Genomic DNA, 71,666 nt, shown 5'->3' on the forward strand with positions numbered 1-71,666 from the left:
TACGCTTTGGCAGAGCTTAATTTCAGGAAGCTACTCCCTGCCATAGCACCCTGGTCGCAGAGTGAAGAGCAAGGCTCCTGATACAATGCATGACAAAAGCTTGATGTGTCAGAATGGGCAAGAACAACTCGCAACGTAGGACCAGGAGCTCACTAAGGTCAGCCCAGTGAGCAAGGAGTGGCTTGGTCACAGAAGATCCTGAGGGCTGAAGCATGTCTCTGGTCAGAGCTTATTAATCTTCCATGCTAATCACGACTGCTGGAGGAGGATTTTCTCCACTGAGGACCCTTCATCTGGAAAGTTTTTCTGGACCTGTGGGCCTGCACCCTTTCCTTCAAACTGGTTCATGTGGTGATAGCAGCGGCAATGTGTTCTACAGAAGAGCAGGCTGCACAGGTTTCCAGTAATGCAAAATATCCAGGCTCAGTTTCCTCCTGTATCTGAAAAGATACCAATTCATATTTCCCTCCATTCTGATCTCACAAGATCTGAACCAGGCTCCCTAGGACAGATGCCATAGGGTTAGGCCATACTCTTTTAAGAGTTGAGAGATGCAGGCTTGAATTATGCAAGGCTAAGAAAGGAGCAGAGTGCAGTTCTCCTTCCTGAATGATTTCTCCAGGCAGCGAGAAATCTTGTCTGTTGCCTTAGAAGCAGTGCCCGGTCCTGTCAGAATAGCTGATTTGTGGATTCACATCTAAGTGCAAGTCTTAAACTGGTACCCTGAGAGCCCAGCCAGTGCACAGCTAACACAGCCCCTCCAGGGATTAGGTGGAAAATTACTGGATTTCTGGCTCTCATTGAGGCTTGCTGGGCAGAACTCTGAGGGTCTGCCAAAAACAGAAACAGCTGGGGGATTTTGGCCTTCCATAGTTAAGCAGAAGGTGCCTAAATTTCTTTCTAGCACTCCTTAAGACTCCTCTCATCCTCTCTGGACCTTACCAAGGTCACTAACAATGCAGCAAAACTAGTATTTGGATTTGGATCTACCATTCCCACAGCTTACTTTCTAAAACAGGCAAGTAACCCAGTATAAAGAGAATGTTGAATTTTCCTTTTGGAAACTACATTTTATCTGTTTGCAAAAGAAGCAGGGAGGTAAAATGGAGGAGATAGGCATGACCTGCTATTGTTGGATTATTATTAATGGAAAATCATCCTTCTGTTTGGGTTTTCCTTTTTTTTTTTTTTTTTTTTTGGTCCCCTCAAAGAATTAGAAATTCACTTTATGAAGGATTAGAATAATATGTATTTCCACGGTATGTACATGCAGAAGCAAGTTACCAGTCCTTTTCTCTACAAGGGTAAAACCCTGTCGTTATTATATATTACTTGTTATATTAATAATTCAGAAAACAGAAGTGTCATAGAGATGGCAAAACACTAGCCTAAATTTTTGCAGTTGTGTTTCTGTTTTGTTTATTAGTTCTAAAGTAATTCCCTCTTTTTACCAACTCCCTTTTTCTATTCCCCTATTTAAATGATTTGACTTATGCAAGACTACTGTGTCCCTGAAAAAAAAAAAATTTAGGAAAGTCACTCTGCACACTGAGGCTTGTATCAGGTTCCTTTGAAAATTACATAAAAAAGGGAAACTATTGACAGAGCTCTAGGAATTTACTCTACATAGAGCATTAAATTATCAAAGAAAGACCGGAGTCCAAAATGGATTCCGACGTAAATGTATGTGATTTCAACAAGGAAGGCTGCAGAAAACTTGGGGGTTTTATTTGCAGTGAGAGAAAACAATCATTCTTTTCCTTAGGACTATTTGAAATTGAATCTTCAAACATTTCAGTTTTGAAGTAATTAAGTATAAATGCAATGTAAGTCTCTCTTCTTTCTAACTTCCTCGAAAAAGACCACTGTCAATTAAAAGCCATCATTTATTTTTTCCAGGTTAAAAATGCTGATTTTTCCTCCTGTGCCAGTTCCAAAGATTAAAGGGATTGACCCAGATCTCCTGAAGGTAATATTGTGCTCTAAAATCTACAGTGGGAATCATTGTAGTAGTAGCAGTTGATAATTGTTGTCCCAGGCAGAAAAATTTTGTAGGAAAAAATTATGACATGGGGGAGTTGCCACAGAATTAGTCTTCATAAAATAATAAAAACAACCCTTGCAATTATTACATCAGCTGCAGTTACCTTTCCTTAAATTAACATCATTTTTATTATTCCCTTTATAACATTCTTTTTTTCTTGCTTTATAGAAAGGAAAGCTAGATGAAGTGAACTCCATCTTAGCCAGCCACGACAACTACAAGACACAGCTATACAATGATGACTTGTGGGTTGAGTTTATTGAGTTGGACATAGAAGACCCTGATGAAAAGAACAGAGTCTCAGATACCGACAGGCTCCTGAGTGAAGGTAATCTGAAATCACACAGTTGTTTGGGAGCAAAGGATGATGATTCTGGACGGGCCAGTTGTTGTGAACCAGATATTCCAGAGACAGACTTCAGTGCAAGCGACACATGTGATGCCATCTCTGATGTTGATCAGTTCAAAAAGGTAACTGAAAAAGAAGAGGATCTCTTGTGCCTTGATAGAAAAGATAATGATGAGTCACTTCCAAGCCTTGCCAACACAGACACCCAACAGCCGCAGACAAGTACTCAGTCCGAAAACAGCCAGCCGTGGCCCCCTTTTGCAGGCAGCATTGACTCAGCTAGTCCATCGGTCCATACTCAGCTAAGTAACCAGAATTCATTGACAAATACTGACTTCTACGCGCAAGTGAGTGATATTACTCCAGCAGGCAGTGTGGTACTTTCACCAGGGCAGAAATCCAAGGTGGGGAGAGCACAGTGTGAAGGCTGCACAGAACAAAACTTTACCATGGACAACGCCTACTTCTGTGAGGCAGATGTGAAAAAATGTATTGCTGTGACTTCCCACGAAGAGGATGAGCCGCATGTTCAGGAGCAAAGCTGTAACGAGGATGCTTACTTCACCACAGAGAGCCTTACCACTACCGCTATCAATCTTGGAGCTTCAACAGCAGAAACCCCAAGTTCAGAGATGCCTGTCCCAGACTATACGTCTATTCATATTGTTCACTCTCCACAAGGCCTTGTGCTCAATGCAACTGCACTGCCTGTGCCAGATAAGGAATTCAACATGTCTTGTGGCTATGTGAGCACAGACCAGCTGAACAAAATCATGCCGTAGCTCTTCTTTGACTAGGTGTGTGCAGTATTTCACAGCAGAGAGTCAGCTCGGGCTTGTATGCTGAAACCAAAATGAAGTCTAAAAGTTTCTTGTGGTTCTTATAATTTTAACTGAAATGTTGCAACATAAAATATTCATCAGAATATTCCTATTGTGTTCTGTAAATATTATCTATGAATTTGTCTTGAGACTGTTTTACTAGCAGTGACTGTCTTGTTCTTGTGGGTGTTGATTTTTGTTATACTAAACATTGAAATTACTATGTGTAATGTACAGTAAATCATGCATTTTGATAAAGCTAAAAATCAGGTGGTTTAAAGTCTAAGAATTTAGTAAAAACCGTGCTGTTGGCAGAGATCTTTATATCAATAACGGGGAACTGAGTATCTAGGTGAAAAAACAAGAGTATGTTGAATAAATAACACATCTATTTTGATTTATATAAATTAATAAAATATATTTTAATATTTCAGTCATAAAAACATAAACGTTTTCTATTACACTACACACTGTAGTTCAATTATGAAGACCCATCTAAATAATGTAATTGCTGCAATCTTAAAAAGGAGTTTTCTGTTTTATAAAAGTTTTGTTTGCAGCAAAAAAGAAAAAATAGATTTTTACAGAGCCATTTTATACCTCCAAAGAAACCTGTAGAGAAATTTTGAAATATTGTAGAAACTTAAAGTAACTGATTCTATTACTTTCTTATGGTAACTAATATAAAAATATACATTCAATTTAAAGTTTTGTAGAAAACTTTAAAATGTACAGAATATTTGGGCAAATTATTCTGTTCTTCATCAGATTCTGGTTAATGCTAATAATATACTTTTTTATAAGCAAAATGATGTTGACCACGGTATTAAACAGTGTGGAACTATACTTTCACTGAAAATTTTTGAGAACACATGAATAAGCTCTGGTGACTTAGCAGCATAATCTCTTCACATTTGACCAACTTCTGAAGCCCTCCTACAGCCAAAGGTATCACTACATTTATTAGTTTGCACCACATAAAGTCTTGATTAAAAAAATAAAATAAGGACTTCAGGAGTTAGCCAGCAGTTAATTTTTAAAGATATAACAGGATTAAAAGACTTAAGTGGAACAAGGGAATTGAATACAGTGTTGTTCAAAAGTGTTTTTCAGTTTTGCAGCCTAACAGCCTCTCCTCTGACCATGTTAGGCAGATTTTGAGAAGGAAAGGAGAGAAAACTGAAACTCAGTGGGAGAGCTGTCTTTGTTCTTACGTATATTAAGAACTTGACGGAGCTTTGCAATGAACTATTATTGCTTCAGAAGTTACCTTCCTAGGCCATGGTTTCATCATAGCAGGGTTCTTCTTAGAAGGCAAATAGGGACGTTAATTTCTTTTCTCTGACCTGAACAGAAGTGCATGAAGTGCAGCGAATGCAGGTCTTACTCATGATATCTCCCACTGAACTCACTGATGCTCTCTTTGTGACCAAGGGCTACAGGACTGGGCCCAACTATTGGGTGGGATTTTTAAGTTTAGCACGTACTTTATGGTAAATGTGCATTAGATATTCTGCTAATTTGCTGCTATATTTTTCTAACAGCTACATTATTTAGTTTCATATAAAATTTCATAGATGATAGACACTAATGCAAGTAATGCCTATGTGTGTGTTTGGAAGAAGTTTCTTACTTTGTTTCTATTGCCAAAAATAGTTAAATACCTCAATCAACTCAGAATGTCATTTTGGTACTTTACTGGTCACACAAGCCATTATACGCCGGTCAGAAGATGTGTCTTTCAGTTTCTATTTAACTTTCCTTATGTCAGTGTTTTGTTTGTTTTTCTCAAAGTTTAATAAATGTATTGTCTTTGATCTGTCCTGACACAATGCGTTTTATTGCAGATAATTAATTTTTTTATGGAAAATAGAGATTTTATTAGGAAGAATCAAGTATTTCTCATTGAGTAAAGTAGAATGCAGCTTTCCTTAGAACAGAAGCAATGCCTAATGAGATCAGTGTTTTCACTGATTGATATGTATATATTTAAAAATAGAAGCACGGACCTAAATTTATAGATGGAGATAGGACATGCTGTACCCAGAACTGGCCAAGACATGTGTTACTAATTTAGCAGACCAGTTTACCTTTGGCTGGAACAGCCTGTGGTTGCAAATAAACAAGGTGCAGTAGTTGAAGATTTATACCTACAGTTGAATCCACAAATCAGACATTCAATAGTTACTTGTAGTGATAATTAAAACCTAGCAGTGTATGAACTCTGAAATGTCAGATAGTCTGTCTCTGTGGAAAATGCCGTATCTTGAACGTCTCCTAGTGTGTAACCTGGTAATGTACTACTGCCTCTCCTCTCTCTCTAGCGGGAGGGAGGGAGCTGTTGGAGGAATCCAACTAGACAAGGGTAAGCCCTTTCCTCCCAAGGGAATCAGGGTGTGATTCCATTCCTCTATACAGATGTCCGGTGCCATTTAAGGTACGTAATGGAACTTCCAGGTGCTGGTCCAGAACTGCACAGCTCTTGTGTAGATTCTATCTTATCTAAAAGCCTGAATGATGGTAGATGCCCATGTTTCGGCAGTTGAATTGATCCCCAGTGGAAGAAAACAGCTCCAGGAATGTAAACATCTTTGTGTCAGGCAGGTCTAAGTTACCATTATAGTTAATAGTCTAAAGAGCTACGTAGCTGACCAGATAGAGGTGTCTGCTTTAGATGAGCTGACTAGGGCTCTCCACTCTTCAGACTAGACTGGGAGCATGGACATCTTGCTCACATTCAGATGCCAAATATATTTGTGAATTAAGGTGTCTTGATGTTGATCTGAATTTCACCTTAGCTGAACCATTGGACAAGGTAAGCCAGAGAGGGACATTGGTGTTCTCTTATACTGTCTGTAGAAACAAATTCGTCTGTAGAACTCAATGCAAATGAACTATCATGATGAATAAATATGCTTGCTTATACCTCTTGCTTGAAGAACTAACCTTCAGAAGGCTTATCCCTTTTATAAGGCTCTAAAAATACCTGAGCTCCAGTGGGAGCTGGAGGATTCACAGCTGGACTTTAAGAAACGGCGGTGAAGACGGTGGTTCACCACTGCCATGTGGGGAACTCCAGCTCCCACTACGATCACCTGTGCCAGTTCCAGTGCTCTCTGCCAGTGCCCTTCCATGAGCTGATCCAGCTTTCTAAAACCTGAGAAAATCATAAAAGTGAAGTATCAGGAGTTACCTTCAGTTGATTAATGAGTTAAACTGATTGAGCAAAGTCCTGGATGAACACCAGGGAAGAAAGGCAGGACCACATGGCCAAGAGCAAAGGAGGGAGGAGCTAGGGTGATCTTCCCAGGAGTATCCTCTTGGCAAAAACAGCTCCCTCACGCAGCTCACTCATGCAGACAAGAGGAGGAACACACAGCTCAAGGTAGGTGTGTGTTGGCAGGGACACGGTGTAATGACCTCCCTTGGTGGTAACTATCACCACGGTCAGCGTAAAGGGACAGTGAAAAGCCAGCTTGAGCTCCTTTCCACCTCCAGCAGCAGTGCAGCTCAAGTGATCACATGCCTAATGACCGCAGTCTGCATACAGTTCACAGGTGGGTGTTCAGAAGATAAATCCAAGTGTCAGACTTGAACTTTACGTTTTCTAATGGTAATCCACTGTTTTCCTACAGAACACAGCAACCTATTATTTCAAGATATGATGCACTTGCCAGATACAGAAAAGCTTATATTACATGGTTGCAAAGCAACCTGTTTATTTACTCACTGTTTCTTTGAAGTGGGGGAAAATATATCTGTGCTCTACAGAAATTAGCTGTAGGTGGAGCTGTAGGAGTGGTGTAGATGACAACAACTGTAGTCGTAATGAAAAGCAGATGCAGCTATTAAAATCGATTCATCTAGTGAGTTGACACAAATATTTGATAGGTTTAATTTTTTTCACTACAGGCCTTGGTATTTCTTTTGCATAATATGAACTTCTTTATTCTAATATATGAAATTTAGCTGACTAATGATACATTAGCTTCCTGAAGTTAGTCTGAGAAAGCAGAGAATCCTTCCACATCATGTTACAAATTGTGAGAGAACGTAGCTGAACTCCCGTCCTCCAAACTGGAAGGAATAAATGTCTGCAGAAGGCTTAGTGGGAGTAAAAGCAAAGTTGAGGAGCTGGCAACTTTCTGTAGCTTCCTGTCACAGATGCTATAAATTATGCTTCCACTGCTGTCCTTGGTCTGCTTTTGAGCTCATGCTGAAGGAAATAAAATCTGTTCCCTAGGAGACACCTGAGGCCTGGGCATGCCAGGAAACTGATTCCTCACACTTCTTGCTTCAGTAGTAAAACTAACAGAACATATATTTTACATATTTTTTCACTTGCATATGAAACCTTATGATATTATGCCAGAAAGATATAAAGTATAGAACCATACAGTGTCGGGTAACTTTCTCATACTAAGAAAGAAGTTAAATTTTGTGATCTATTTCACAGCAGCTATCTGTGTAGCACGTACAGTGCTGCAATCTCTAGTTAAAAACAAAGGAAATACCAACCTTGACCTTCTGAATGGAATACTTCTTCAGGAACTAATTCTGTGAGCCAACTAAATGGAGTTTCCTTGGAAGAGTAAGGCACAAGTTTGGAACACTATTCCTAGTGGAACTGTGCTACCAAATGAGTGGGTCCAGCTCTTCTTCAACAGCCATCTGAGCACCATATGCTCGTTACCCAGAGATGTTACGATCATTATGAGCACCCTGTCCTCCATCTGTGGCCTAGCTGTGTGGGATTCCTTAAGCTAATGTGTTAGAATCCCTTCTTTGTCATGGCATATTTTTTGATGGAGTCAGAAAGATTTGCTAGTGCCTTGAAATGCCATGAAAACTTTCAATTGAAATTTCCTGAGCCAAACTACTGATGTGCAACTCTGGGCAAGGACCTGTGTTAACTGCAATTAGATTTGTAAACCTACAGTATTTAAAAATTCAAAATTTTACTCAAGTGTAGTTTATAAAATTTGTAGTGGTAGTCAGACTACAAGAACAGACTAGCCAAAGAATGACCTATTTTACAAAAAGCTCTAGGGACACAAAGTCTCTTGCTTTTACAGTGTAAATAATGGCAAAGTTGTGTCACTTTCTTCAGAATGTGATTAGTATTAGTTAGCTGATTTCTACGAAACACCAATCAATCAATTATAATAACCTTCTGAATTTACATCCTTGAGGAATGTATTAAATGACCGTTTAGAAGCTGTCGTGGTTTAACCCCAGCCAGCAACTAAGCACCACACAGCCGCTCGCTCACTCCCCCCCGGTGAGATGGGGGAGAGAATTGGAAGAGTAAAAGTGAGAAAACTCATGGGTTGAGATAAAGACAGTTTAATAGGTAAAGCAAAAGCTGCGCACACAAGCAAAGCAAAGCAAGGAATTCATTCACTCCTTCCCATCGGCAGGCAGGTGTTCAGCCATCCTCAGGAAAGCAGCGCTCCATCACGCGTAACGGTTACTTGGGAAGACAAACGCCATCACTCTGAGTGTCCCCCCCTTCCTTCTTCTTCCCCCCGTTTATATACTGAGCATGACGTCATACGGTATGGAATAGCCCTTTGGCCAGTCTGGGTCAGCTGTCCTGGCTGTGCCCCCTCCCAGCTTCTTGTGCACCTGGCAGAGCACGAGAAGCTAAAAAGTCCTTGACTTAGTGTAAACTCTGCTCAGCAAGAACCAAAACATCAGTGTGTTATCAACATTATTCTCATCCTAAATCCAAAACACAGCACTATACCAGCTACTAAGAAGAAAATTAACTCTATCCCGGCTTAAACCAGGACAGAAGCAAAATGCATGCTTTTGGCCTGGCACTAATAGTTGAGCACTGTCACAACCAGAAATAGAAGAAAGTAGAAGCATATGTGTCTTTAAAAGTTGTCTTCCTGCTTCCATGTTGTAGTAAATGGTGCTTTAGACACAAGCATTCCTTTCTCACAAGACTACTCCCAACTGTATAACTTCCATAGAAGAAGGGCTAGTAGTCAATAGAGGGAAAAGTAAGAAAAAAAAGAAAACAAACAAAATACTGTCCAAATGGACTCTTTCGGACAGAATCAATTAGACGGGATTTTATAATCTCTGGAAAATGTAGTCCCTAACAAAGCAGTATGTTCTTATGGTGTCCTAGGTGTATTTAAGAAAATATGCTCCCTGCCAATCTGACACGCACGCATTTGTGTGGTTCAAACACTCGCTACTACCACTGATATTTTTAGGAGTACAAGAAAACTATGTCAGAAGTTCAGCATTACTTTAAAAGTACGAGAGATACAGAATTACAAATAAATTATGAGAATTTAATTGTTATAATTGTGCTTAAAATTGAAATTATAACAGTTTGACCCATCAGTATGTCAAAAGAAAGATAAATCTGATGTAAATGGGAAAGCGAAGGAATGCAGGCTAGGTTACTTAGGAAGCCAGTGGAAGCAATACAATTCCTTCTCTTGACTCCATCCTTCTTTCTCTATTGCTCTTCATCCCTAAGGTTCATCAGTCTTCTTTGTCACATACTATTTAAGCTGGATAGAATATCTATCTGTCAAATGCTTCCAAGCAAAGAATGTTTTTTGTAGGCTCACACCGTGGCTTGGAGGGCAGAGCTTTGGCATGGTTGCAATGCTGACATGGCTGCAGTATAAATAGTAAATAGTAATTCGTAAGCTGAAAATCTTTTGAGGAGAAAATTATTCCAGTGACTTCAAGTTTTACAGAAGCAAATCATCAAAATCAACAATCTATTTTTGCATAATTATGCTCTCTCTGAAAGTGACTCCAAGTGGATGATACTGATACACTCTAATGAACAATACTTGACTACTGAAGAACTCAGGGCATAAGAATATCTGAATCTGCCTGTGTGCAGACAGACACTTTCTTCCTGGCAGCACAGATTAAACTTTCGTATTAATGTACTTAAATTACGTAGTCTAGGTATGTGATTAGGCACGGGTAGGTATGTATACGCTTGACAAAATTTAAACAACATCAACATAAATGAGCATCTGTGTCAGAGAGCAAACAAGCTGTGCTACAAATTAATATTTTCACTGCTGCTTGTGTGATGGTTGAGACTTCTAAAACAAAAATATTGTTCTGACAAGCTAAATGACTACAAAGATCCCTTAGGATCTAATGATACATGAGGGGCTTTTTTCCTCTTGGAAACAGCACGTACCAGTCTGTCTATGCAACCAAGTGCTAGAACATGCTGTCTACCCTCAATACCATATGGCTAAATATTTTATTAAAAGTTGTGCTGCAGACGAACACAGGCTATTCCAGACAAAGACTTGCAGACAGCATGATACAGTGAGCTGGTTTTCCATCTGCAGTAATTTAGAAAGTTACTTCAGAAGGCAAACCAAAGCCATTTGAAGTTGAGCATGTGGTACAGCTAACACAGAATATTGTGTGATTTTTAGATCTGACCCTAATGACTCCTTCTGGAGATTACAAAATACAGGTTTTTACAGAGTCACGGAATGATACACATTTTAGGAGATTTCATTTCCAATTTACCTAGTATTTACCTTCCTTTTTTTTAGTTCATCCTGCATCACAGAACACTCCTGTTGAGATTAGAGGAACATGGAATTCATATATAACGACATCAGAAATTTACTGCCTACCAATGTCCTGTTACAAACAATTAAACTTTTATTTTGGTACATACCATAAACACTAACGCTAAGCCATTATTTTTTATTACTGAAACTATAAAGCAAAAATTAAGTCATCCTTTGCCAAGGAAAAAGACACAAGTACAGAGGAAAAAAGTACTTTGTGGAAGAATATTCCTGTTCTGTTTCTGAACAAAATAACAGCTCAAGCACATGCTGAAACTAGGTGGCCTTTTATGTTGTTTGATGGCTCCAATTATGAGGATAAGGCCACATACGCAGTCTTTTTTTTTTTTTTTCCTAAAACCTCCCATCCCAAGACTTAGTTAACAGACAGGGATGAATGATAGTAACATGCAATCAACTGTTTTTACTGAGTTTACTTTAATGGCTACAGATATTGTTTTAACACATATATTTGCCTACACACATATATATTTATTTATACATTTAAATATATATTTATTTATATATTTACACGTGTTGTAGTATATTAACCTACTTAATAAACATGTATTTGTATGTATTTGTATATATTTGTATGTTTTCATTCTTTGGACAAATATAGAACATTTTGGAGAATGCAACAGAATTGGGTGCTTCTATACCAAAAATCCCTCCTGACAGACAGCTTTCACCTCCTAAACCAGAAAAATAAATCCTTTTAGCAAGAGGAATACAACACAGCAAACAGTATGTTGATGCTCAAGATGCATGATAGTACAATTTATCCCCCATCTTACTGAGCTATTCTGCAGCCTGACACTATAATGTGTTAAAGACTGTGATGAGTGCTATAGCAGTCTAGAGCAGGTTAAAACCTATGCTCTTCCTTCCACGTGCTCTTCAGAATAAGAGGAAAACAATCATTTTGTAAACCGAGTTGAATCTTGCAAACCCTAACTCTTTAAATGCAGCTGACACATCCCTCTGATATGGCTGGGTTTGTAAGGAAGGGTATTAAAGACCATCAAAATGTAATAATAATGAAGATCAGTAAAAAATTACTTACGCCTGTGCCTAACCATGAGATCTTAAACATACACAGATGATGCTGTTTGTGAGAAACAGAATAGGAAGCGTGGCTGGGACTGCCATGTCATAGGCCTCTGCCAAAGAAGTTTCTCTTATAGGGATGCTCGTAACAGCAATTAAAGAGATTTGTATTTTCCATTTGTGTTAGTAACCCCCCGAAGGTCGCACTGTATTAATACAGCATTACCCAGCCACCTGCCGGTTTCTGCCGGAAAAGACCTCCCTTTTGCCTAATACATGGTGGATGTCAGACATTTTTTCAGTGACCACTAGACTCTTGAACTGTCTTGCCAGAGAAGTTACTATCCCATAAAAAGGAAAAAAAATAGAATGAACTCCAAATGAACTACAGAAAAGCTCTCATATTTTGGAAGTCTGCAGTACTAAAGTGCTTACTAGTTTAGCAGCAATATTTTAAAAGCTAAAACAGAAGAATATTTTCTAACTGCTAAACCTATTATAAGTTAAATGTTCTACCCCTATCTTATGGGGTTTTTGTTCCATGTATTTCTGTGTCAAAGTCTGTCATACATTTTTCCCTCAAAGGTTTTTTTTCCCTGCATTTTTTTCCCAGACTGGTCATAGTAATCACCTTCCCAGTGGTTAAATGACATATTTACATATGGGTCATTTAGCACAGAATTATTGCAAATATAACATATGGCCACAGGGTAGTATTTTTGCCTCGTCATGAGAATTGGATTTCAGTCTTCATTCCCTGTCTTCTTGTGAATGTAACCTATAAAATAAAACCACCACTAAATAATTAACACAAAAAACAGTCTGTGCAATACATTGTGGTTTACTCCTCATTAAAATCCTTACCACTCAGAGTCTGGTTTTTTTTTTTTATCTTTATGGCAATCAACAGTGATTGTGCACGTTTTTCTGGGTCTAAGACGAGCACTTAGTGCTGTGACATTTCACTTTGACTAGAACACTGATCTAGTCTTCTCTAACAAATAACTTTATTAAACTTGTAATTTTTTTCTTTAAGTACCAAACCTTTTGAACAGGTTTTTGGTGGTGCTGCAGTTTTCAAGGACAACTGAAAGTGTGTAATAGATTTTGTAAAAATTGCTCAATGAAGTGGGGAAAAGCGAGCTAGAAAACACAAGCAGCATGTACTGAGTTCACTGGGAGATGGCAAGAGTACCCATTTCCCTATTAGTATCCGTCATCGTGACACACTTGGTGTTCCAAGCCTGGTCTATGACTATGACAGTCCTTTCCCTACTTGTATCTCAGCTGCAGATCTTCCATCCACAAAAATTATTTTCATCACTTTGTCTATGTCTATATCCCAGTGGACACTAACCCTCAGGCATTCTGACAAAGCAGTTGCCTGCAAACAGCATTTGTGACCATGACTGGTAGGTTGTTACTTCTCTGGACATGCTCAGGCATGAAGGGTCCTGCATGCTCCCACGGCTTCTGATCTGCATGGCAGGAAGTTCTGCTCTTGAGGACAGCATCAACAAGTGTTCAAGATGTAACATCTTTCCTCTCCATTACAAACAAAACCAGACCATCTGAGAATGCTACGGCATATTTGGCATTTCTGAGAACAAGTCCATTTATTCTAGCATGCACACGTAGCTCTAGGAATGTAATTCTACAGCCTGTTTCTGAAAAAATCTATGTCCGTAAATTAAATCAACAGTTGTTTCTGTCTAAGTCCAAGCCTGTAAAACAATTCCTCTTCAGATTACGCCATAAGACAATCTTCTCCTTGAAGATATTCCAAACTTGACATGGCCACGAGCAACCCATTCTAGCTTTGAAGCTGGCCCTGCTTGGAGAAGGGGTTTGAACCAGTCAAGCTCCAGAAGTCCCTTCCTAACTAAATTATTCGGTGATTCTCTCAAGTATTGCAAATAGTCACTCACCCAGCACTACTAACCCCGAAATCTAGTTATGATCATTTAAATGACAAAATGGTTGATGTTTTTCTGTGAAGTTTTCAGCAAGGTTATCTAGCTAAGAAGCCTGTTCTACAGTTACAGCACTTCTGGATATGAGCCCAACTGCTGAAGAGTCCCCACTGCCTCAGCACAGTTTGTTTCCATGGTAAGGCAGGATATTAAACCTTACATTAGACAGTCCTAGGAGGATTAAAGGGAGGTTGGTATGTCTTGATCATCAACTCAACTTTAGCCTAGAAAAGAAGAAATTTATACCTAGTCAGGTGGGAAGCTGTAGGAGAGGGAGTTGTTTTGTTTTCCTGTGGGACCACAGGGCTTGGTTCCTTCTGATTTCATGGGGATGTTATTCAGCAACCCAGTGGGTCCCTACCAGTCCAAGATGTCTACTTTAGAAAAAATGTCTGGCAGGATACTAAATATGTTAGGACAGGGTAATCTTAACAGGACTTGCTATCAAATTTCACTAACAGAAAAAAAATAATGACGTAACTTGCTCCTTTTCATGTTGAAGGAGAACGATCGATTTCCCAGCCTACCCAACACAGCGGCACAACCCTCAGCCACCACCAGCACCGCCGCGGCATCTGCACACTCGACCACTGAGGTGGATGTCTTGGAAACTTTTCTCAGAAGCCCTTTGGGGTAATTTCCCTCAGAAAAAGGAGTGATAGGCCGGCGAGTATCGCTGCTCAGTAGCCATAGTAACACGTGCAGTGTAAGTCCTGAGAAACCAGTGGTAAAGGTAATCGATGGGTCTCCCTGTCACCGGCAGAAGTGCTCCCATCCGACGTCTGTTTGCTGCTGTTCAAAGGGACGTTCATTCGCACGCCAAGTCCCCCCTCAGCTGATGTTCATGTCGATGTGAAGAGCCATTTGATAAAATAATTCACGTGCTGCACAGAAGAGTGAAATCAGGGCCTCACAGGTGCTCTGCTGAGGTGTTTGGGGCTTGCCTGGGTTTTTTGGAGAGCTGGTGAGCGGTGGCACTGCCCCTGGGGTTATGTCAAGAGAGCATCGGGGCTCGCTGTCCCCAATTCCCCTGTCACCCTGCCCCCGCGGAACCGGTTACGCCGTGGCGACTTCGTGAGGGGCGGCGAGAGCCCACCGGCCACCACCGCCCCCGCCCCGCAGGCCCACCGCCTCCAACCACCGGGTCGAGCCCACCAGCGGGCCGGCGGGGGGGGGGGGGGGGGCGCAGCGACCCCCGCTGGGTCGGTAGTGGTACGCTCCGCCGGCCGAGCGGGTTTCCCGCCTTTGGGTGCGCGCGAGCCGGTTCTTCTCAGGTGGCTGTGGGGGAGCGTGTTGTGTCGTGTCGTGACGTGTCGTGTCGTGTCGTGACGTGAATGCTCTCATCCTGCTCCGGCCAGCGGTTATGCCCACGCACTGCGGAGTAAAAGGCAGTGCTTTGAGTGTCCTGTGGACCTGAGGCTGTGGTGAGAAGGTGTTACTTCTTCTGCTCAGGGCACTTTGTGTAGACAAGCTGGAGAGGTGGGAAAGAGGGTCGCTAGGACTCGGGGTCGTCGGTGGCGCTGGCAGTGGTGCAGCTGGTGCCTCTGTCCTGTTGCAGTTGTTCTGCGAAATCGGATGAGGGGATGGGATCCACCGCGCTTGTGGGTGCCACTTGGGTGGTGATAATTTTGATCTGCAAACCATGTTTAAATGTGCTCAGGGTCTTCAAAGAGTGAGTAATTAAAGCAAAGTTATAGTCAATGCAAATGTCGGGTGCATATCTTAAAGAAGGGCAGAGTTCAGAAAAATAATGAGAATATTTGAAGTGCCTATTACTGAGTAACTACTATATTCAATTGAGATATGGAGTTAAAAATTACTATCTACTAATTTTATTTTGATCATAAGTACAGGTTTCACTGTTGCATGAAGCAAAAATGAAACCTTAAATTCCAAAAGCAGATCATCAGCTACAATACTTAAAAAAGGATACTGAGAGAGCATGGACAGCAAGGGGTTAAAGACAGATTAAATAAAGGTGTCAGTTTTATGACAATCGAAAATTCGTTTTAAATCTTTAATTTTCCCCCTAGTGAAATAAATATTGTAGTTCAAAATAGGGGTGGGAGGCTTAACAAAATTGCCTTTGGAAGATATATCATAATAATATACACAAAAATAAAAGTGATGAGTTTTCCTGCTGGAAAAACACAACATTAATAATACAGCATATTATTTTTAATTTACTGTTTCAGTTCAGCAGGGGTTTTATTCCCAGTGGCACTCTTGCCCAATGCTGCCAAGTGCTGAGCACATCTTGTCTTCTGAGAGAAGAAGTGATGCCATGGAATAAGGAAACACACAAACAAAACAGCACACAACATGGCAGCTCCCTGAACTGCCATCCTCAGTCAAAATTTAGAGGGTAAAACACAGTTTTAAGAGCATGATGAAAAGAAACAGTGATTGACAAACAGATAAAATGCTGCCCATGATAAGGACTGGAAAGATCAGGGCTTAGGCTTCATAGTGTACACTTAGATTATCAACTAATAAAATATTAAGATATGTAATTATTTTACAAAATTGAATGTCCTGAATAAATATTTTTAAACTCTATTTTAACAAATCATTGCACTGTAGTAACAGAAGTCATTAAGATTTCTAACTTAGTAAAAAATCACTAATTTAACGTAGAAGCATTAGTTCTTTAATGTTACATATATTCTTAAAAATTGTTGATTTAAAAAAAAAAAGTTAATTAGCTTTAGCTAATGAATTCGTTTTAGTCCCTCTGAGGAAACAGTGGATACAAGAGAAAAATGAGTATTAAACACACAGAACCAATACCTTTGTCTTAATGCTTTGGTAAAGAAGTTACATACACGTAAAGACTTGTAAATATGGAATGCCTGCGAAAATGATTCAGTTATGTAATCTTGGTTCCTGCTCAGTAGTTCTTCATTTACATAGCTATTTCCACCTAACTTTACTGTTATTTCTGTCTGGAAATCCATTCAGTTTCTGGTTAGTGCACACATTCTAACTTCTGGTTCATCTCTCTCATTGCAATTTTTTGTTATTTGTAAAAAGACAGTTCACACATTACCACATAGAAATGATGATTTTTGTCTGGAATACATGGTTTATCTGGTATTGGAATTTTTGTTTCATGGAGCCTGATGTTCAGAGATAGTTTCAATATTTTTAGAAGCATTCATATCGGGTCTTTGAGATTCACCTTGCAAATGTATGTTGAAGGTTCTGTAAGTTGAATTTCTACTAAAAGTAGGAATTGTGTTAATAATCTGGAATTATACGGGTGCTTTTCAAAATACTGTCTTTTTACTCATACGATAAGGTTTATGTGCTGCAGTGTCTCATCACTGATATTAATGCAGACTATTTATAAGAAAATGTGTAAGTAACTTGAAGCCTGAGTAGTTAAGTATTAGAGCGTCTACGCAGGTAAAAGGTCTAAATCCAGCATTAATGTGTGCCTGGTAAAATCTCATTTACTTAAGTAACATTTTTTTAAGTTAATCAAACTTAACCAAATTTCATCTGTTGCCTCTAAAACATGCAAAGTAGAGAATGAGTAATAGTTTCAATTGATTGAATTTCCTACTTTTTAAAGTGAGGACAGGAAGACCAGTCTGTTTGAGCAGCATATCTAAAGAGAAATTGGTTGTATGTTTTAAAAGCATCCTGTGTGCAGACCAATATTATATTTAGGTAAAACTGCATCATTGTGTCTATGGAAGTGGATTCAGGTTTATTTTTTAATTGCAGAAAAAAAATTCCAAATTAAACTATATCATCTAACAGTTTGATAGATTTTGCTTGGGCTTTCTGACATTCATTGTGTTTCCTATAATTGCAAGATCTTAGGTTGGTTGAAGTTTAGCCTCACATGCAAAAATAGTTTAATTAAAAAAAGAATTGTTCTTTGTTCTTCTTACATTTGTGCATATGAAATATTTTGACATAGTATGAATGAGAAATATATTACTTCATAGATTTATTTTTTATATATACAGTGGTCACTGGATTATATGGTACATAAATAAATGAATCACAGCCATGAAGAAACTATGCAGAAAATCAGTGTGGTGAACCTTGATAAACTTTTGGATAACTTCTCAGAGATAGAAAAGGTAAGTGAAGAAGGTAAAAAATGTTGAAACTGTTGTCTATAAATACTTTGTGACATTTTGATAAACTTTTCAAGTGAAAATTTCTTCTAAGTGGAATCAGCTTATTAATATGCCTTGTAATACCAACTTTGTTTGGAAAATGTTTGTAGTGACTGTGTCTCAGAGTGATATGAGTGACTTCTGTGGAGTCCAAGAAGCCTTTGTTTCTGGGCTAGAATTTTAATGGCGCAGAGGCCAATTTTGGCTTCCCAGGAAAAGCGTGGAGGTGTCCCTTTGTATCAGAAGCCGCTACTGGAGATGATAACAGTATTACACAGCTTTGCTGGACTGTCCTTTCAGAAATTGTTCATTGTTGCAGAAAAATGTCATTGCCATAGCAGGAGCATCTCTTCTTATATTCCATATGCATTGAGCTCTCTTTATTTTATGTAGATGTCACTTTTTAAAAGATTGATCCACTGAGGAAAATCGGTACTGTATTTCTCATTAGACCTGTGTTGACCAGCTCCCTGGTGATTTCCTGATCAGTAAATCCATACTAGAGATAATATAAAAGGGGTATTTTTCATGGAAAAAACATATACCAATTCCTATTCACACCCATTACTCAAGTTGGTGCTCAGCAAGGGCATGAACAGCCTCATATGCACCACAGTAGAAAGAACCTTGCTGAGGATTGATCCAGACTGTGGACTACAGAATTGGGAACAAGCCAGTTTGTAACTAGTGATGTAAGTCGGCATTCTTAGTTCTGCAGGGTAAACTCGCAATAGCACAGGCTCTCCAGTCTAGCATTGTTCTTCTCTATAACGGAATTTCCAGAATGGCAAATAATACAGGTTTGTGACTGCAATGTTGTGAAATTGTTGAATTTTATATTAATTTAATATTAATTAATTTAATTTTATATTAATTTAAAACTCAAGATTTAAAACTTAAATCAGAAGATATTAATATAACTTTAGTCTTTTTCCAATTTTCTAGAAAATATCAGAAATTAATGAAGCAAATAACCTACTGGTTCTTCAGCTGGAAAAATGTAACAGGTTGTTAACATTAAGCCAATCAAAAGAGGAATCAGTAAAAGAAGGTAAGTTATTTTTTAAAAAACGGTATGTTTTTTGCATTTTTTCAGGAAGTTCTGAGAAATATTTCCATTTTTTTTCAGTCATATAAAATACAAAAATAACATAGCAAGGATCTTCAGATACGGTGTGAAAAACAGTAATGCTTAATCTTGGGTCCTGTAATGGAATCCATCTCATTTGCATAAACCAGATAACTTTAATCCACAGACCTATCTTGAGAACTGCATTAAAGTAACTGTTTTCCAGTTAATGTTAATATCCATCCACTTTAAGAGATTTTTGAGTGCAAGCAGTACCTGTGAAAGAAAAACTTATGCATTTTCTGTCATTTTTTCCTCTTAATCTTTTTTCTTTTGATTGTGTTATCTCCTTTTCCAAGGAAACAAGGTGTTGGCAGGGAAAGAGGGAGAGGATCAGACGAGCTTGGTACACCTGATGATTTTATTGTGCCCAGATGTTTACCTTTCACATCCATACAGGCCTCTTGAGCTTCTAGTGAACTGCCACAGTTTACAAAGCCAGCATTTTTAAGCAAACTAACATGAGTAGCTTTACTGAAAGTGCTAACCTGTGACTTAGATTAATCCATAACCAGCTCAGATGTCTGGGTAGAACAATAGGGTCAACATTTGGGGAAAGTAAGATCAGCACTGACACCATGGTGACCCCAGCTGAGCTGTTCCACTGGTATCAATATGACAAATGTTATGGTTCACCTGGTCACTTTTTGCCCAATGAGAAATGAGACAGATGCGTTCCTGAATGCATATTTTGCTGCCTTTTGAAATGTCAAAGCTTGCTCGTAATTGGAGATGGTGTGTCAGACTGGTGGGGCTGGTGCTCCGAGATAACATAAAGAATTGTATTTCTTAGTTGCTTGTGTGATTTGATTTGTTTAGGGACAGTCTGATAGCCCAGTTTGGGGTTTGGAATACATTTCCTCTGTACCATGCTGTTACATTGAAGTTTTACTATTCCACTTTGAATTTTGCTCACTGAAATTAATTCTGTAACGACCTTGGGTATTGGTGGAATCTCAGTGTCTTGTTCTGTCTAGGCATCTGTTTAACTTCTAGACGACTGAAGAGCTGTCCAAAGTAATTAGACTTTTTATCTGTGTGAGATTTAATCTCTGAAGAGGTCAGATTAAACAATGTGACAGCCCGTTTTGTGTTTATAATGTCACTGTCAAGTTTTTATCTCAGTGACATTTCCAACTCAGTTATAAAGTGTAAGGAATAGCATATAATCCTTCAAGGTTGAGTTCAGTTAAGCTGATACCACTGTTCTAAGTTTATTCCATAGGCTGCACTTGTGTTACAGTCAGCTTTAATGTGATCTGAGTTTTGGCCATATTTCTTTTGCGTTGTATAGCAGATGTCATTATGGTGCTAAATAGTTATGAATGGTAATAGTAGTTTGCTTTCACGTTAAGAGGATTCAAATTGTTCAATGGAAGCTAAGTAATGAAATGGCATTTACTATTTTACAGATGGGACTTTTAAGCCTCTATGTCATAATAAAAAAGTTGCCAACTAAGGGAGGAATTAAAGAGAAAACTATTAAATTAAGATTTTTTTTTTTTTTAATTCCAGAAGTATATCTTTTCAGATGGGTGTTTGAAAAGAGAAATAATATCTAGTACTTAGCCTAGATTTGTGGTTGCTTATTCTTCTCCAATTTGTAGAGTTGCTGAAAGGCACATCTTTTTGTAGAACTTTGGTCTCTGACAAGTCAACTTGCTAAAAGTTAGGAAGCAGGGTAGGAATAAACTTCATTTCATGCTGGAGTGAGATTGCCAGTTGGTTTCACTTAGATCTTTGCTGGGACTTAATTTAATAATAATTTAATAATAATTTAGCATAAGCAGAAATTAATTGGAAAAGCTATTGAGTAAGTGAGTGAAGTTTGCTAAGGATGCTAATCTCGGCAGTTATACCAAGAATCTCTTGATACAGAATGATGAGTGATAAAAAGCAGAGATGAAAACCAGTAGCAGTGCATATGGGAGGGATTTTATATAAATGGTGGTTGGCTCCAGTTGGCTGCTTCTCAGGAAAGAGATCCTAGTGTCCTTCTGGACAGTTCTCTGAAAATATCAGTGGTCAAAGAAGCAAACACAGTGATAGGCATGATTATGAAAGAAACAGAGAAACAAACATCATGTTCTTGTATAGGAAAATCCTGTGATTTCCATGTAATGTTCTGGTCCCCACATTTCAAAACAGACATACCAGAAGTAGAAAAGATAGCAGAGAAGGTGGCAAGGTATTGTCAGGGAAGAGCAAGGGACAGGGAATCGGGAACTCATCATGTAACAAGGCCCACAGAAGTAGGGGCTTCACTAGCCGAGACTCGCTCCCACCATACCCATGCAGGGCTGGCCCAGTGAGGGCTGCCAGGGTCAGCCAAAAGTCCGTGTTACCAAACAAGTACGTAGTGATGGAGCAGGTCCAAGGTCAAGACAGGAGGCTGAGTCAGGATCAGGTCCAGAAATGGTAACAAGGGCCAGACGTGGTCTAGTGACCTCTAGCAGGTCCACAGTGATGAGGCAGGTCTGAAGTCAAGCCAGGAAGTCACTCCTTAGGTCATGACCAGGGTCTAGGTCTACATGGTATGTGGCTGCAACACAGCTGCGGAGTAGCTCAAGGTAGGCCAAGGGCAAAAGCCTCAACTTACAAGCAGCTCCCAAGGGAAGGAGGGGCAGCCAATTCTGAGTCTCCTTCCAGCTTTCTTCAAACAGCTTTTTTCAAGGTCACCAGCTGTACTCTTTCTAAGTTGCCCTTGATCCCAGCCAGCCACCCAGGAGGTGGGCTGGGGAGAATGCACTCGGGGCCCTCACAGGTTTGGTCACAATTTTGGAACATCTGAGGAAAGACTTAAGTTGACTGGAAACTTTTCAGCCTGAGGAGAAAGAATAGAGCTGATACGACTGATAGCTGTAAAATTATTAATGGCATAGAGAAAGTGACTAGGGAATGAATATTCACCGTTCAATTTAGTAAGAGAACTAGATGGAAATCAAACTTGTTGAATGATTTAAAGCAAACAAAAGGAGGAACTTTTCCATACATTACAAAATAAAGATTTTAAATCAATTCCACAGAAGCTTGTGGATAGCGGAAGTATAGATTAGTCAAAAAAGATTAGAAAAATTCATGTAATAAAACTTAACAAATTTGTTAAACACAAAGACAGTACCTGTCGCTCAGGTCTCCCTTATTCTTGTGTTTTGGAAGCTGAGAGGATATATATTAAGGGTAGTGTTAATCCAGCTTTTTTTCCTCTTTCCTGAAGTATCTTCTACTGGGTATTGTGAAGTGGGATGGTGAACTGGCTGGAACTTTGGTCTGACTCATTAGAGCCATTTGTTTATTAATACAAAAGACAATGCAGGACAGTCATTCAGAAACAGATCAAGAGGCTTCATTATTGACACAAACAGAGAGGAGGGGGTTTATACAAAATAGATTTTAAAAAGGGAAAGGAAAAGGTGGACAAAAAGAAGAAATTATTCTTACCGTAAAACCCATGGGATAAAAGATAGCAGAGAAAGCGAAAGAGACAATGCAGGAAATCAGAGCAGCTGTGATGACTGCAACAGGGACTGTGGAAGTAGAGTGGACTGAAAACAGATGAAAGTCAGAAGAGAGATTTGAGCTTTGTAAATAGTATGCCTCACTTTGATAAGAGTGAAATGATTTGAGGAGATAGTTATGCTGATATAACTGAAGAGAACGACCTCTGGAGCTGTTTTGAAACACATGATGGAAAAAAAAAAAAAAAACATGGATGGCAGAAATCCAAGTAAAAATACCAGAGCAAACAGCATGAAATATAAACTAAAGTTTTAGCCGCAGGGATAGTCAGGAAAAAACAAATCTCAGTAATATTGAAGTCATGGTATTTGTACAAATCAGTACAGAGATAGATAGGAGGCCAAGGAATATATTGTTGGAAGTCAAGGATAATGGTCAATGAGTAAGAGAGATTGCAGAGCTGTTAGTAGCAGTAGTGCAAAAAGTGAAAAGCAGGAACTTGGAACAACATGAGACATCCAAGAGGTGGTTCTGAAAGCTACTTGATAAGGAAGTAAAAGGTAAATGAGAGATGCCAAAGGGATAGACTGTATTCAGAAATTAAGACAGTTATCATGGCTGTTTGATTAGGTTAACCTGCTTACCAATAAGGTAAACACTTCAAGTGTCACGGTATGAAGTGTTTATAAGTTTATATTTTTGAACTGTGTTCGTTAATGGTGATCAGAGAGCAGAGTTTCACAAACCATCTTGGGCAGCAAATTGCCATAATCTGCAGCGGATTCTGTCAGAGGAGTCTTCAGGTAAACAGTTACCATATTACTGGAGATCAGCAGTGACTGTAACGTTAAAAGTATTTCCAAAGGACATTATGGTTGGTGTAGTGATTAGAAATTATAGTAAGTATATAATGTTTCTAAAGCATTTTGCTTTTTTCTTTTTGAAATGGATAAAATGGTCTTTGCATCTTTATCAAATTCACCTGCAACATTGACCCTTCAGAAGGGATAATAGCATACAGTGTATTCAGAATCAGAGCACTAAAAGTGTTGCGTCTAATAGTTTGATTCTTTGTAAAACCTTTTTGAAAGTCAAAGCACTGTGGGATTAAAAAACCCACTCCATTATTGATGGGGTTATAGAGGGATCCTGTGCAGAACTGGAGAAGATGCAAGGGACCAAATGTAGCATTGATACTTGCATTCTTACTCTGGCAAGTTATTCCAACAGATTCTCGTTGTGAGAATGGCTTTTACACAGTGATATTGCCAACTGTGGCTTGGGAAAAAAGATTTCTCCCAGCTTTATGTCCCAAGCTGCTTCCCAGAACCCAGCTCGGCCACATTTCCTGAAAGTATCATTTGAAGAGTTGGTTCAAAGGCAACTGGAATTGCTGGGTTTGGACAGCTGCGTCAATTTCTCGATGAACAGTGTCAACCTACAATGTTAATGTATGTACATTGTCAAGTTGAAGACTATTCTCAAGTTCATCCTATGAGGAATTTAACACAAGAGCAAATGAATTTACAGGATAGGTAGAAAACTCAGCCTTAGAATGTAAAGCTTAGCAGTAAACCACAAAGCAATTCACAGAACAGCTAAGTGAAAAACATGAGAGACCACATGCTCCTGAATGGTTCACGAATGATTCCAAATAAACATGCTGCTTACAGCAAAGGAGCAGAGAGAAAGAGCACCACAGAAGGAAAGGCTGTTGTTCTGCCTACCCTGAAGGGTTTGTGGCTGCTGCTGGTGGTGGAGTGGAGGAAGTGGAATTTTATCCTGGCTCAACAACATTTTGTTAGTGTGAGAAACAGAAATAGCAATAGCATTTCACACCCCAAGAAATCTCCAACAAGTATAACTGAGAACCTGAGGGCTCCTTGACACCTTGATTGCCAGAAGTCTCTCTCTAGAACTGTTTAAGTTAAAAGAAGAGTGGGAGTGCTGAAGGAAATGCAAAGGAAAACTTTTAAAGCTCAAGGGAGAGACGAGAGTGAAACACTTCAACCAAAGATAAGGTGGGAAAAGATGAGCAACTGGGCAAGTGTATACATGTTCTGAAAGGTCATAAATAAGCTTTGTTTTGTCTTGATCTGTTCTTTGCTAAACAAAGGTGAGATTCAGGACCACAGTTTTTGTTTAGTGGGTGCTGCCAGCGTGCACTGGAGCTTTCCTGGCTCTGGTGGGGCAGGATCAGGCCATGTGCTGAAGGGGTGGAGGGATGCTCGGTGCCACTGGCCTGACCTTTTCTGCCCCCTGGCCAACTCCCCCCAGTTTATATACTGGGCATGACGCCATACGGTATGGAACAGCCCTTTGGCCAGTCTGGGTCAGCTGTCCTGGCTGTGCCCCACCCCAGCTTCTTGTGCACCTGGCAGGGCACGGGAAGCTGAAAAGTCCTTGACTGGTGTAAGCATTACTTAGCAACAACTAAAACATCAGTGTGTTATCAACATTATTCACATCCTAAATCCAAAACACAGCACTATACCAGCTACTAGGAGAAAATTAACTCCATCCCAGCCGAAATGAGGACATCAGTGTAAATCATTGCAGATCCACTTAAGACAGATGCAAGTCTGCAGTTCTTGTTTTCTGCTCCTAAACGTTTTCTACGGTGACTAAATGGACTGTTGAGGTGCAGGCTACAATTCTGAACTAAAATTTGCTGTAGTTTTAAAAAAGTCAGCAATCACATTATTGTCTATGGAACACTTAAGGTGGCTCTATTTAGCATCTTCAGGATTACCTATTTGTTGACTTAGTGTTTCAAAGGTGTTAAAGGAAAAAGTGGTTGATGTGGCCATATAAAAAAGCCAATAGCTTCAATTATAAATGCAGATGGAAGAAACTGCAATAAATTATACCTATTAAACATGGAAAAATAGCACTTAGGCTGTTCAGTCTTTCTGCATGGAGGGAGTATTCTTTACAGGGAAGGAACCACACAGAATCCATAACAGATGCTATGCCAGTGATCCACAAAGCTGCAACCATTTAGCAAAATTTTGCTTTTTCCTCCTTAATGTAGGCAAGCAAAACTTGTGGGTTCCCAGTAATTTTTTCCAGTCACAACTGTAATTACATAAGGGATTTGCCAAGATACATCCTTTAAAGATAAGCAGATATTCTTGTGACTGGACAAAGGAGTGGCTTGCACTTAAATAGCTGTGATTCCTTGTAAGACTAGCTGCTGTCCTACTGTTTACTCAAATGTATAGATGACTTTCCAATTTGTGCATGAATTACAAGCATTTGGGTTTATTTCCATACATTTTCAAACGGAAGAAAATTTGTAGTAGAAATAGTTGATACAAATGGACTTGCTAACCTGGTGCCTCAGATTTTGGCTAGGTTTTTTCACAAATGCTTTTGATCCAGTACAGGAAGGGAGGGCAGGCAATGTTTCTGTGCTGTTCGTGCTCCCTCTACTGTTTTCTTGAAGGCATGGAACGGGAGAAAACAGCTGGCTAACGTACTCGGCTGCGTGAAAAGTGGACTTGATGGAAAAATTGACTAAAGGTCAAAAAGATTGAGCGGAAAACTGAATCTCTGAGCTGGGATCTTAATTCATCTACCTGACTCCATTATTTCTAATGTAGTCTTTAATTACATCATCCACAATTTTCAACAGAGCTTTGGTCTTCTGAGATGAGTAACTGTTTTTTAGTGTACTTGATCTGTTGCAGAAATTAAAAGCTACTTAAGAAATGCAGCGGTACTCTGGAAATAGAAAAAGGTTTTACGAGTAAGTAGCCTCAGTTTTAGTGTCCGCTGTCTTTCCAGTCTTTGAATGTTTTGTAACTTTACTGATAAGGTTACAAGAAACATAAGAGATAAAAATAGGATTTAATGAAAACCAAATGTTATATTACAGGCAGTCCATGTGGCATTCAAATATTAAAAATACAATTTTAAAAAAATAAAATTATGAAACATAAATATATAAACAAGTTGCATGTATATACATACACACACACGTAATTATTTTGTTTAAAATGAGATCGTGGGGATATAGTAGCATATTCTGAATCTCTCTGAGTTTATGTTGAGCCATAAGATGAATGTTAATATGCATTAAAAAGGGAGCGAGAGACTGCAATGAGTGGGTAATGTTGGCCTTGTTAAAAAGAATCTTGGCAACAATGCTGTCAGCAAAAAGTAAGTTTCATTAATTACATCAAATTGCTGGAATGCTGATATGGAAAAGTTCCATTATTGCCCAGAAAACAATAACATCCTTATTTTCTGGCTAGAAACAAAAATATAATAGTTTTATGAAATTTTTTGTATTGCTTGATAATTTTTTTTTAATCTATCATCAAACTAAAAGCTAAAAATAAGTAGTAACCTTGCAATAATGATCTCAGTTATTTGTGTAGTCGGTAAGAAGACTTAGACTAATATTTACTCAAGGTGATTATAAAATATTTGAGAAAAGTTTATCAACAAAATATAAAATTAAAAAGGTGAAGAAATTATTCAAAAATAATGGATTTTTCACTTCTTTTAGAATGTACTGCTCTACAGAATGTGATAAAGGGTCTAACACAAACCATTGAAAACCAGTGTAACATGAAAGGTAAAAGCAAAAATGTTCTTTTATGTACTGTACTGTAATTTAGACTGAGCATGCATTTAAACTTTTTGTTTATATTTACTGGTTTTTTCAGAGAGAGAACCTCACTGACAGCCAAACAGACAGGAAAAAAAAATATCTAAAATGAATTCTCTGCAGATTTTGGTGGTCTATATGCTTAATAAATTGCTATTATCCTACTTAGAATACACATGTAAAAGAAGTTCTGTCTCAGTGAGGTTTTTTTTAATCAATAGCTGGGCTTTAAATTTATTTCAGCATCACACAGGCAATTTTATAAAAAGTGAGAAAGTATCATTCAGCTGTTGGACTGTAGTCTATTAAAGCATTTATGCATAGTTTTTATCACTTTGTTAAACCAAAGAGTTAATCTGCAGTGTAATGTTATTAAAATCTAGCTGTTATCCAGAAATACTTGACAATTACTCATTGCTATTTTAAAATAAAATATATAAATCTTTGCTATATCTTTATACCACAGTTTAGCTCTACACCATGTAGTTAATTTTATACCCATTGTGTGTTCAAGGCATATTAGCAGAAATATTAATAAACCTCTAAAAATTGGAAGTATATGGCTGCTTTTAATACTTAAAGAGACTTTTAATAATAAAAAAAGACATTATCTGCTTTTTCTAAATTCTGTTTTTGAGATACTACTTTCTAGTTTTTGGGAAACAAGTACTTAAAAAGTTGCATCTTCCAATTCAACACTGTTGTAGCCATGATAATAATCTTTTATTTTCCGAGCCAAAGAACTTTGTATCTAGATTTTCTTGAATCATCAGTTATCAGAAGGCTAAAGACAGTTCAAAGTAGTAATACCAAGCAAATATTATGATTAAACTATGAATTTTCTTTTTAAAAAAGTGGGGACTGAGATTATGTAGTTCTGTAAATGATGATGATCATATCTACAAAAAAGTTTCTTAAAAGTTCAGACAAGTCAAAAAATGAAAGTAATTTCCTTTTTCTACTTTCAAGCTGATAATACTGTCAAAATGTACTTTTTAGTGTATCACATAGGTTTTTTTTATTTATGTAGATGAAAATGATAGACTGAAGAGTACCGTTCACATCTTGGAAGAGCAGTTAAAGGCTTGTGAACAGGTACGTCACAAATGATCATTCTTTAGGTAAAGGAATAATGGTTTTGCCCTGTTGTTCATATATCTTTATATTCTTGGGTTTGCTACTGATACCATTATTGTTGCACGTTTCCTAACATTTATCATGTGTGAAAAGAGAAGAGTTGTTCTCATGACATCAATATGAGAATGTGTTAGAGGGACTAAGAGGTCAAAACTAAGTGCTGAAAACTCTGGCTCAATCTAGGATGCACTTGATTTTTTTTAGCTGTATTTAATTTAAACTTTACATTCTAATATCTAATCTCTTGCATTAAAGTACATTTTTTGTTGAAATAAGGTTTTGATATTCACAATGCCTGCTGTAGTGCCGGAAAACTAAGAACTGTCTGAATTTTGTCTATAGTTTCTTTGGGAGTAAATGCTACAAAGAGAATAGGTCTCTGTGTCTCATAATAAATTCCATTTACCATGTCTCTACTTTTTATCTATGCCACTCATTTTTGGAAAGGAGGTAGCATCAGCAGGGCTAGTCACAAGATGTATTAGTTCTCTGTGCTTAATATTGCACATCTGTTACCTGTATAGGACTAGGAATCTCACTGCTGATTTTCTTTGCCTGTGTTTGTACTAACTATGAGTTAAACTTAAATTTTTATACCAGTAGAGCTGTTATCTTGACAGTTTGAGAACAAAATAAGTAATGCCTTCTGAAAAGCATGAGGAAATTGTGATTCTATACATTACATACATGTACAGGCATGGTGGAACTTCCTAGTGGTGTTCTGAAGGCACTTGACTACGTCCATATATATATATATATACTATTACCACCAATCAGTAACTGCCTTTGTGAGTGCCTCCGAGCACTGCTCTGGTGAGTGGCTACCTACCTTGTCAGAAGGCTCTGACGAGAGCTTTGGAGTAAGCACATCTACATTGGCAGCTACAGCCAGTTCTTCGGTAATTCTGGAGTACTTACTGGAGCAAACGTATAAAAGGCGTGCTCAGCCTGTTTACTTCAGTATCAGTGCCACCAGCATCACTAATGCTAATACCACTGATGTTTCTACTGCTGCCAGTATGAAGTTGTGGAGAACTTCATATAGGCAATATTAACGAAATTCATACTTTAAATATGATTTTTGTTACATAATCTTACAGTCAAAAATCCACAAAAGTAAAACTGTAGTCACTTAACTAACTGCAGCACTGTATCAGATCCTGGAATGGGGAAAGGAATACTACCTCTCCATTCACCTGTTCTCCTAATAAGTAGAATTTGTAATTTTATATTAACTGACAGCTGTAATACAAGGAAATCTGCTACATTTTTCATCTGTGGACTTCAGCCAGATTGTGTAAGAAGTAATTGGGCATTTTGAATTTACTAGATTGAGGATAAAACAAGTACTGAATTATAGAGTACTGTACATTTTGACATGAATGTTGTGCTTTGCAGAAGGCTAAGAGCACAGACACCTCAAGATTTTTATGAAGCTTTTTACATTCACAGGAATATAAAGATCAGATTGAGAAACTTATGATAGAAATTAAAAACAAAGAGGAAGACCACAAATTAGAAATAACACAGTTGAATTGCGATATAAGAAAAAAATGTAAGTTCTCTGAAGACTGAATGCTATAGCATTGGGTAAAACATGTTGTAACCTGTAGGAGCTGTACTGTGTCTAGGATAAGTACAAGTTTCACTTCTTAGTGGAAACATACGAAAGTTAGAAGTGGATAGTGTTTAACTGAATTTTATCTTTGCTCAATAGAGTAGACACTGGCAGTGAGGCAATAGTACAGCAACACAGGATGAGCAGAAATTCCCAAAAACCGGTAGAACAGACACTGGGAACTTGGACCTAAAAACCTGAAAGAATGCAATTTTCAGTTAAGTGTTGACTGGAAAATTGCTTTGAACTATAAGCTGGACTGCTGTTACAGTGCTCCAGCTATGCTCAGGAGAGTAGGACATTATTTTCACGGGTAAATAATACTGCAATGAGAAAAAACTGATTTCAATATTAATTGTTTTCATTACTGGCATAGCCTTGAAAAGCAAGATTTTTTGGTCATCCACTTAGCTGAAAAAAGCCAGACAAACTCTTTGTAAAATATAATGCTTCTTTAAAGAGACTCCATCTTACTGGGATGGGACAGGGTGGTTTTCACATAGTTTTAAAGTATGTTTTTTGCTTGAATGAAATTGTTTTCCTATGAAATACTGACCTGCTGTTCAAAAAAGTTTCAATATTTGGTAAATGATGTTATTTTTCCATCTAAACATCTTCTATAATCATCATTGGTGTTACTGTGTTACTAGTTGAAATAAAAGAAGTGGAGTTTAGAGAACAGAGGGAGAAAAAAGAACTGGAAATATTAGAGCTAACTAGACAGCTGAAAATTCAAAATGAAGAGAAGCAGAATGAAATAATAAAACTGCAGATAGAGGTATGCATTACAAAGCTGAGTTAAAGATCAGCTGGGCATTGGGTAAACTTAGAAGAGACTGTAGTGAAAAACATTAATTAGTACTTTAAAAATATGATGGAATCTAGGAAACTTAAAAAACAATTGACCAACAATTTACAAAGATCAGTGGCATGTGCTCCCTTCCATGATGGCATCTGAGTCACTTCTGCTCAGGAATCAAATTCTACCCACTGTATAGGGAGACTGAAGTTTGCTATGTTCTCGTTTTAAATCAAATTATTTTGAAAATTTTGCTAGTTTTCCAGCTATAAAAAAAAATGAAGTGTTTTCTGCTTATTTTTATTCTTTTTAATTTCTGAATGCTGGGAAGATATTTTTTTAAATAAACTTCCAAGAGCTTGAAGTCTTCTAATCCTGCGGAGATTCGAGTCACAGAATTCAAGATGTATTTCATGGCTCAGGTTTTAAGCCACTCTCATTACAGAAAAAATTAAGGAAATACTTCAAATGTTTCACATATTAAAAAAGAAATAAGGTGTGAAAGTGTTCAGGCTGAGTTATCCTTAGAACATCAGGGAAGGGTGATGGTTTCAGAGGCTTTTAGCATCTTCTGCATTTTCTCCTCCTGCAGACACGGCTGTGGAGCCTTCAGATTTTTTTTTTTTTAGTAGTAGTCTTGTTCATCTAAATATATTTGGATTATAATATTTGTACTATTTACTTTTTGCAATATATTGAAACTTTTTTTTAAGAAACATAATTTGTAATTGCTTTCTTTTTTAAATAAACTTAGAGTAGCTTCATTCTCCTAGCATTAAATAGTACGTAAGCTTCTTACTACTACGTTCAGGTACAAAATCCATTAAAAAAAAAGAAATTGAAAATTATACTTTTTTCCTGTTGGGTTCTTAATGTTTTGTCTTTTCACGATTCTTTCAGTTCAATGCTAAATTAGCAAGAGTTCAGAATAAAACAACAAAATCATTTTCAGATGCTTCTGTCTTGCCACAAAGTATTTATCGAAGGGTATGTGCTTTAATAGCCTGTAGTCTGCAGATACTAAATACTGTTACAGCCTGTTTCAAACATCAGCTCCCTGGGGTTTTACTGCCTTTGTTTGGGGGTGGGGGAGGGGGGGGGGTGGAGTTTTATGCCTTAGGGTCCATCTTACTGACTCTCCCACACATCTCTCCCACCTCTAGACAACTAATTCCATGTCTCTCTGCACCGATGTTGATATAGCTGGGGTTCAACAACAAAAGCCCACATGAAGTGGTTTTAGTCCAGAATTGTTAACCTGGGAACTTAAGATAGAACTGACATAAATGACTGTGATATGAATTATATACGTGCATTATTGGTTTTGGAGGCTTGGGACTTCGGGATGTCACAAAAAGAGGATTCTGGGGAAGTCATCTTTGTAATTTTGTGATACGACATACTGAGAAAAATATTCTTATTAGAATATTTCTCACCAGTAGTAGCATATTGTATTGTCACATAATTCTATGTGAGGTTTATCAATGCAGCCTTTGCTTGCGTTTTTACAGAAGCTGCAGCATCTCCAGGAGGAGAAAAACAAGGAAATTGAAATTCTCCGAAACACCATAAGAGACTTAGAGCAACGTCTTAATAAAGGCCAAGACCTGCACTTCAAACGGAGGCGATTTTGAGTAAATGACATGAAGTATTTCAGCAGTACATACAACGAGAAACAGAAACAGTGTATTTCAAACTGCCGCTGAAAGTGAAAAACAAGATATGAAGAAATACAGAAAATTTTTTATTGAAAACACTCTTGTCAAATATTCCAAAGGCATGCATTCTGTGTATGTTCAGGGCTACTTTCTTGCTAGTCAGCATTCACAATAAGAAGATTCAGGTTTCGTAGGAGTAATAATTTCCCTATTAAACCATCATTAATTATGGTGTACACTTTCAAAGCAGTTTTCCGTTCTTGAATATTCTCTTCTTCATCCAGGAATCCTTCGAACAACTGTATTTTTACTTCAAGTCAGTTAACCAAAGGTTAGGAATGCTAAGCTACAGACAGAGAAGTTATGCAAGTTTAAGTGGTATATTACCTTACTAATCAATACAGATTTATCAAATTCAGCACTGTTATAAACAAAGATAAACACTAAACCAAGATTAAATTTGTTCTCCCTCTACCTGTTTTTGAAACTGATACTGATTCTGCATGAAGAGTTGTTAACACTGCTTCTCACTTTAGGCATGATCTTACTGGTTTAGTGGGATTTTACAAGCTGTAGTAGTATGCATTAATGGACCCTGATACTGTATCTAAGCCACAAAAGTTAAGCATATAAATCTGTTACTTTAAAATAAAGCAATTACTGCTTGTATCTTACATCTGAGATAAAAAGTTATTTTGGCACATTGCTTAGGAATAAGCTTTACTTGTACATAATTTGTATCCCCAGGTTAGGAAAAAAAAAACCAAAAAAACAACTTCCGAATATATTCCATCTTCTTAATAAAAATGATTAAAATATCTCTTTTGGTTATCTTCTATTCTTGATTGCAAAACATCAGACAGGAGCCCCTAGGTCATAGTTTATGCTCCTGTCCTCACAAATGCAAGCAGAATGTTAGAAGAGAAACAAGAAAGACAAATTAATCAAGACTGCAGACACCTTTGTGGTGCAACTGAAAAACAAACTACAGGTCAATGAAGTTCCTTAAAATGAAGCTTTTCACTGGTGGAATTTGACAGGTATTGTGTAATTCTAAGAGCACTGCTCTAGAAGTCTACTTTGCTATGTTTTAACTCTACACACCTGTCAGTATAGTTTTTAATTGGGGGCAATAAAAACACTTAATCTGTTAATTTTTCTGCTCTCGCAACTATATGAATTTAGGTAGTAGGGCTCCCTTGCATTTTTAAGGTGCTTAGTTTGTTTTTCAGGCTCAGTTTCTTGCCTTTTCCTGTCACTGTCAGGTGTCACTACTGTCACTCACTCCTGCTGCTGGTGACTGTCAGGCAGCAGCGAGCAGACGTCACTGTCAAGATTCAGTGATGTCCTCTGCTGACAGCTGGCCATGTCACCTGCAAGAGTTTGGAAGTGCTCCACGACACTGTCAAGTGACAGAATTTCCTAGCTCTTCAAACAAAAGGTGTCGACAATGACAGCATCAGCTACTAGAAGTTGAGTCTGATGCTGTCTGCCAATTTCAAGTTAACTGGTTTTTACAGCTGGTCTTCCCTTTTTTTCATAGCTTTTTATCTTGTGTAATATCCACACTTTCCCCTGGAGGAACAGTGTCTACCTGTTCGTGACTACCTGTCTGATCATGTCTGTTACGGCCAAAAACCCTATGACGCCGACCGCTGTGAGGATGACGTCTCTGAGTTTCAGACGGAGCCTGATGGTTCTCATTTCTGGAATGATGACTGCCCTCGCGATGGTGGTGGTGGTGTCCATGTCTGTGCGGGTCGTGGTGATGTGAATGTTGACCAGCTGGTTGGAGTTCTATCTCTGCTAGCTTTTCCTCTGCTTTTTTAGTGATGTTGTCACATATACCATCAATATCAGGTTCCTGCGAAACAGAAGCTTACATTAAATACAAGGCATTATATTTAATTAAACTAGGTGTAAAATACTAATTATCTTAACATTTTTGCAGAACCTGAAACCCAATTTTAAATTATTTGTGCTACTTTGCTGAAGAAAGATACGAATGTCTCAAAAAGAACCTTATTTTACAACACCGCTGATAACTAGACACGGCTCTTAATGTAAACTTTTAGGAATCATAATTCAAGTAATTGCTAATAAAAAGTATTCTTTTTCTAGGATCCCACATCTGACCTGCCTGAGGCCTGCGTTCAGCTGGAAAACTGTATGATGGGATCGAAAATGGTGCTTCTTCTCATTGAACTTTCACGACTATGTATGTACGTTTCTTGATAATCCTTAAAGTAGTTCTGATCTTTAGTTATATGTAAAACAAAGCTACCCTTCTTTTAGAACGGTAACAATAATGTCACCTTGTATTATCACTTTTTTATGTAACTATTGTATACTGTGTTTAAAAGGAATAATAACTCAAACCAGCTCAGATTTGGTCCCAGGTTTAAAAAAAAAAATACTATTTGTTTAAGTACTTACCTGTCCCCAAAAACTAGAGTAGCTAAATGCTTGCTAGTTGTACATAACTCCAGAAACAGAATTAGCCTTCAAGATTGCATTTAGATTTCTGAAAATTATTTGCATTTCTATCAAAGGCAGGAATTTAGCAGTCTATTATAAATTAGATCTAATTCACTTTGAAAAAATGTTTAAAAGCTCTCTGTCAAGAGATTCTAAATCATATCATTTTGGATTAATCACACTGAAATAGTTTTTTTAAGTACCAGTCAAATCCAGTTTCCTTTCCTAGTATATATAGAATGAAACAAGGAAATACCGTGTAAGAGCAGTTTCCACACTTGTTTTCACAGTACGCAATCTTAATAGATTCTTCTACATATTGGAAAGACAGGAAGGAATAGGGCAGACCCAGATGATACACTAGACGGCCGCATCTACGGAGAGAAAGAACTTTGTGGTTACATATCGATAAACTGTACAGTCCCATGGAGAACGTTTCTGTCCAAGGAGTTCACAGGCAAAAACATTGTCTGCCAATATCATCGGCAGTAGTGTGAAGCATGACTTCTGGCTGACGTAGTAACTCTACTGGCAGAACCCGTAGTTTAGAGGCACTTAGACTAGCAAAGGTATGCTCATTGCACACCTGTCTTGCTGATGGGGAGGGCTGTTTTCATAGTGGTACAAATCGCCACATGGTTGTTGCATCCTTACAAAGAATGTTTTAATGCAACAGAACATGTATTTTGATTGGAATGTGCATTGTGGTGCATCTGCATTACTGATTCAGTGTGGATGAGGGCATTTTTATGGTGCCTCTTTGCCCCATGTCTGTCCTTGAGCGTTCTGGTATGCACTGGACTACACAACTGGTACATTCAGAGGAGCTGGAGTACATGCAGAACTTGTACACAAGGGCACCTTCTTAAGTACCCCACCTGCAGTGTCAACACACAGTCCTCCAGCCTTGGCTCCTTACACATCTGCAGTGCGCGTCTAGGACCAGCAATAGGCAAAGAGTTCATTGCCAATAAAGGCACAATAAGGACGTACGTTCCTAGAACCATAATCGATCGTGGCCAAACTAGGGCCAAACCAATTCATAGTGTGGGTGTAGCCTATATGTCAACTGCACAAACTGTTCAACCTTTCAAATGCCGCGGGCCAGGCACCACCTCTGGGGCCCCTCCATGGACAGATACAGCCTTGTTCTGTTTCTCTGTCATATGGCACCAACCTTCCATACTGAGGCACATTTGCTTCCATAACGTGCCATCACTATCTAAAGTGCAGGACTTGTCAAATAATTTCCATCACATCAAAACTGAAAAAATCATCCATTGAAGAGTTACTACAGGTTCTGCCAAAAGATACATGTCCCAGAATCCTATGATCAAAAACCTGTTTTATTCCAAAGTTTTAAGTTTCACCTGAAGACTAATTTTTCCATATGGCTACATGACATTTGCAACAACTCCAGTCAAAATATTGTCATGAGAACTTGGATAGCTTTTCTCATTTGATTCTACTTTCACATGCGTGGATGTAATGAAGTTGTCTGAAAATAAAAACAGTGTAAGACCACAATCATGCTATCAAATTCTACACTCACTTATATTAATCTAAATCCACAGTAGTTATAAAGAAAAATTCATTTATCCCAAACTTACTTAAGCAAAAGCAGACTTCTCTTTTGTAGTTTCCTTTTTCCAGTAAATGCAAGTGCTTTAGTTAGTGCAACTTAGAAGTTGATTATGATGTCTTTGTTGTGAGGTAATCAGGTTATTTGCAAATCAATGAAATAATATAGAGATTTACAAAGCATTACTCTAAACACATACAAATATTTTCCTGTGTTGCCCTCTAAACACAGACCTGTCATAGATGAGAAAGTCGTCTTTGTTTCCATTTAAGGTAGTCCAGACATCAGCTTGCTGTTCATCTTGCTGGTAGACAGTAATATAGTCTGAAACACTTTCTTTCAGTAGGTGGAATTTCCTCTGGGAGTAAGTTCCCTGATGGTTGACAACGACATACGAGATATTGACCAGTCCTTCATTCTCTAATTTCACTCGCAGCTCCTCCAATCTAGTGGAGAATGTAAAAAAGCAAGACCATAAACCATTACAGAATCATAAGATTTGCCACGTTCAACAAAAGTTAATACACTCCATCTTGCTTTTACTACAGTGAATGTTATTTTTTCCCAGTTTTAATGGCAACAATCTAACATTATTAAAACATTCTTGCCATGTGCTATGACTATCAACTATACTGTCACCAAACCAGACTCTACAATAGCTAATATGCCATGGGTCCTGTCCTTGTAAGTAGAATGCAATACTAAGTAAAACAGACGTCTGCTTTCAGACTGAGTTCAGAGTTATTTTTATTTCAGTTCTCTCACGCTCTTCATGGTCTAACACAGTTAGTTTATCTGATGTCTCTGTTTAAATGCTGAGGTTTTGGTCACATAGCTGGTTAAAGAATGCATACCGTCAATACAGCAGGAAGTAATCAATAAAGCAAACCTGCAGTAAAAGGCAGATAGCTCTCCCACTCATCTTGACATGGCTATTTTCTGTAATAGGGCTATAAATGCAACTGGGTCGAAAGGATGGCTATGGAATGTGTGCATGACCTAGCTGGCAGTGATTAGTCTTTCCCTTTGGCCTCCCACCACAAAAGTCTTTCTTTCCTCTACAGTACAGAAAGCTACTTTCTTGCTGTAAGATGTGAAGATGTGGGTTTTTTTCCTTTTCATTTGTATCCTTCCTGTTGAATTGCTCTACAAAACTTTTTTTTTTCAGGAAATAGAGCTTGAAAGATTCTTTAAAACCTTTCTAAAATGTACAAAATCAAACCCAACTGCCTTGAAAGCCAACCACAGAGCCCACTTTGACTTTGATGAAGCCAGAGATTTACCACTTTTTCTAATTTAGTTCTTTAAAAACTTGCAAAGACTGTTACCATATGAAGTTATACAGCCTAGAGGGGGAAACTAAGATGTTATTACAGTGATTAAGATCAAGTTCTGGAACCGGTACTATGAATTTTTAAACCAAAATGATTTCACAATCACTAAATGAATCCAAGATAGGGCTGTATGCAATTTCTGTTTAGGTCAGCTCAAAATTATTTTCTTGCTGCTGTTAGTGTCATGATACCTAACTATTTGCACAGAAGCAGGTTCTAGAAATCAGAGCACTGATGTCCCAGGTCTTGTATGAAAATAGAACACTGATGATTCCCTTGAATGCTTCATCTGTTTTTCAAAAGGCCAGTCTTTACCTTATCTTCTGGGTCTTGTTTTGTTGGTTTTTTTTTAATAAAAAACCTCTAAACAGGGGCTGGAAAAACACATTAAAAGCACATGCTTTGATTTACCTTTTCCCCTACAGATCCTACATAAGAAATGAGTGATCACAGATCTCTCTGTTTCAGGTGTTCTAGCCGTGTCAGAGAATTACAATATTTCTTGGCTTCAGCACCTTTGCTACATTAATCATCTGTTGCTAACTGAAGTGTAGGTCTTGAGGAACTGTTTCTGTTGGGTTTCATGTGTTTTGGGTTTCATTCATGTCAAGTTGATTGTACTTTTACATTGTCAATACGATCAGAGAAGATGATCCGTCGTCAGTCAGGACTAAGTCAAGAGATGAAGAATCCGAGCCCCTGGCACAGAACACTCCTGCTGAGAGTTAACCTGGTCACTGGGTCACGCATGCCAGCTGGGACAGCGGCATTTGAGGGAGCTACAGTTCACTGAGTGCATCCGTAGTTGGGCACATGTATTATCCTCAGATGGCGTTAAAAAATTGACCAGTCATGTTTTAACAAAAACTGGGAAAGGTATTTACACTTACCTGGAAGCCTGCAGCAGGCACAAGTATCAGCTAGCTTGGAGGAGAGCCACCACTGTCACTGAGCCCCTAGAGTTCAGCATTGGGTTCTCCTCCCCAATACGCCATTCTGGGGGCTCCTTGCAGTTCTGGATCTCTGTCCCTCCTCCTGGGAGGAGACAGAGAGCCAGAACTAGCCCCAGCCCTGCCCACATGGCAGGGCTTTATCTGAAAAGAGAGAAAATAAACAAAATGAGATCAATGCCTAAGCGAAGTTCAGACTGAAATTCCCATAACAGAGCACAGCAGGATATTGGCTCCGTTCAGTTTAAAAAAAAAAAAAAACTTGTAAGAATAAATCTGAGCTACTTTGTTTACTGCTTGATCATATTTCTTTCATTTTGCAGTGGAGTTCCCCTATAATAGGCGGGGGTGGGGGTGGGGTGTTGTTGTATGTAAACAGCTGAAAAGTAAGTGTTCAGAGTAACTGGATTTTCTTTTAATGCTACTAATCAGACTACGTTGTTCCTTCCTCTTTGCTATTTCTTCTTGACTGTTTTTAACACTTCAGTGATTTTAAAGCGGCCTCATTTCTTGTGTTTTGAAATCAGTTGTGCTGAGCCAGTTTACACCAGTAAGAATCTAGACCAGTTCACTCCAGATTCCAGAGTAATTCCACTGACCTAAAAGTACTTGCACCAACAGTGTGTTTTGGTACACAGCAAGTATTACAGAACCTGGCAGAAAATAAAAAAAAAAGACTTAAAGATTTTTACAAGTCCATCTGTAGTATTTGGATCCCATTGAGAAAAATCTCTTAAGAACACAGGCACTAGAAACAATTTTGGAAAAACAGGAAATGAAAACCGAGTTTCAGTATTCCTCAGATCTTACAAAATCTCCTACCCACACTTAATCCATTTAATGTTTATGAAAATCAAAGCACACAAGAAATTTTGTAATTATCTTTTCCTTTTGTTCCATTAATATAATAATTTTGGCTTAATATGTTCAGAAAATACCCATTATCAAGAAATATATAAAATTATAAAACTGTTCCCCAACATGTCCTAGGTTGTGGAATTGTGTAATTTTACCACTCGCATCCAAGTCTGATAGTAAACACAGAAGTTTTGGAAACACTAAGTTCTGATGAACAGCATGCGATTCATTGATCTAGTCATATTCTAAAAAAATTAAAACATTTTAATAGTTCATCTTTTAAAACAAGAGCCAGCTTCTGCAAAGCCAACATCATTTGTGAAATCCATCTGTCCCTAGTGTTACTTTTCTGCTGTTCTACCAAAAGCACTGTAGGTACACTATTTTGAAGATTAAACTGTGGTCCAACAGATACCAACAGGGCTGTTTCCTTACTCTTTCCACACATCTGGAAAGCTGCCCGCCTTTATATCCATTATAAACAGGTGAAACTCCTGTGACCTCTTGAGATCCTTCTATGCCTGTACAGCCTTCTGCGGCGCTGGCGTACGGTGCCCAGCGACAGCTGTCTCGCCCCGTGAACGAGGTGAGAGCTGTGTTCTGAATTACGCTTCTCCTCGCATTTCAGCTTTCTAGCTGGTTCCCAACGGAAATTTCCACAGTCGGCCTTTTCAGCCAAAGAAACGAGGAGACGCTGCCAAATCTTAAGTCATGAAGCTCTTTCATAGCAAAACCAGCGCACTTACCCTTTCCTCCCCCCCTCCTTGGCAGCTCTGCCGAACTCCGCCGCAGAAGAAAACAGTGTGGGGAAAAGGGCTGTGGTATTTATATGGCTCTTGTTTACATCGCTTTGCAGATACGGTTCAAAGTTCAGGGAGCTGCTTCTGCACGACCTTGCAAGCAAAGCAAACCCCTCCAGCAAAAGTAGCCAAAATATTTCTCCATTAACTAATTCCAAGCCGAAACTATTTATCGTGCAGAACGGCAAGGTATTTTTCATATAATGACTTTGGACATCAGGCCGTGCAGTTTGTCGGTCACCCCAGTCAGCTGGAGGTAGTGGTACAGTCAGACCAGGGGGGTGGGCCAAAGAGTCATTGTTTTCTGAACACAGTGGTAACCACAGCGAAAAGGGGAAGGTACGTCTCCATTTGTAAAAATGCTGAGCTAGCAGGTTTTTCTCTCATATGCTTTGTCTGATCTTTGCCTTAGAGATGAGTGTACCCTGTCTGAGGGCATGTGCAGTACACAGCTCCTTTTGCCCAGCTGCTCTTGATGACCTCACTCCGTTCTAAAACTTATTTCTGTAGAACCTGCCAGTTTATCAACTTATGTTGAAGGTTAGAGCACAGATCTTCAGCCATTTAAATCAATGTAGCTACATGACAGCCATGATGCTCTACCAACTGGCAACAGCCACTTAACTCTCTGTGTTACTCTGATATGTTTTCTTGACGCCATCATCACTGGGGTTATCTGTGGACGTTCAGGTTAAACTGTTCCCTTACTCTCTTTCCTCAGTGAGAGAATTGTTTATGTATGGCGTGTTTTATTTTGACAGCAGTTTGCTTGAGTTTGATTTCCTTCAAGGTACACGTTATGTGTGCTTATGGAGAAATAAAGGTTTAAAAATGGTGTGCCCTCAGAGTTTAAGGTGGTGAGATTTATATTGCTTAGTTCCATGGCTTGCGACTCTGTCTCCTGCACAGATGAGCTTTATGCTTCTGGCTGGTTGCGCGAAATGGAGCTGCCGACCTCAGGGTTCATCCCGTAGAAGTCCTATGCTCAAGTCAATGGAGAGAAGGACAAAGATCTGAAGTTTTATTCAATAGGCTTGGAGGACACGGTGCAGAAAACAGACGGACGTCAGACTGGCACTAATCTTTTTTTAAAAGGTGGAATGTGCTCACTTTCCTTATATCGTTAGGGAAATGTATCCTTGTATTTTCTGCTGGGTTGGGACCAAGCCCTTATAACTGTGATGATGTCCTTTGGTAGATGGTTTGTTGGGCCTCCTGCCTCAGGCTAGGGTGTGGATTTTCAGTGCTAATAAAGCTCTGCAAGGGTGGCTAGAAGTAAGTATTTGGTATGCATCACGTCTGTCAATACCTAAATAAGCACTGAAGCAATGAAAAAGAAATGAAGCAGGTATAGTTCTATTAATAGGGAGAGGAATAAAATGCAGCTCAGTAGTGATTGACAGTTGGTCTCTTGCCAATTATTGCAACACAGGTGGAGACAGAGTCACATAAAGAGCAATATTGCATTCCTGTTTCTTTTTCAGCTGTGTAGAGAGGGATGTGCACAAGGCTCGATTAACAAGTGCTGAGCCTATGAGCTACATGTAATACCACTGAGTGCTTCTGAGACTAGCAGCTGACAAGTACTGCAGAATAAAGGGTCCAGACAGCATAAACTGAGCTGAAGCAGCTAACATGTAAAACAGCTACCTTGCTATGGATAGCACATTGAGGATGGAAACGTACAGTGGTCACTACTGAAAAGTTGGCATTTCCTCCTGTATCGTATGCCGAGACACCTGCAGACCCTCAGTTCCCTTACAGAGACATGAGGAGCAGCTGTTGTTAGCAATTATCACTGTGCCAATAAATACTACTTCTTATATTATTTATTATTCTACTCCATTGTATTTATTATAACCTTTATAATATTAAGGAGAACCTAACTACATTCATCGCAATAAGCCATAAGCATCATGCTTTATAACATTCACCTTACCCGAGATCATTGTTCTGCCTCAAGATTTATTGAGGAAAAAAGTTCCTCTGTCTTAAAGCAAGTGGTAGGGAATATTATAATGTTGGCTGTGGGTTTAGATAGATCTAATTCAGTTGTTTTAGAAAGGTATAAACCCTAAATATGTTTAAACTTCAGTCTGAAGCATTATGCTTTCTGTGTGGAAAAAAAACCGCTTCCACATTATTTTTACAAACAGTAGAATAAAGATGTTAATAATTGTTAAATTTACAGTCTAAGAGTCTGACTGTTCCATTTCTTATATTAATCCCCCTTGAATTCATAGGCTTCTGGAGCCCTTTGTCCATAGCTTCTAAAGAAATAATTGTCTTAATTTTGCTTTCCACTGCAAGTGTTTTCTTAGTTGTTGAGTATGTTCCAGTCTCACTGCAGGAGGCAGTTATGAACTTTAATTTGGACAAGTCTTCAGTTTCAAACAATAATTTTTATAATTATTATCCTATTTCTACTCTCTTTCTCATTTGCAGGGGAATAATGGTCCTGGTGGAAATGACAGCCCCCTTCCCTTCTTATTGAACATAAACTATCCCCTTTTTTGACATATTTCAAACTTTTCAAAGCATCACAGCACAGACATTCCGGTGTCTTTGGAAATTAACTGATGTTTGTTATTTCTATTATCTGGATTGGTAACATATACATTTCTTAAAAAAAAATCTCAAATGGACATGGAATTATGAGGCTGTCAGTAATTATATTCTGGTAAAGTTTGCTGTAGTGATTTGCCACATGTGCAAATAATGAGAGGACAGAGACAGAACATGGATCCAGGACAATTTCTGTCATGAGACCTTAGGACTTCAATGTCTGTTTTGCTCTTGTGACTGAAGGATGTCACAAACAGGGAATTCAAAGTCCACTGACAGATTGTAAGTCTCTACTGATTCTTCTCATGTCTTCTCATTTTATGACAGCATAACTGTGTCATTCAGTGCAGTCACTCATACTTTACAGCAGAATAAATTGCAACAAAAACAGGCAGTTGAGGTTTGCTTAATGCTTACATAAACAAATTTCCATTTGTTTATGAGACCTTAAACTCTTGGTTAAATGCTGTAAATAAAGGGTAATTTGCTAAGAAGATATATTAAAGTAAAGTAAATTCAGCAAAATAATTAGAAACACAAGTTAATTAGTTAAAGTAACTCCAGAAAGAAGGATAGTGGTGCAATATTGGTCTCGTGCTCCTCACATGTGAGGTCCAGCACAGCATAAGATAATTAAATGTGTACTTCTCAGAATTCAAAGGAAGGAACAAAAGCTGACATCCTCTGATACAGGCCTGGAAATTGTTTCAGTGAACGAAGGAATAGCTGATACACGCATCTGTCTACTTAAAAACAAAATGAGACTTAAAGGAGCTCTGATCTTGTAGATAAATGTTTTGTTTTTTCTGTTTGGAAATTCCATTATAATAATGAAGTATCTTTCTCTGCTTGAACCTATCTGTAGCACACTGTAACTAGCAAGGAAAATTGTTTTTTATCAGACATGTCCTAAGTTATAATCAAATGCAAACTGACCCTAGTTGCTGAATACCTACAGGTGTTCTGAGTTCCATATTGGCTCTGTTTACTTTCTGCATTTATCCTGCAATAATTCTATCAGCCTGCAAGTTCCCCACGTCACCTCAGTGGGCCTAAAACCAATGGTCCTCTTATCGTGTGAAGGAAGAACAAATTACCAGATGATACCCAAGAGGTGGTTAAGAAGATCATAGCTGTATGACATCTTCTGTGGTTTTTTTTATTTTTCAGTGTCTTTAGTAATACTTGGCAGTCCTGTGATATACAGAAGAAAACTGAAAATTCCTTCAGTTTGGTGTGACTCTGCTTAGGCTGCTGGTGTTGGGGACAGTAAATCAGGAAGAAGCAAATGTAATCATGCAACGCCCAAAGCAGGGTATCTGTACAGATCTCCTATATGGATCTCATACCCCACACAATGATCAGCAATCCCTCCTTCCACAGGAATGATGCAGTTGCACCAGGAATTCAGCAGGCAGCTTTAGGCTTTCCAGTACGGTGCACTGAGTCAACACATAACTGAAGTGATTAAGGTTCTGGACTAATGAATACAAAGAAAGTTAAACAAACCCCTTGATTTTTCTGTATTCAGACAGTTCTCTTTACATCAACAGATCAGGTCTTCAAGGGGGTGTCACTGTAATCATAACTTCAGAAGTATCATCAGCAATACATACAATTCCCATTAAAGTCTTTATACCCAATAACTCTCCTTAGGAGATGTGGAGGAAAACGATTCATCAGCTAAATCCACAGCAGTTCATTCCAGGTGACTTTAAGGGCTTCTCACCAGAAATACCCGTACAAGCAAATCCTTGTTAATGATTTGTAACGGGTCATCCAAGCATAGTTCACTGCACTGAACCCTACCCAAGGAATGGAAATTATGACAGCAGAGTGCATGGGATTCAGTGACAGTATACAGTGAACCTTACAGGAAGTTCAAGTCTGTTCTTTGCTTATCTGTTGTGAAATATATGAAAACTGAAGTGAAAACTGGATCCAGTTATAATAAATAAGAGGGATTTGTATGAAAAAAATTCTCTTTCAAGAACTGTTCAGTTGTGATTAAAAAATGGATGACATGTTTTTGGTTAAATTACTTTTTGCGGCTCTTATGTTGCTTTATTTTCCTGGGAGTACAGCAGTGGCTGCAAACATGGTCTGCAAGAGATGTTAAGAGAGCTTAGGGACAGATGCAGATAGCTGCGTGCAAGATGGAGATTGTTTTACATTAAATGGAGTCAGACAAACTAAAATACTTACGGCTTCAAATACATGATATTGAAGGTTGATTGTTGATGACGCTTCTTTTCAGATAGCATAGTCGTGGAATGCTGAACTGTGAACAAAAATTTGTGTGCCCTTCTTAGGGCACGAGTATGTGAATGTGCCACCAGCACCAGTAACGAAGGTATGACTGGCTAAATCAACCATTTTTTACTGTTCCGTCCATCTTGGAGATTCAAAAGCAGCTTCCCTTTAAGCATCAAAGCACTCTAAGTAGCAAATTGTTTGCGAGCTGCTGAAACAATTTGCAGATGAAGTACAAAAGTAGATCAGCCAAAGTGACAGTTTTCACTTAACAAAGTATACTTTTCTGCTGCAGCACACAGGAAGCTGAGATTGATAGCCATCTGCTCCCACCATGAGTAAAAACTGCTTTCACAAAAAAGGGGCCTCCCCATACCATAATGAACTTCAGACACAAGTACCTCAAGATAAAGAAATACTGTAAAGCAATACTGACCTTCTGAGGGCTGATGGAGGAACTGAACTGTTCATTAAATGTGTTTGATACAGAAGCAGAGGGAGAGCTGTGCTGATGCATATGCGTGCCACAATCAAATCCTGAACCGACTGACTGCCTCCTTCTGTTTTTTGAATGCTGATGGAAGTCTGGAAAAGTCAGATCTTTGTCTGATTTGTATCAGGAAACTTCATTTGATATGCGAGGAGGACTTACAGCAGCTATCTTACAGTAACACCTTCCCTGTTGCTGTCTGTGCCATCATTTGAAGAGTCAGCAATAGTGACTAGCATTCAGCCTCTGCCTAGATTTGATTTCTGTTAACAGAGCCATGCTGGCTTACAAGTTGTGCCTTCAGCAGGCAGTACTTTGTCAAATGTTCAGCAGGTACAGTACCGATTATTGATATATAGCTACTTGGAACCTGCAGCTCACAGTCAGAATGTAACGGGTGTGCCTATAGTCAGCTGGATAACTGCACACCTCCTGGAAGTGCTAAATGCTTATTGATTGAATAGACTGGAACAGCTTTAATGCTAGAGTATATAATGTAGCTGTCATAAATTCATACTAACTGGTGAAAAAAAAAGATAGCAAGACCATTACTAGCTTCAGATTTCCAAGTATTTCCTATTCTCCTGAAGAGTTCACATTTTTGCTGAAAATTATAATTATTAACTAGCGTACATTTCTTTTTGTGTGTTTTGGATGAAATATGTATAACAGCAGTCCCCAATCTTCTGATATTACAGTCCTATATTTCATCTTCCACAGATGTGGTTCTTGAAGGTAACAGTGAAGGCAAAGTAAAATTTTGAATACAGAATATTATTTCTGTATTACGTTGACAGTGGGCCAGCAAAGGTTGGAGATGTTATATCTGACAAACATATTAGCCCTACCTTGACACTGGTGGTCTTCCTATTTTTCCTACAGCTTTGGTCTCCTAGGTTTTGGCTGGTTGAGGGAAAAGTCAAAATCAGAGTAGTAGAACTGTAATAGCGTTACAGAATAAAGGGTGCAGAATGCAACACAGAGGAAATAACTCTATTTGAAAGAAAGAGAAGTGAGAGTAGAGAAGATACAGTGACATCTTGTCTGAGGACACCTTTGGAAGTCACCTGCACAAGCCATCACACTACTCCACATCACTGCAAATAGCAAAGACATGAAAAAACCCTGCCCTGCCAAATTCAAGCAGCCACTATTGGTTGCTTGCATGAAATTGCCGTTATTTCCTATGTTCACATGTGTTTGGATGGGCCTCTTGGCTTGTCTGAGAATTCACACTGAACAGGCTTCGTGTCATGTTCTCTAATGACAGGGAACAACAGCAATACCCACTTTGGAGTCTCCTCATCCCGTTCCAAAAGCATTGGCTCAACTTGTGGAACTTGAGAAGTGAGTCCTGGTCCTGACAAGAAATGGTCATCGCACCACGCCTCAACATCTCTCCAGTCAATAGAGGCTTGCATGGCTGGTCATTTGTTAGGACTCTTGTAGAACTACAGGAGAGATGGGACCCAGGCTTACATTTTACTTTGGTAAGTCCTCATCTCTAGCTGACCTCTGTTTTCATTTTTTACTGGCTGTCTCTTGGCAGGAAGACATGTTCAAAATATTACTCATGTGTGCCTTATATTATTTACTAGTTATTATTTACATATCAGGCATATAACAGTCTTAAGAATTGGATTTAAGGAGGTGGTCATATCCCCAGTAGAGCTCAGAGTCAGCGTCTCATGGTGGAACAGCTGAGCAGCTCTGACACCTGTCTTTGACCACCAGCGTTTTATCCAGCCCTCTAAACTGCAAGCTGAATTTCTCTAAACTTTTTTTTGTCAGCAAAAAAAAAGAAAAAAACGAAAAACAAAATAGGGATTTGTGCTGAGTCTGCATCACGATCATTGCCAGATTTCCTGTAAGAGCTCCAGAAGAGGAAACAAAATATGAACATGAGGCGAAAAAAACTTGTAGCACTTTAAAAATCATGGCAATAAAGCTGCAGAACGTTCTCTCCAACACAGCTAGCAGGCATTCAGAAGGAGAGACACACCAGGAAACTAAATGCATAAGTGATCCCATGACTGCAATAACAGTAATAATTAACAATAAGTGCTTTTTAATTATATTCCCCTTTTTGCAAAGACTTCATGATGTCTTGCTTGTAAATGTTTTAAGTTAATGATAAATTTTTTGTTGATTCTTTAACACAGACATGTGCCTAAGGTAAGTTACAAAATACATGATTAAAGGATCATGTGGGATTTCAGATACCTAGTTGTCCTGAAGCCAAACGTAGGACTTCATTCTCCATTGTTCAGGCAAATCATTGTGCAGGCAGCAGCATGGGCACTGTTTGAGGCTTGCAGCGTGGATCGTGCATGAGGTTGGTCTCAAGAACTTAAATGACGGAACAGACAGAGGCCGGGTGCTCTTCAGTAGCACGTGTGCTTTGGTAGCTGCTCCACCTGTGTGTCTGCAGAGGGAGTACCTAAGTTGCTGTTATAATCGGCAGTTACAGTCAATGTGCCATGTAGCGTGCATGGTCTTGCATGGATGGCAGATGCTCTTGACGGATGGAAGGCTGTGCTAGAAATAAAAAAGTTCTTGAAGGAAAAAAAAAATCTTCCCCTAGATACTGGGGAGAATAATTTCTAGGTTGCCCAATTCTCCAACTTTTTATTGCTCTTAATATTATCTTAATTGCATGTGGAACATTTCCCTGGTTGTCTCCAGGTTCTTAAGTAAACTTTCATCTATACTGAACATTATATGAACCTATCAGTCAGACATAACGTCTCTCAGGAATACTACAGTCCATAGGTTATGATTTTCTAGGAAGATTACATGGCCAGAAAGGAGGAGAAATCTAAAATTACCTGTTAATGTTTCTGCATGTGTAATGCAGGGAACAGCAGCACTGATAGTGGGCTAGGTCAAAACCTTTTCTGCCAGTTTAGCTTTCATCCTTTCCAGACTCCGCAGATTTTCATGGACTATTAGAGAGAGCTAGAAAAATCACCACATCTCATGCCCTGATGCACTATGCTCACTGTTGCTTATTAAAAAAACACAAAACAAAAACATTTTTGCAAATCAGGTTACCAAAGATTTGCTTGTGAAAATGTGGGTCACCTCCCAAGAGGTAATACCTACCTATACAAAATCTTTATAACCAACATGTATGTATGTTATTTCTACTCATGATGCACAATGTATACCCATACAAAAATATCATGGTATATATTTATTTTAACAATTAACACAGGTAACTTTTTAACAGAGGTTTTCCGTAAGAGGTTTCTCAAACAAGTACTGACCTAGCCAAGGCCTGCTGAATTTATATTGGGAGCCGGACTAGATGATCCTTTAAAGGACCGCTTCCAACCCAAACCGTTCTATGATTCTTTAATTCTGTGATTCTATATTCTGCGACAAAAGGAAAAAAATCCCAAAGTACTTAACACCTACTGTTATTTAAGCACTAAGCCACTATACAATTCTTTTAGGCATGCTTCTCATAATTCTGCAGAATCCAAATCACTATGGTTTGTGAAACTGATAGACACTAAGTTCTTAGCCTTGCTGCTGCTGCTTCTTCCAGATATTTAAAATAATACAAAAGAAAATATTTGGATAAGAATGCTAGAATTCAACCACCCTCTCTTGCAGTGTTCACCAGACACTGATCTCCCTGATTTCACAAGTCAGCTGATCTTCGTGGGGTCACAAAATTATGAAACTTGAACGCGGTAGACGAGATTTGGCATGGAGCTTGTGAGGCAGCAGATAATACCGAGTAGATATGAACGCACATCCTGTCCTAGCTGTGCATCTCCTCTGAAAATATAAAGATAACAAAGGAACAAGCTGACATCTGTGTGTCACAGATGTAAGGTTCAAGGATTTTTAACATCGGTTCACAATTCAGCACATTACAGTTTTCAAGCACTGCATTTCGCAGCTACCACTATCATTTTGACAGTCATTAACTCCTTATATCTTCCCTTCCCTCTTGAAATAGTAAAGAGATGAGGAGGATTAACAGAACAGCCCTCTGTCAGAGGCACAGCCCATATTTGTTTTCCTTTAAAACTTTATAAACAGTCACTGATACTGTTTCACTAGAGATGCCTATCAAAGGGGCTCTAGAGACATGCTTTTCTCTTGCGTAACAGCACACATCTGGCTTGCTCTGGGCAGGACAGTAAAGACCTTTCATGCACAGAACAAGTCATTGCGCAATGGAGACATGCTGAGTCGTCTGGATACAGAGAAGATTTCATGCAAACGATCGATTGATATCACTACAGGAACGAGCAGTTGATTTCGTAAGACTTGTTTTAATAGGAGCAACCAGGAAAGGCCACATTGCAGCTATCAGAATTCTGCACCTCCTTGGGCGCATCATTCAGTCCTGATGTGGGACAGTGTGGCGGGAGATCTGGGCGTGCACCATTCCACTAACAGCTTTCAAAACTATCTGGGGAGCCAGCCAGAAGCCTGCAGCAAGCCGGGTCTAGGTCACAGGCAGCTAGGTGGAGAGGCTTGCACTTGATTAGCTGATGGTCCCTGTTGGCCCTCGTTTATAATCTGAATCAACTGCTCTCAGAAAACAGTTATCTACTCAATCCTGCACATAAGCATGCCTTCTGAATTCTTCGTTTATTAATCCCTTCATTTCTTCAGACAAGAGGGGGTTTCTTTATTAAAGAAGGAAAACGTATGATTCACATTTTTCTGTGATCGGTGTTCATTTTTGTCCATTTGCTACTTCACAGTTCTCCCTGGAGAGGCTACCAACACCAGCCTGGCTGGATGTTCTCTGTCTTCTTCAACACCACCGTGAGAAGCCCAGAGCTGGAGGAGAACATCTGTGCTTTGGTATTATTCCCAAACTCAGCTGAATGTTGTGTCCAGAAGGGTTATCAGGTTATCTTAATGAATACAGATCTCTCCAGAGCGTCACGGAGGCGATTCTGGAAAAGGAAAAAAACAGAGGGAATTTTTAGCCATACAAGTGACTCATACGTATTGTACTAGAGATATGGATAGAGGTCATTTGGATGTTTGCTTAACATTTTTTCCCTCATGTAAATAAAAGGCATTATAAACCAGGTTATTTTGAGACTTACAACTAAATTGTGTATTTGTAACTTAACTCTCAGAAATCCTAGCGGTAATGCTGGGAAACACCACACCTATCTCTAAGAGAGGAAAAGGAGAACCTGGAAAGTTATAGCTCAATCAGTCTAATTTTATATTCGAAAAGCTATTAGGACAAATTAGGAGCTGTTCATTTAAAAGCTCCCATCTAATCTGACAGTACAATTAGAAGGGTGAAGCCATAGGAAAGAAGTAAAGAAAGAAACCCTATGGAAAATGCCAAGGGGAAAAAAAAAGCAAATGGTCAGAAAAGAACCCATAAATTAATGAAAAGCTATTGGAGATACAGTTCTTCAGCTAAAAATTAGATCTGTAATAGTTTAAAGAAAACCTTTATATTTTTTTAAATGCAGGAGGCATCAGCATTCCTAACGTACTGCCGTGCACCAGAAAAGAAGAACGGGAGTGGGCCAACAGCTCCTAGGTTGGGGGCAATCGTCTGAGCAGCCCCGCTGAGAGCAACAGTATCGTGACATCAGCAGGCCGCTAAGCAATAACACGAGGGAATAAAAGGGACATAAATTTGGCTTCAAACTTTTTTTATATGACATTACAAGCCATCGGTATGGATGAAACTTTCTTGTGTTACTGTGTTACACAACAGGGCGGAGAGGCTTAGGAGTTTACGTGTTGAAGGGTATGGGAAAATCAGTCTGAAGCTGGCTGAACGTCCGTTACTGACGCTCCGTTTGATGTTGCAGGGTTTCTACGCGGAACGGCTGCCCTGGCTTCGCAGGCATTCACCCTTCTGGTGCAGGACGAGCGCGGCCAACGCGATGAGGTAGGTCCGGCACGAGGGGAGAGCGCCGCCGTTCATTAGCAAGCCCATTCACAGGCATTGCGTCAGCAAGCACGTCAGAACGCGCGGCCGTCGCGTGCGGCGGCTCTTCCCGTGCCCCGCGGGACACAGAGGCTGCCGACGGGACGACGGCTGTGCCGTGCCGACACGGGGAATGACTGCGCGGGTTTACCCGGGGGGCCCGCGCCCCCCTGCTGACGGCGGCCGCCGCCTGCCCGACGGGGACGCCCCCGACGGGCGAAACCAGCCCTTCGCTGCCGCCCCCCCCGAGACTACAACTCCCAGGATGCACCGGGCCGCCGGGCCCCGCCCCCCCGCCGCCCGCGCGCCCTGCCGCGCTAAAGGTGACCCTGCCGTCACTTCCTCCCCGCGGTGCAGGCCGGGAATGCGAGTCGCGATTGGCCGGCGCCCGCCCCGCTTTCCAGCGCGCTGGCGAGCAGGAAGCGGCAACGGCGGAGCGGGCGCGGCGGAGCGAGGGGCTCCGCGCGGTGAGTACCTACCGGAACCGCCCTCCCACCCCGCGGGGCGCCGCGCCGCCGGGCCGCGGCCCGGCCGGGAATTGAAAAGGGATCGATTTAATGCGCGCTTTGATGACGTAATAGGGACTAACGAGGCGGCCGTGCTGCCACGCGCGCGGCTCGGGCCGGCACCGGCCGCCTCCCCTCCTCGGGCGTGCCCTCGCGGGACACGCGCGCCCGCCGGCCGTCGCCCGCGCCCCTCTCGGGGCGCCCGTGCCCGGCGGGCGCTCGGCGCTGGCTAGGCCTTCCGCCTTCTCCCGCTCCTGGGACTCGGCGGGAGCTCATTGGCTCCTCCGCGCGGGGCGGGCTCTGCCGCCGCCTCAGGATTGGCGGGGGCCGCGCTGACTGCCATCGGTGCCCGCCAATGGGGCTGCGGCTGGCTGCGGCCGGCCACGGGGGCGCGAGGGCTGAAGCCTGGGGGAGGCGCGCGCGGCCGGCGGGGCCTTGGCGGGGCCCGGGCCGCGGCCTGCGGGAGCGCGGCGGGGCCCCGGGCGATGGCGGCGGCCCCGGTGCCGCCCGCGGCCGCTGTGGGCGGCGAGAAGCCTCTCCCGCTCCTTGGCAGTGCGGCCCCCGGCGTGTGGCTGGGCCGCCTCCGCCTCAGCGGGAGCGAGGCCTCGTCTGTGGCTGCGGGGACCGAGGGGCTGGCTGGGTGCTTGCTCCGCCGTTGTTATTTTTGAGGGAAAATAGGCAGCACGGTGCGCAGGAAGTTCTCGCTTCTGCCTTACCTGGAAGCAACCGCTGCTGTTGGCCACGAAACAGCGCTCAGGTTCCCCTTCCCTCAGGTGGCTGCAGCCAGATGGCAGCGGTTTGGCCACCGGTCGTCTGAGTTGCCCTGGCACTGCTCAGCCTGCCTGCACTCCTGTATGGTCCATGCAGGGAAAGAAAACAAATGTCTAGTGCCTAAAATACAAGGAGTTCCTGTTGTAGTCCAGGAGGTTAGTAACAATAAGATGGCTTCATTGAGGTAGATTTGTAAAAACAGATCTGCAAAACGCATGCATATCACATGAGATGCATCCAGTGTTACAAGCTTATAAGTCAGTAGTTGGCTGCGTCTTCCAAGAAAATCGAGGTAAACAACTGGAGTGGTCCAGGTTCCGTCACTCATCTGTGAGCCTGCTCATAAGTGGTGGCTTGGATCGCTTCTGTCTGCCTGCCTTGGCTTCTTAGTTTTCTCTGAGGACTGTACCTTTCAGTTCTTCCTCCAAAGCTGCCATGCTCTTATTGAATACCTGCTGTTCTGTTGGGCTTTTTCCTGCAATATCACTGGGCTTTTAAAATGAGAATACTCAATGAATGCTGCAACTGCATTTCGAGATGCAATAAAGTCGCACTTTTTACTAGTTCTGTGTTAATTCGTGACAACAAGCTAGCTGTCATAAGGTGTATGTTTTCTCGTTCATGTTTTTTAACTGTTCTGAGAAAGACAAACTTTTTAAAATTTCTTAGATTTGATAGGGAGGAGGTTGTTCTATTATTTTGAGGGTTTTTTTTGTAAGATACCCCTACAAACGTTCAATTTAGAAGTAAATTGCATTTGAATAGGTGGAAATCATGAGAGTCGGGGGTGAAAATTTTGTTTGTTTTTACTTCTAAGGAATTATGTTTTTAACTGCAAGTCATCTGTCCTTTTATGATGTGTCAAAAAATGGGCAGGAGGTGCTGGTCATCTGTCTTAGACCCATCGTTACCGATGAGGTGAAGGGAAAGCAGCAGCCGCTCCTTTCTGCCTCGCCTTCCCGCTTGCCCTCTCACAGCCTGGTCTCCTCTGTCCCCTTTAAGGCCCTGATAGGTATTTCAGCATCTGCTTGGCAAAGCAGTGATAGCGCGTAGAGCTAGACTTCATAAGCGGCTGCTTCTGCTCTTCTTTTTTCATGCTTTTGGCAACTTGACTTCTCCACGGGCCAGTTCTTCTGAGATGCAAGAATGAGTGTGTTTTGTGGTGAAAATATGAATTCCACAATTTCCTTTACTTGGTGTTTGTAACTTTGCTTTTATCATAAGCCGATGTACCTTCGACTTCTTTCAAACCCTGTATACCCGTATGTGCGTTTGTTGTAAGTGAGGTAGAATTCACACAGCTGCACAGGGGAGTTAGCAAGTGTGGTGGCATCAGCTCAGATGTGGTTAGTACACGTCAGGAACAGTTTTGGGCCCAGGACTTTCCAACTCCAACCACACACAAAAAAAATCTGCACCAGAAGTCAGGGAGCGCCTGCTCTCTAGTTTCCTCCTAGCACTCTGGAGAAAACGGCTTCTTTGCCACAGCAGAAATTTCCCTCTCTGTATTCAGCGTTTGGTTTGATGGTAGCTGCTCTCCTCACTTGCTTCCTTTTGTCCATTGGCACGTCCCAGCTGTGGGGAGCGGGGAGTGACTCAGATTTGCAAATCCCCTCGCTGTGGATTAAGGTGAAATAACACTCAAGGTCTGTACATAAACATCAGCTTTAATGAGAGATTTCCATAGAACAAATATTCTGTAAAGGTTGGCCCTCTAACAGTTATACCGACCTAAGCTATGCGGCTCTATGGGAAATGAAGGTAAGCCTTGCGTTATTCGATCCAGCGTCAGACCCGCCAAGGCGGGCATTGGGTGAGGGGAGCCCCTGTACACTCGCAGGTGGCCCTATTGATTGGCCCCAGCTCCTAATCTTCTGGAACCGGGCCAAGAAGGCTCCACGAGTGGTTGAGACACCCCTCGAATCAAGAGAAGTGGCACTAGGCCCCTCCTCGTGACTTAACCCTCTCTCGACTCCCGGCAGGGCCTCCGGGCTCGCAGTGCAGGCGCCTGGGGCTCGTCCCTTCCACCATGCTGAGTGTAACAGTACAGCAAAGGGTATGCCTCACATTCCTTCAAAACTCATTCAAGCCTCGTCAGAAACCACGTGTTTTTCAAAGACTGTGAGAAGAAACAATGTTTCTGTGCTAATGTGACTTTGAAACGGCTTTGCTTTTTCTATAGCATTCTCACTGTGAGCCATGTGAATGTGGGAGTTGAAGATGAGTGCTGCTGCACAGATCTGAAGTCATTGCCTGGAGTTAATTTGTGAAGCGCTTTCACTGAAGCGCTTGGACTCTCTCACGAGGTTCTTTTGCATAAGCAGCAGACTAACATCTGCGTCTTGTCCACAGGCACAGAGTTCTGCTAAACCTCTTCAGGTTTGAGAACCTCTGCAACTCCCAACCCCAGCTATGTTTGTTGTATAAGTAAGGGAGGAAGGGCCATCAGATTACAAGCGTATGCGTCCTTCAAAAAGTTGGCAAAGAATATTTCACCTTGCAGGGGGAGAAGTGTAAGTAGGCTGGGTGAATAAGATGCTCTTTGCTCTTGGGTGCGACAGCACGTTAAATCCCTGGCAACTCGTATGTACTCAGAAGCTGAAAAGTGCTGCTTTATTACATCCTTATTTAAAGGAAGTAAACATCTTGTGCTCACTAAGTGCAAAATGTGACTTTAATATGAAAATTTTAAGACCTGTTCTTCTATGAAGTGGATTGGTGGAATTGCGAGAAGTAACTGTATAAAAGATTGTGACGTTATGCTGCTGAGGTGTTGTTGAATAGTTAGCTGTGGAGACGTTATATCCCTGCAGTATTTGCTTTGAGGGAGGTGGGTCCTTGCTGAATCTGTAGAATAAAGAAATACACTTACACACTTTGACTGTTTTTTCATGTGTATAAATGAGGCAATATTCCACATCGTTAACCCTACCATTTCCTACACGTCAGCTAAAATGAGGTAAACCTGTTACCAAGACAGCGGAGTGTTCCTATTGGTTTTGTCGTCCCTGAAAAGTGCTAGTTAGTTCATGTTTGTATACTAACCTGACTGTGCATAGTATTTACTGAGTCGTGCGGTATTCTCACTCTCGTACCACGTCTCTTGCAGACCAGTCCTTTTGCCATGGAAGCCGAAGAAACAATGGAGTGTATCCAGGAATTCCCTGAACACTATAAAGTTATTTTGGATAGACTGAATGAACAACGTGAGCAGGACCAGTTTACAGATATCACTCTGATTGTCGATGGTACGTACAGGCCTGAGAACTAGTTGATACACAGAAAATTCTGAAAGCTGTGCTGGGGAGCTGTTGTGTTTGTCACAGATCAGCTGCCAAACTGGGCTTCTATCAGATTCTTGGTTCTCTACTGGTGTGTGAGTTGTTTGCAGAGTTTCATTTAAAATCTTGGGGTGAACAGAGTCTCCAGCAGTGATTAATAATTTGGCTTCTGCTTTTCCAAACAAGGGGCTAAATATTTTCAGATAGAAGCCCACTTTGAAACCACTGTGCTATATTAAACCTGTTGTCTATCGTTAAAATATGTTTCCCTAACTTGAGCTGACTGTTTGCATGCAGAGAACTTGTACAAATACTGTGTTTAAAAAAAAAAAAAAAACCAACAAAAAACAAACAAACAAACAAAACCCCAGAAACAACCCACCTTGAAATAAGATTTACTTCTTGCTTCTCTGGTGTCTGCCTACTATTTTAATATACAGTTAAAATAGGGTAGAAGCACTCACTTTTCTTTTTATATGTGTTCTAAGGACATAAGTGTTAGTTTAAAAGGATGACAGAGATATAAGTGCTTAGTATCTCCTTAGAAAAAGTGGTGTCTGGTAGATGACCTAACATTGCTTCTTATCCCAAACATGTCTTAGAACAGATGAGGACTTCAAGGAAGATAGGCAGTGTCCACTAGGACAGACTTAGCTAAAGGAGTACCACCTGATCTTCAAAAGGACAGCAAGAACTCAGTTGAAGGAAAAGGGTCCTACAGAGCCCGGATTAGAGAAAAAATTACCCTTCAGGAATTGCCATAGTTTAACTGACAGCGCTTGCATAAAACTTACCCTGAATGTTTGTTCCTGCTCTGGTATTACCAGACCCATGTGTTGAGCTCCAAGCTGTTTTTATGTGCAGCTGTGTAATTCTAATCCATGCTGCTTCTATTATCTCTGTCCCATGGAGCCTTATGAATGTTCATGCCTGTGCCAGGGAGAAGGCAACACAGTGATGGGAAATACACAGTCTGGAAAACAGGAAGAACAGAGCAGAACTGCTTCTGTTCTGCAGTGGTGTTTATGCTGGCGGAAGTGGTGATAAAATACATCTGTCTGTAAGAGCAACAAAAACCAAGGAGAACCTGGATAAAACTTGAGAGCTGAGCCCAAGACATACAGGAAAAAGTTTACATAGGAATTTCCCATAAATTAAATATCTGAAAAGAGAAACACTGGAGTGAGTGAGTCATCCAGCTGATTGAGTTGCAGAGCTAAAGCAAGCTCAGTGTGTCAGCAAGGGTCTGCATGAGACGGGACAGGTTATCTGCAGTAGTATCCCGTGTTACAAGGAGACATACTAACTGACTATATACTGCTGGAATAGATTTGTAGACTGAGTGGTCTCTTTTCTGGATCTGCAGTTATTCTGCACTATGAGTGAAGAAGGTGTTACCCTAATCCAAAATTTTTGTCTCTACTTGTAGGTCACCATTTCAAAGCTCATAAGGCTGTTCTTGCTGCCTGCAGCCAGTTCTTCTACAAATTCTTCCAAGATTTCACTCAGGAGCCCTTGGTGGAGATTGAAGGTAATCTGATTTGTGCATATAAAAACCTTCAGAGTTGTGTGCCCAAGCTGGAAATGAATGTAGTTTCCTTGGTACAGGCTTACATACATGCTTGGTCGTATCGATTAGCTTTCTAGATCTCAGCTCTTGAGTGGTTCTGAGGCAGCTACCACCACTGGAAAAAAACTTCCCCTGAAGAAAAATTGAAAAGAAAAAGAACAGTCTTGAATTAAATCTTTTGGAATGGAAAGTGTGAGGTTGTGTGGGTGGTTTTTTCCTTTATTTTTTTCTTCCCACCAATACATGGCTAATGGAGGTCAGCCAGACCCTGTATGTTTTTAGGACTAGCAGTGTGACATACCATCTTTTCGCTGACAACAGCCATTCCAGTCAGATGAAAAAGCCTGCTAGTGATGGCCAATGGCAGATGTCTTGGCTGGGATGCAAGAACAGGATAGACGTGGAGCAATACTTGCCTGGTAGGCAAGGAGCAAATTCCTGGAACAATATTTCAGCCTCCAGTATCTTGCTGCTCAGAGGTCTCTTGAGAGGGAGATTGTATTTTTGTGTTTAAATCTATACTTTTTATTACTCAAACAGGGTTTTGTCCATCTTATCCTTCCTTTTATCTTTGTTGTGGCATAATTCTGTGGTTGTTCCAGATTCATATGTTTCTGCAGCAGACTTTTTATTCCAACATGAGCCTTTTAAGAGCGTCATCTTTATGAAACTGGCAGCTGCAGTACTATGAGCAAAATGGTGAACAGGCAAGTGTGCAAGATTCATCAGATAGAAGAGACTGAGGAATTGCTAAAAGAAACTGTTGTTTTTCTTGCCTGTATATAGGTGTAAGTAACATGGCATTTCGTCACCTCATTGAGTTCACCTATACGGCAAAACTAATGGTCCAAGGTGAGGAAGAAGCAAATGATGTTTGGAAAGCAGCTGAGTATCTACAGATGTTAGAAGCGATCAAAGCACTTGAAATCAGGTAAGCACCTAAGCCTCTTTTTCTTCCCAACACTGAAATGTAGAGTCACAAGAATCCTTTTACAAGAGCTGGCTGCCAGTATTTTGCAGTCCTGTTCCTTATCCTGGAACCTCCTGAACTTGTGTGTGACCATATACTCTTCTACTACAAGACATGGGTCAGAATTACACAGGCTGAAAAATGAATGTCACATTCTTTGGGCTGGAACTTGATGCCAAGTGACGTGGCTGGTAAATGTTGCAGACATAGTAGGGCTGTGACTTTGTGGTAACTAACACCAGTTCTCTGTGCTGTCTGACTGCCCACCTGATAGACAGCTGGGTGTACAGTGACCATGTGCCTCAGGTAGTTAGGCCACATTAACAAGCTTGTGCTGGTGTTTTGATTTCATGCAGCTTTCTGCTATTTCTGAGAGAATAAGCAGTGATCTTAAAACTTCTTGCTGCAAAATTCGCCTCTGAAACTTCTTAAATGAATGTAACTGTTATAATCAGTTTTACACGGGATCAATACTTAATCAAATGTTGCTGTGGCACCTTTTCTCCAGTACCAGGAGCTGTACTCCATTGCCAAACTCCAGCCTGAGAAAAGCAGGTGCCGGTCCCATCATGCTGTCTTTCTTCCCCTTCCTTCCCTTTCACTTTCACAAAGTGCTGTCACGTCCTCACTCCTTCTGCATGGGACACTGTTGTGCTGCTGTGAAGCAGAGGGAGGGGCAATAAATGCTCCCAGCGTTGTGGTTGTTCTTGCTTTCTCTTCTAGAGCTGCTGAAAGGTCTTTGCATTCAGGCTAAGGAAAGACTTGCTTCCTTTTTATCTCCCCATAGACACATTAGCTAAGGCGAGTGGCGTTGGCCCCAAGTTCCTCTAATAGCCAGCTAACATTTTGTTTAAAAAAACCTCCATGACATGATACACTAGAAACTTGGTTTTCAACATCAGCATTTATTTCTGAATTAACTTACTCTGTGCTTATTCTGTGGATTGGCGGTAGAGCTGAATAAGTATGTAATTTTTTTTTAATAGGAAAGATACAGAATTGTGCATTTCTAGTCCTACCCTCCAACCCCACGAACACCCTTTTTTGACATTAGTAAGATTAAGCATGGTACCACCAAAAGAATTTTTTTTTTTTTTTTCATTCAGGAAAAAAAGCAGACCTTAGCTGTCTGCTTGAGGAATTTAAAAGAAACTTGAAACTGAAAAAGTACGTTCTAATCAGTGTTACTTTGAGTCAGTGTACGCTGGTAGAGCTGTTGAACCAGGATTCAGATCCATCTATCAAGCTAAACTGTCCAGCCTGCGATTATTGCCCACTATTGTATAATGTTATGCAGTTTGTTGGTTATTCAGCACTAGTAAACACTGTAATTCTTATGTTACAAGAAAACAAATGTTTTGCTTAATGAACACATATGCAAACCAGTCTATTCTTAGAGTTATTTCCATTGTTCACAGATATTGAAAGGTTTTTTTTGTGGGGGTTTGTTTGGGTTTTTTTTTGGTTAAAAAGACAAACTTGAATACCACTGCCAGTCTCTGTTTTTTCCTCCACAGTAAAAGGGGTAAGAATTGCAATACAGTGCCTCAGCCAGAGCTTTGAGTGAAAGGGATAAGCTTCAGAAACCTCAGCTGAAGTAGAGATGATTATAGAACTAACTATTTGTATACTGCATCAGAGTTGCACATCGCATAATCTAAACTAGAAAGAAAACAACCAGCTGTTATTCCTTAAAGTGCAGTTGTGTTGTATGTCTGTATCCCCACTCAAAGTTTCACACAATGTGGCCAAGGACGGTCGCCTCCTCTTTGCTGAGCAGATTATTCTCTTGGTACGTGATCCTGGAGCTCCTTGCAGTAATGTGCAAAGTAACTGCCACCTTCTAGACATCAGAAATCCAGGCTAGATGAAACTGTAAGTTTAGCTGCTCTGTCTTCCTGTGTCTGAATAGGGTAAGGTACAATTTAATAAGCTGTATCCTGCATTAGATCATTAGCCACACATCTCTGACATATGAGTTACAGATACTGGCGAGAGCCTTATCTCTCCTGTTACTAGAAAACGTGAAGGTGATAGGGAGTAGATTATGTGAAAGGATTTATCAGGCTGCAGGAGAAGGTAAAAGCACAGCTTACTCCTGTCAGTCTGATTTGAGGGGAAGATAGCCACTCATTTTCAAAACTGATAATCATAGTAAAACCTCCAGCACATAAGTGCTGTGGATGATCTTGAGGGCATCAGACTTGAAAGCATTGGCCCACTCAGCTCTGTCTGTGTTTGAGGTGGCATGCTGCCCCTGACGTCTTGGGGGAAGGGCGTTGTGTGTGTATGATGCAGAAAGAACAGGAACAGAGCTGGTGGTTGTGTTTAAGCCCATAAAAGTGAACTAGAATACTCTTCCCACATCACAATGGCTTTTATTTTTACCTCGGCTGTTAGCTGTGTGCTTTCCTGAAGTACGAGATGTTACAATAATCATTGCATGAAGTCACAGCTGTAGTGTTTTCTAACAAGCTGTAAGCACTGCAGGCAATTGCACACCCTCCAGGGCTTAAGAGGTGAATAGCGTAGGAAGGACTTGAATCTTATTTCTGACTAGGCAGGACAAAGAACTCCTTCCTTTGGGGAAGTTTCCTTTCCAAGTACACAATTTCACAAGTTTCTTAGATAAACCTATGTCATTAGGTTAACTGGCCTTTCTTCTTGGACGGTGCTTTGTATCACTGAAGCAGAGCTATTTAAAACACTTTGGTAGCCTTATGTCAAAGGCTCTGCAGCTTTAACCATGCTGTTTTACAGCTGTAAGGAGTATAGATTAAGGACACATTAGCTTCTGACATGCACACCGGTTATGTGGTCATTCATCATTCGACTTCTTTGAGAAACAGCTAGAGAGTGTTGCATGCAGAAGCTCAGTATTAGGCAGGAATTGTTGTGTCAGTGCTTATGGATCTTAACCATGTTTATGCAAATGCTTTACAGGAACAAAGAAAATTCATCACCCTTAGAATCAAATCAAGCACAGGGTAAAAATAAACCAAAAAAGAGGAAGATAGCTGAAACCTCTAATGTTATAACAGAAACACTGCCATCTGCAGAATCGGAGCCTGTTGAAATTGAGGTTGAGATTGCCGAAGGGACGATTGAAGTGGAAGATGACAGCATCGAAACACTGGAAGAAGTAGCTTCTGCAGAGCAGTCCATAAAGTACATACAGACAACGGGTACATCAGATGAATCTGCTTTGGCTCTTTTGGCAGATATCACCAGCAAGTATCGTCAGGGAGAGAGAAAATGCCAGATCCAAGAAGAAGGTGATAGTGCAACTGATCCCTCGTGCAAACAGGTAGAAGGTATTGAAATTGTGGAACTTCAGCTGTCACACGTGAACAATTTATTCCACTGTGAGAAATGTAACCGTTCGTTTAAATTGTTTTACCATTTTAAGGAACACATGAAAACACACTCTACTGAGAGTTACAAGTGTGACATATGCAATAAAAGGTACCTACGAGAGAGTGCTTTGAAACAGCACCTCACCTGTTACCACCTTGATGAAGGTGGTGCCAGCAAGAAGCAAAGACCTGGCAAAAAAATACATATATGCCAGTATTGTGATAAGCAGTTTGACCACTTTGGACATTTCAAAGAGCACCTCCGGAAGCACACAGGTAAGAGTACTGCTATATTCCTGTCCTTGGGGCCTTGGCTCTAGCGTTTTGGGTTTTTGCATGTTTTGGGGAATTAGCGAATATGCTGAAGAGAACGCATGGGTTCTGAGTGCTAGAAATACGTGGCTTCTAGTTACAACTGAAATGCTGGTTTGTCTTTTTGTTTGTTCGTTTGTTTTGTTTTCCATTGCTGGAAACTTTTGAGGGACTGAGGTGGTTAAAAATAGGCACCTCAAACCAGAAGGAACTAATGAAGCTTCTCTCTCAAGTCTATTAAATCTTAAAGATTTTTTCAAAATCATTTCATAAGGCATGTTTCCTTCTTTAAAAGTAACTCCTCAGTTTGGTACTTTTGTTTTCACAATTCTACTTGTAAATGTTTCTGTTGAAATATGATCTGAACTGTGAGCTTCTCAGTGGAATACAGTTTAGAGGGTTTCTTTGTCTAACAGAACTTCTGAGCAAATGCCTATTAATGCATTAAGCATAAAATACCCCCTAACAATTCTCTCCGGTACCATCTTGTTTGGAAAGTTTCACCCTTGCTCTTGACACCTCATCTATGATTTGATTTTTCTTTGTTAATTAACAGGGCAAAACATTTCTAGTGACTATAGTACACTTTTTTTTTACTGTGAAATCTGCATCTTTGAAATCTGGGTAGCATCTTTGAGTACAAAATTACTTATGCTCCTTCTTTATAATATGGGAGGTTAAGATTCTACTTCCTTATCTCACTGAAAAGTCTACTATCTGAACAGGTACTGAGCATTATACAGTCAACTCTGAATGTAAAATATGTGGTCCCGTTCTTCCAGATGTTTTTATTTAATATGTCAGTCATGAGTCATCAGTAAGAATTAAATGGAGGGTAGCAGCCCCATTTCTTTCGCAGCTCCTTATTGTTGTTAAAGCCTTTGAATTCGAATTTCTTTGTATCTGTATATGGGACTGCTGAGTATTGATATATGACACTGTGTCTAGTCTATTTCCAATAGCCCCTTAGAAGTTCCATTTATAAACAGTCTTTGGAAAATGCTTATCCCCTATGAAGCAGGGAGTGTTTTTCCATTATAAGCAATCCAAATACAAGCTACGTAACAAAAATCTTTTCAGAGAAAAGTTTGTGACAGATTAACAGAGTAACCCAGATATCACAATATGTTGGTTGATGTTACCACAAAGGATTTTGAGGACAATGCAACTTAGCATATCACAGGAGGTTACAGAGTACTTCCTAAATATCTATTGATACAACAAATATAATGCATGGAATCTAATTACTTCTGGTTTAGCATTTTCAAAAGCCTTAAGCTTAAAATCAGAACAGATATTACCATCTAACTGTGGTCTCCTAAGGTCAGTGGAAAAAAATCCCGTTCAGCCAGAGGCTTTAGAAGTTCTGAATTCTGTATAGCACTGGTTGAATTCTAAAATGAAATTAGAAGACCTACAAGAAAACATCCTACAAAGTATTTGAGCCTGTTGCTGCCTAATCACAACACCAGTAATAACATGAAAATAGCAATTGAGGCAGAAATAGACCACCTTATCAGTGTTGGTAATTCTTTTTAATGTAGGAATTTGACGTTATCAATGACTATTACCTTCATCTCAATAAAAGAAAGGAAGGAGATCCGTCGAGTTTCTTTCTTACTCATGCATACAGTGCCTTAAGCAGCTTCTGAGTCTCTGAAAAAAAACCTCAGAAATGTCATGCATGTCATGTAACTCTGAAAGTATTAACAAAGTCGTCTCCAGAACTTATAAAGAGAGAGGGGCTTTGGTCTGATGTCATTATTACCTTTTTCCTCTTTATAAGAATGGATGAGATTTCACTTGCCAATCGTAAGTAGTGCACAGGACAGAAGTTCTGCAGGGCTGCACTTAAGTAATGTACATCTGTTGAGTTCAATAGCTCTAATTTCTCTTACACAAGAAGAGCAATCTCATCCATTCTCATAATGGGAGAGAAAGATAATCATCAGATTAGGCCAGAAACCTCCCTAAGAAGAGAGAGAAGAGAGAGGAGAGCAGACAGCTGGCACGCTCCCTGTGTTTTCCATCACTGCTGTGACGGGTGCAGCCCTGGTCACAGCGTTGATTCGCACTGCACAAGAAATCACACATGTCCTTGGCCTTTGGGTATTGTCGCCATTACCTTTGAATTGTCACTTTCAGACACTTTCAGCAGAATATGTTGGAGATTACTGAAGAATTTGAGTAAGAATAGAATAAATTTGTCCCTGACTGGTGCATTGCTCCAAGTAACTATTTTAAACGTGACCAGATCACAGAGCAGGTGAAGGTCTGTGGTGTGAGCTTTGCTCTGTAGTATCCATTGGTTGCTTGGGTGAAGTCTGTGATTTTTGACCTGCAAGACTGATGGCAGGTCAGCATCCTCTGCATTACCTGGACAAGAGTCTCCAGAAACATAGCATTTTGTAACCATTAAGGGGAATGTTCCCACCATTTAACATTTTTCTGTAGCCTTTACGTGTATAAGTGAGAATTATAGGCTACTTGTGGATTTCTTCTGAAAAGCTAATTAGGAACTTCTGAGTATCTTTATTTCTGAAAATATGAGTTTACTGGCTTTCCATCTCAATAGCCAATAACTACTGCATTCCTGAAAATGCAGGCTAGCTAGGATAGATTCTTATGTTATTCACTGAAACATCTCACCCTCTTTTGGAGTTCATTAAGCCGTCTGTTTCAGTAGTGATGTTGGTGTCAGTACCTCCGCAGATTAATTATCAGACTTTCAGAAGAAACACACTGTTCCTAATTTTTTGTATTTTAATTTCCTTGGATTTCCTTGTGTTTGTGCATGATGGAATTAGTAAACAGAGACACCAGTTGTTCTTTGTTACTACTTGATCTACCTGATGACAGTAACAACAATATGCTACTTTGGATGAAAAAGAGAAAACGACCTGTTTTCAGCCTCCCCTGCTGTTGTCCTTAGCTGGCTTCTGTGTTTGGTACCAGGTTTGAAATGAAGTGGCCAAACTGAAAAGAATTTTTATCTTGCTTGTGCCCATTTATGTCCCTCTGTGCTTTCCCTTCACTGTGTTTGGGGAACGAGAGGGGGTGTTGTTTGTTTGTTTGTTTGTTTTGATACTGATGCATTGTTATTTCGGGGTTATTCCATGCCAACTTCTTTTTCTGGAGCTCAGTTTCAGCTCTCAAGCATAAGCTGTTATAGTTCTTGAAAATAAAACTTTGTATTATTTAAATACTTCCTTCTTTAATGTGTCACTTTGTGTATTAACTAATGTTGATTCTTTAATTGTAAATATTATCAGATGAAAAGAGAGAAGTAGATGCTATTTCTTTAAGATATTTCATCAGAATAGTAATCTAATTTCCATAAAAACCTAAATGTACCTTAAATGGCACTGGTAATTGTTACATTGTTTTTTTTCTAAATGAGAGTTATGACTCCACATTAGGTTTTTTCCCTTTTATTTACATAAGTAAAGTTTACACAGAATGTCTTTCTCCTCTTTTTAGAATAATCCAGTTGGCCACATCTTTACAGCATATTTATCAAGCTACACAAAAGGGAGAGAGGGGAAGAAGAGAGAACTGACAGAAAACTGGCTGGTTTTATACACTTACAAATCCCTGTATCTGTCTTAACAGGTGAAAAACCATTTGAATGTCCAAACTGCCATGAACGTTTTGCTAGGAATAGCACACTCAAATGTCACCTGACGGCCTGTCAGTCTGGAGCTGGAGCTAAAAAGGGAAGAAAGAAGCTGTACGAATGTCAGGTGGGTAATGGAAGCAGCAGAGTCTGAGGCTAGATAGCTCCTTCCTGTGCTGAGGGAGTGTGGGAGTGCTGAGCAGGAAAGGCAACGAGAGCAGGCTTATCTCTCCATGAGCTACTTTTAGTGAAATAAATATAAGGATCGCATTCAACCACAACATGCAGATAAATTCTTATATCTGAGTAGTTCCATTTAAAATATGGAATTACTGATATGGACCCTCATAATACTTGTAATCAGAGAGTCTTATGGGTTGGTAAGTGTTCATCTGCGTTTTACTGATCTTTCTGCTTCCTTTTCAAGGTTCTTGATGCACTGACCTAGGCCTTTCCTGCTTGTGAGCATGCTTCACTAAAGTCCAAAATAAAAAGTACTATTTTATTTCCTATTTTATTATTCTTCTGTTTGATATCCAATATGTTGACTTTGTCTGGAAAGTCATTCCAGCTTATGATGACACTCTGTAATGTCTTTTAAGCAAATATAAATGCTGTAGATGGATAGCTAGGGTATTTGGTCACTACATGTAACTGACATTTGAAAAGTTGTTCAGATAAATCTTGCATATCTTTTCAAAGCTGATTCTGAAAAGCTGGAAGATACAAGAACTGAGGCTGGTTGTAGCATTTCTGTGTGCCATTTTGCTGCCCCACTGCTGTGACAGTCTCAAATAAGAACACACTTCTTTCTCTTGCTCTCTTGCACACGCTCCCATGCTCTCACACTCCCGCTCTCTTTCTCACATGTTCTCGCGCTCATTCTCAGTCATTCTCTCGCACTCTTTCTTTCTCTTTTCCCTTAAGGCTCTCACCTTATTCAGTTCACAGAATGGCTGTGGTTTGAGGTTAAATTGGGTTGTGTAGTGAAGAAAACTGCCAGGTATTGGCTTTATTTGTTCCAAAGGAGAGAGTGATCTTATTCACAGAAAGCACTGAATACTGCATGAGATTAATTAATTTTGTGTTGCTAATCAAATCATTTAATCTGAAGTTTTGCTGATGCTGTTGCATCATTTAGTTGTTGTGCTAGTTGTGAAGTTAATTCTTGGGAGCTTACCTTTGTCTGAAAGATAAGTTTGTCCTGAATGTGAGAATTACTGTATAACAGAGTTGTACCTAATAGCTTCACTGAACGTACTGTTTTGTCTTTGTGATCCTTTGGTCTAATCGCTTTGTGTCATAGCTTTCTCTTTCTAAATTGATACCACATCCTCTCACAGGTGTTATGAATATGGATTAGTGTTTCTTCAGCCTGCGGAAACTACAGTGAATAAATTTTTGGATAATTTTTTCTTGAATTTTTCCTTCTTTAGAACGAAATTTGAATAGCATTCAATAAATAAATCTAGGCTCACTGAACAAAGAGGAGAAAACAAAATTGTGCTTCCTTGATGAGCATTTCTGGTGCTTTTCAGTGAGTACTGAATTAGGCTCCACATGGGAAGAACAATAATTGTGTGCTTGGGCATTACTGATAGACATTACCTTTATGTACGACTAAGTAATTTTGAGAGTGCTTGTCTGTAAGGTTAGTATTTTAAGGAGTGTATGTGCAACTTCATTGCACTGAAGTGTGAGCCGGGGGGGGGAAAAAGCACGGCACTAGCATCACAAACCAGTTTTAACAGACTTCAATAGCAGAATGGAGATACTTAGCTCCACTACACAGACCTGTTCTTGAGTTAATGCCTGTCAGGTACTCCATCGTTCTTCTGTGCCGTTGCTGAAAATTATGAGGAGATGGAACATTCTGTTTCAAAACTATTTGCCAGCAGTTGAAGGCGCGTTGAGACGTGTGTTCTTGGCTGCTTTCTGCAGCCAAGAACACTTACATGGACAAAGGCTCCTGAGCCTGTTTCTTTACTCCGAGCCTGACTCTACCCCACTCTTCTCTCTCTTCTGCCCTGGCACCTCATTCATTTTTGTAGTCTCTGTGTGTTGTTTTCAGGCTACTTACCTCACTGCCAGCTGAAGGGAAGGAAGTGTGCTCATGTGCTTTGTGAAAATAGTATGTTTGCTGTTGAGGCAGTACTTTTAGCTGGAAGAGAATTAAAGGGATGGAGTTTTAAGAGAGTGTTTTATCTGCTGAAATCACTCAAGTGGTTTTTTGAAATGGCAAAATGGAGAGTTCAGTCTAACCAGTTAAACCTCATGATGCCGTGAGCAAATGATGCTGTGAGCAAATGAAAGCTGATAAGGAAAAGATGGCTAGTACTGCATCTAGAACTTAGTAAAAGGACAGTTTGTATTACACTTTAATTGTACAGTATTATTACATAAATAGCTTTCCACCTGAAACTCTAGCACCAGACATTTATTGGGGCATGATAGTGTACATGAATTTCACGTAAGGTTAAAATAAGAAAACTTTCAAATGCTGTACTGACTCATAAATTTTGTAGGTATCCTGTGTATGCACAACTCAAAGTAGCACACTGTTTCTTAAAAAGAAATAAATAAATACCAGATCTTCTGTTTATCTGAAGCTGACTTCTCAGCTTTTACCTCGTAACATAAATGGTTTTTAATCCAAGTAGCAAGAAGCTACACTATGTGAAGCTATGATCTGAAACAGGCACTATACTTTGTCATATTTCTGGTGACACTGTTTAACATACGGTATCTTTTGTTTCAGGTTTGTAACAGCGTGTTTAACAGCTGGGATCAATTCAAAGATCACTTGGTAATACACACCGGTGACAAACCCAACCACTGTACCTTATGTGATTTGTGGTTTATGCAAGGCAGTGAGCTGAGAAGGCATCTCAAAGAAATGCACAATATTTCAGAACGAATAGTGACAGAAGAGGTTCTTCCAGTGGAAGCTGTGGAAGCTGAACCAGTAACATCAATGACTATAATAGAACAAGTGGAGCAAGTCCATGTCCTACCAGTAATTCAGGTACAAGTGGATCCTGCACAGGTAACTGTGGAACAGATGCACCAGGATCTCATACAGGACAATCAGGTGAAAGGCACACAGATAGACGAACTGCAAGAACAGGTGCAAATTAGTTACTTGGAAGTTGAACACATTCAGACTGAACAAGGTGCTGAAGTTCATGTGGAGCAGTTACATGTTGAGCACGTAAATCAAATACAGATGGAAGAAGTACAGGCAGAACTTATAGATGGAACAGACCTTGAACAAGTAGAATATGAAAGTGTTGATCAAGGAGAAGCAGAAGAAAAGGAGCCTAATCAAGTGGATGATGCAGATAAGGAAGATCATGAACAAGCTGAAGACTTAAAAACTCAACAATTAGTGGACACGCAGAATGAAAAGGTTGATGACTAGGACAAATAACCACACTGTGCAGGTTTAGGAATGAAATACCAAATTATTTTTGTTAACTTTTATGTTGGTTTTTGAACCATCAGTGGTCACCTTTCCAATATGCTGTCCTTAGGAAGCTGGACAAGTGGACCAAAATTAGCTTTCTTCATGTACAAGTAAACTTCTCTCATATGTGAAAAATAACTTTCCCATTCATGTAATACCATGGAACAGAAACTACCACAGATACGGACAGCTTTGTGGGGATTTTAATAATTAATAGCTTGTATCATTGTTACACCATCCCTGGGTATATGTAAGAGTAACTTCACCTCTTTCTCTCTTGCAATAGAAGCAAAATCTTGTTACAGATTTGCAGGGTGTCTGTGGCAGAAGAATCTGTAAAATCTGGTGGGTTCTATTGTAAGTGGCAATTGGGTACCTGTGAATTTTCAGATCAGGCTGTTTGTTGTATCCTAACAGCGGTCCCTAACTTTCAGGCTGGGGAAGAAACATTGTTGCTGGAGGTCTCTGAGCACAAAAATCCTGTGCCTTTTCAACACCGACTGGTTAAATTTCTGTAAAGTTCCTAGAGTGTTCAAGAACCTAGTTCAGTAAAAGGCAATGTAGGTAATGTTATAGCGCTTTATATTTTTGCTTAAAATTGTCAGCTACTGATTTTTTTTTTTTTTTGCGTTAAATGTAGAGGCGGGGGGGCTGAGGGAGGAAACAGATTCCACGTGAAGGCAGCAGGACACTCTAAAAGGGACAGTTTAAAATAGGAAAAGCGCAGTAGAATCTGTGGTAAACATGAGCTGGAAGAAAGCTACCAGCAGACTCTTCTTTTATAAACCATCATTTTGGAAAACGAGTATGTTTAAACGTGAATATAGAGGAGACTTGTCTATATGGTATCAGGTTCCTGATTTTTTGAAATGAAATTCTGACACTTGACACAAAGATGTGCTAAACATAAAAGTAAAAGCCATAGGTATGAGTGCTAATCTGTGGATTGAAAAGTAGGAGTGTAAATAATTTAATCAATATTAGACAATAAAACAATACCAACCATGAAATGTTGCATTATTTGTTTCATCCAATAAATTAGGAACAACTGAGGGAGTGGCAATTACAGTGCCAGCTCCCAGTGGTAAGAATCAATCTCATTTTTAATAAGATTAGTAGGTCTTTATTGTAAAGTTAGATTTGTTTAGAAAATAATTGTCTAGCTCTATGTTCAAGGATGCTAAGGACTTCTAATTCTCAATTATTGCCTTGACATTAGAGGTGCACCACACTTCTGAAAAAATTTCTTTTCAAAGCCTTAACTGAAGCGAGGAATTTTTGCAAGGGCATTCCCTAATGCTCTTGGTAATCCTGTAGGTCTTAGTTAAAATCAGGCTTTTCTATTCAGTTTTCTCCAAATGCAGAATTACTTCCTGGGATTTGTGCTTTTATTTAGTCTCGTTCAAAATGATTCTTGTGTTTCATCGTAGCCTTTGAGAAACTGTTGCAAAACAAACACGGATCTCAATTAAAATTTCAAACAATTTGATTAATGTAACTTGCATTCTTTTTTATGATGTTTTGTTTTCTGAGATGCAAGTAATATGGATGAGATTCCCTGTGCAGAGGGAAGAATGTGGCCCAATGTTAATCATGCAAGTAAAAGCTGGCTATTGTATTTATACCTGGCTTCTGATAAGAAGCCTGTCTTTTGATAACGCGGAGGGGATAGGCCTACTTGCTTAGCTGCATAATTGTTTTTTAGGTATTCACGCATACAGACACAAGGTCTGTACCTGTGGAATTAAAGGAACGATCTGGCTGTGTGTCTAACCAATGAAACTCACTTTCAGGTAATTTAAGTCCAATGTAAACTGAGCAGTCGTGGTACTGGTAGCAGCGCAATGGTTTGGTAAGCACAGTTAGGCTATTTCTTTGCTGTTTGATCTCCGCTTCTCAACAACAGTTCATGAATTTTGTAGGAGAGAAACGAAGCTCTGTTGTTGCCCTCGGCGCTGCCCCATCCAGACTGCCGCTGCGCCGGGGTGGGAGCACGGCGGGACCATGAGCAATCCCCTCCTCACTCTGAGGGGCTAGGCGAAAGGGTCTCCTCAAGTCATACCTCTGCTGGAGAGCCTTTCCCTTTGCAGCCCCCTCTTCCCTATAATTTCCTTCCCAAGTGTTTGAAGCCCACATTGCTCCCACCGCTGGAGTCCCTCATGCCTGCTTACTGCAACAGCTGATCCGGGAGGAGGGACG

General features: G+C 39.9%; 4 protein-coding genes across 10 annotated transcripts in view; 3 read left to right on the forward strand and 1 right to left on the reverse strand.

The window, feature by feature from the left end:
- The window catches only part of GHR (growth hormone receptor), a gene marked incomplete at its 5' end in the record, with an annotated part of 15,357 nt that extends 10,325 nt beyond the window's left edge, over nucleotides 1-5,032 (forward strand). Inside the window, 2 exons of the mRNA XM_082335389.1 lie at nucleotides 1,900-1,969; nucleotides 2,213-5,032. Coding sequence (XP_082191515.1) covers nucleotides 1,900-1,969; nucleotides 2,213-3,175 — 1,033 coding nt within the window. The 3' untranslated portion in view covers nucleotides 3,176-5,032. The remainder of the gene's footprint in view (nucleotides 1-1,899; nucleotides 1,970-2,212) is intronic.
- A 12,822-nt stretch (nucleotides 5,033-17,854) lies between these two features.
- On the forward strand, nucleotides 17,855-32,350 carry CCDC152 (coiled-coil domain containing 152; the record flags this gene model as incomplete). Its single annotated transcript, XM_082336098.1, has 8 exons — nucleotides 17,855-17,917; nucleotides 18,902-19,007; nucleotides 27,061-27,129; nucleotides 28,193-28,257; nucleotides 29,752-29,854; nucleotides 30,568-30,695; nucleotides 31,617-31,703; nucleotides 32,228-32,350. 8 exons carry the CDS (start codon nucleotides 17,855-17,857, stop codon nucleotides 32,348-32,350), a joined length of 744 nt encoding a protein of 247 aa, XP_082192224.1.
- An 89-nt stretch (nucleotides 32,351-32,439) lies between these two features.
- Nucleotides 32,440-40,395, reverse strand: SELENOP (selenoprotein P). Its single transcript, XM_082337497.1, has 5 exons — nucleotides 40,323-40,395; nucleotides 38,659-38,862; nucleotides 36,668-36,880; nucleotides 35,109-35,226; nucleotides 32,440-34,238 (listed from the first exon to the last, which is right to left on the reverse strand). The coding sequence occupies exons 2-5, from the start codon at nucleotides 38,847-38,849 to the stop codon at nucleotides 33,636-33,638; spliced, it is 1,125 nt and encodes a 374-aa protein (XP_082193623.1). The 5' UTR covers nucleotides 38,850-38,862; nucleotides 40,323-40,395; the 3' UTR covers nucleotides 32,440-33,635.
- An 11,607-nt stretch (nucleotides 40,396-52,002) lies between these two features.
- ZNF131 (zinc finger protein 131) lies at nucleotides 52,003-70,093 on the forward strand. Of its 7 annotated transcripts, none has more exons than XM_082335977.1 (9): nucleotides 52,628-53,051; nucleotides 56,006-56,144; nucleotides 57,607-57,708; nucleotides 58,534-58,678; nucleotides 61,661-62,024; nucleotides 62,127-62,349; nucleotides 65,998-66,128; nucleotides 68,760-69,410; nucleotides 69,902-70,093. In XM_082335977.1, the coding sequence occupies exons 1-9, from the start codon at nucleotides 52,980-52,982 to the stop codon at nucleotides 69,983-69,985; spliced, it is 1,911 nt and encodes a 636-aa protein (XP_082192103.1). In that variant the 5' UTR covers nucleotides 52,628-52,979; the 3' UTR covers nucleotides 69,986-70,093. The 7 variants fall into 7 exon arrangements, with proteins under 7 accessions (XP_082192099.1, XP_082192103.1, XP_082192098.1 ...); XM_082335975.1 differs by adding an exon at nucleotides 55,079-55,275 and having other exon boundaries at nucleotides 52,991-53,051; nucleotides 61,661-62,349; XM_082335974.1 differs by lacking the exon at nucleotides 52,628-53,051 and adding exons at nucleotides 53,099-53,188; nucleotides 55,079-55,275 and having other exon boundaries at nucleotides 61,661-62,349.
- Nucleotides 70,094-71,666: the final 1,573 nt, after the last annotated feature.

The sequence above is a fragment of the Platalea leucorodia genome (genome assembly GCF_965183815.1).
Source record: "Platalea leucorodia genome assembly, chromosome: Z".
NCBI classification, from domain to species: domain Eukaryota; kingdom Metazoa; phylum Chordata; class Aves; order Pelecaniformes; family Threskiornithidae; genus Platalea; species Platalea leucorodia.

Bases quoted from the DNA above. Each gene is read 5' to 3' on its own strand.
- ZNF131 (XM_082335972.1), top strand. From the start codon at position 52,980: ATGGTCCATGCAGGGAAAGAAAACAAATGTCTAGTGCCTAAAATACAA. The intron at 53,052-56,005 runs GTTAGTAACAAT...CGTCTCTTGCAG, and splicing joins TTCCTGTTGTAGTCCAGGAG to ACCAGTCCTTTTGCCATGGA. The intron at 58,679-61,660 runs GTAAGCACCTAA...AATGCTTTACAG, and splicing joins ATCAAAGCACTTGAAATCAG to GAACAAAGAAAATTCATCAC.